This window comes from Myxocyprinus asiaticus, chromosome 13 (assembly GCF_019703515.2).
Source record: "Myxocyprinus asiaticus isolate MX2 ecotype Aquarium Trade chromosome 13, UBuf_Myxa_2, whole genome shotgun sequence".
Taxonomy (NCBI): Eukaryota; Metazoa; Chordata; class Actinopteri; order Cypriniformes; family Catostomidae; genus Myxocyprinus; species Myxocyprinus asiaticus.
This window is the reverse complement of record NC_059356.1, coordinates 48,551,826-48,612,773: the sequence shown is the minus strand read 5'-3', so window position 1 is coordinate 48,612,773 and position 60,948 is coordinate 48,551,826. Positions and strand designations below refer to the sequence as shown.

The 60,948-nt window shown below is 39.9% G+C and overlaps 3 protein-coding genes across 6 annotated transcripts; 1 reads left to right on the top strand and 2 right to left on the bottom strand.

Moving 5' to 3' along the window:
- Positions 1-8,746: 8,746 nt before the first annotated feature.
- Positions 8,747-31,238, top strand: LOC127449818 (ubinuclein-2-like). Of its 2 annotated transcripts, XM_051713393.1 has the most exons (15): positions 8,747-9,281; positions 11,657-11,773; positions 12,409-12,510; positions 13,050-13,181; positions 13,291-13,388; positions 15,660-16,116; positions 17,041-17,111; positions 18,246-18,482; positions 18,708-18,818; positions 18,998-19,141; positions 19,501-19,551; positions 20,965-22,177; positions 23,555-23,750; positions 29,780-29,848; positions 29,967-31,238. In XM_051713393.1, the coding sequence occupies exons 1-15, from the start codon at positions 9,006-9,008 to the stop codon at positions 30,011-30,013; spliced, it is 3,321 nt and encodes a 1,106-aa protein (XP_051569353.1). In that variant the 5' UTR covers positions 8,747-9,005; the 3' UTR covers positions 30,014-31,238. The 2 variants fall into 2 exon arrangements, with proteins under 2 accessions (XP_051569353.1, XP_051569354.1); XM_051713394.1 differs by lacking the exon at positions 29,780-29,848 and having other exon boundaries at positions 29,967-31,237.
- Positions 31,239-34,963: 3,725 nt separating this feature from the next.
- Positions 34,964-39,700, bottom strand: LOC127449913 (telomerase RNA component interacting RNase-like). The gene is made up of 3 exons (XM_051713542.1): positions 38,989-39,700; positions 38,738-38,815; positions 34,964-35,369 (listed from the first exon to the last, which is right to left on the bottom strand). Exons 1-3 carry the CDS (start codon positions 39,277-39,279, stop codon positions 35,262-35,264), a joined length of 477 nt encoding a protein of 158 aa, XP_051569502.1. The 5' UTR covers positions 39,280-39,700; the 3' UTR covers positions 34,964-35,261.
- A 2,468-nt stretch (positions 39,701-42,168) lies between these two features.
- Positions 42,169-60,580, bottom strand: LOC127449830 (protein Hook homolog 2-like). Of its 3 annotated transcripts, XM_051713413.1 has the most exons (23): positions 60,450-60,580; positions 57,024-57,106; positions 56,660-56,732; positions 56,466-56,516; positions 55,792-55,924; positions 53,101-53,168; positions 52,711-52,773; positions 52,525-52,605; positions 51,890-52,053; positions 51,537-51,677; positions 51,194-51,395; positions 49,069-49,179; positions 48,880-48,961; positions 48,719-48,785; positions 48,495-48,632; positions 48,319-48,406; positions 47,939-47,944; positions 47,747-47,781; positions 47,354-47,436; positions 44,881-44,984; positions 44,333-44,440; positions 44,137-44,208; positions 42,169-43,561 (listed from the first exon to the last, which is right to left on the bottom strand). In XM_051713413.1, the coding sequence occupies exons 1-23, from the start codon at positions 60,492-60,494 to the stop codon at positions 43,430-43,432; spliced, it is 2,130 nt and encodes a 709-aa protein (XP_051569373.1). In that variant the 5' UTR covers positions 60,495-60,580; the 3' UTR covers positions 42,169-43,429. The 3 variants fall into 3 exon arrangements, 2 of the variants coding, with proteins under 2 accessions (XP_051569373.1, XP_051569374.1); XM_051713414.1 differs by lacking the exon at positions 47,939-47,944; XR_007898824.1 differs by lacking the exons at positions 42,169-43,561; positions 47,939-47,944 and having other exon boundaries at positions 44,168-44,208; positions 44,333-44,984.
- Between the last annotated feature and the right edge of the window lie 368 nt (positions 60,581-60,948).

Genomic DNA, 60,948 nt, shown 5'->3' with positions numbered 1-60,948 from the left:
CAAAGGAGAGTTCAATGGGAAGAGAAACTATGGTGTGTGTGGGAGATGAAATGTTCTTAGTACTCACATTAGTTCTGGAGTCTGGATATTTCTTGCCTTTGTGAGGGCATGTGGAGTTTCGATGATTCCTCTCACCACAGTAGTAACACAGTCGCTCCTTATGGCGACGATTGCGTTCTTCAGAGACTCTGGTATAGGCAATCTGCATAGGTTCAGGGGCATTGGGGCATGCCTGGACTTGACTATGGACCAATGGTTGTGACCATCTTTGGACGTGGTGAATTATGTAGAAAATTATCAATCCTTACTGCCAACGAAATTAATTCAGCGAATGTTGAATCCTCACCCTTACATACTCTCTGAACACAGTCATGAGTGCAATCTCATTCCATCCACTTTGGGCTGCTAATGTCCTGAAGTGTATGGTAAAGTCAGCTGCAGAATGTAAACCCTGGTGTACATGAAGCAGCGGAACAGAGACATCTTTACCTCCCTCCGGATATTCAAACACTTCATGGATCTGGGAAGCGAAGTAATCGAATGACATTTGAAGCTGACTATCACTCTCCCAAACAGCTGAGGCCCAGTCTAACACTTTACTGGTAAGTAATGTCATCATAAATGCAAATATCTTGGACTCCTGATTGAATGACTCTTGTTGAATGGAGAAATATACTTTACATTGACATAAAAACCCCTTACATTTCTCTGGCGAGCCATCAAACTTATCAGGAAGAGCAAATCTTACCGGTGTAGCTTGTGGAGATGGAAGAGAACGGATATAGCGGGTGAGGTTCTCATTTGCAGCTCTTAGGTTGTTTAGTTGCTCCTGGAAACTTTTGAGAAGTTCGCTCTGGTAAGCGAATGCAGCCTGGAGCTGAGAAATTTCTGCTGGATTCATGGGTGGTGAAGTATTCTGTGAGGGACTCGATATGGAGGCGGAGGTAGAATCCATATGCAGGAAGTTTATTTACAATCAGCAAACAAATCTAAAACACAAGGCAGAGACATAATCGTTGAAGCAGGCAAAGTAGTTGTTAACAGGAAATCAGTCCAACCAGGCAAACAGAGCAAAACAGTAATCCAAAATCGGTAATCCAGTAAAGCAGGCACAATGGTCATAACAAGTAGGCAATGAAACAGGCAATGAAACAGGCAATGGGAAAAATGCTAGGTAAGGCAGTGAAACTGACAATACTTCACAAAATCACAATGGAAAAGCATGGCTACTTATATGGTACAAACAGGAAGTCACCATAGAAGAAACGGTTCAGTGTCAGTATTCGGGAGAGGTCTCCCTGTGGCGGTCAGCTGAAGGGTTACCAGCCTCATTCGTTACAATAGTACTGAAAGCTCTGGACTGACACTACGACTGCACTGAATAATTACAGGAGAAGCAGGACACTGGCTCAGTAAGATTCCCTAATGATCCCAACAGTATAGTAGCTACCTAAAATGCACAGAATAATTCGATATATAGAGTAAAAGTTGTAATTTTGATATTCTATTGAGTTTTAGAGTAAGATACTGGGTTTAATAATAGACTATCAATTAGAAGTTTTAGAATTTAATGAAGTGGTCAGTATGGATGAGATGCCCAGTATATGGTAGAGCTATAAATATGAAGTAGCTCAATTCTGAACAGACTAGATGGGGAATGCTGGCTACTTAAGTGCTCAAATCTTTTAGCAGCCATGTTTGCATATTTGGATGGAGAACCTGGTCACAACGGGCCCATGGGAAAACCTCGCCCACACTCTTTCACAGTAATCAGTTCCTCTGAGGATGAAGCAGTTTTATTACCAATGTAATAAGAGTGTTTATACGGGTCAGAGTATCAGAGTCTAACAGTCTGTCAGAAACTCCAACCTGACATAACCATGACTGACTTATTATTTCTCTCTTTCCATTCATACTTCTGAATTTCTTTACAAGTAAAGGAATCGATGGAGAACAAAAGGAAACACTTTCACAATGGATTTATGAGAAGTTTGGTTTTGAATGGACTCAGAATAAAAAAGACAGCAGAGCTTCGATGTTTCTAATGGTTATTAATCTTTGACCAATAATCAGAGGTTGAAAGTAAATTGCTGGAGCTTTTACAAACAGTAAAAATGGCTTCACTATCTGTGGAAGAACTTTCTTGTCACGTGTGCTGTGAAATCTACAAGGATCCTGTTGTTCTGTCATGTAGTCACAGTGTGTGTAAAGAGTGTCTTCAGCAGTTCTGGAAAACCAAGAGAACTCAGGAGTGTCCCATCTGCAGAAGAAGATCTTCAAGAGATGAACCTCCTCGTAATCAGGTGTTGAAGAACTTATGTGATTCATACCTAAAGGAGAGAAATGAGAAGGAGATCTGCAGTTTACACAGAGAGAAACTCAAACTCTTCTGTCTGGATGATAAACAGCCTGTGTGTTTAGTGTGCAGAGTGTTGGGCCTCATGTGCCCAGATAGGAGACAAAGGCAGGCCTACACACAGTCATAAAGCCTGACTGAGGCCTGTAGGAACACTCAAAGTAATGAGATTGAGCACCCCCTGGGGTACGCGTACTGCTGGTTGGGAATCACCTAGATAGATGGCCTCCACTGTGATTGATAGAACTTTGAATTTTAACCAGCCAAATTGGCTAGTGATTTGACATCGTTACCCACGTTTGATTTTCACCCGCATTCAGTGGGTGTTAATTTCAAACCTTGTTCAATATTACAGTGCTTATAATTCATAATAATCTGTATATGATTCTCTCTTGATGATTATAAGAACATGAGAATAAAATCATCTGGTGATTGTTTTCTCTCATCAGCTCCTGTGATTCTGGATCCAAACACTGCACATCCACATCTGATCCTGTCTGATGATTTGACCAGTGTGAGATACAGTGAGAACATTCAACCGATTCCAGATAATCCAGAGAGATTTAACTGGTTTGAGTGTGTTCTGGGTTCAGAGGGTTTTAATTCAGGAACACACTGCTGGGATGTGGAGTTTTAAGACAATAGATGCTGGATTGTTGGAGTAACTACAGCATCAAACCAGAGGAAGGGAATAGTTTTCTTCAACACTGATATCTGGAGTGTGCAGTATGATGAGTTTGGATCATTCCCACTATACCTCAGATATTCCTCCACTGTGTTTCCTGTCACACAGAATCTTGAGCGTGTGAGAGTTCATCTGGATTATGACGGAGGAAAAGTGTCATTCTCTGATCCTGTAACTAACACACATGTACACACATTCACACACACATTCACACACACACTCTTGCCATTCTTCTGGAATTATGATAATACAATCCCTCTGAGGATCTTACCATTAAAATGTGTGTAAAGTGACTGTGATTCATGCTTTTATTTCTTCGAGACTTGATTATTGTAATGAACTTTACTTGGGTGTTTCTCAGTCCTCTCAGTCATGCCTTCAGCTGGTTCAAAACACTAATGCTAGACTTCTGACTGGTACCAGAAAAAGAGATAGTATCTCTCCAGTGCTGGCTTCTCTCCACTGGCTTCCTGTCCAATACAGGATTCAGTTCAACGTTTCAATGTTTGTTTACAAGGGCTTGCATGGTCTGGCACGTGAGAACATTTCTGAGTTCATTTCTCTGTATCGATCCTCTAGACTTTTACGGTCATTAAATAGTTTGCAGTTAACTGTTCCCAGATCAAGATTAAAATTAAAGGGTGACCGAGCCTCTTCAGTTGCAGCACCAAGGCTTTGGAATAAATTGCCTTTACATATTAAGTCTTCTCTAACTCTTGATGAATTTAAATCACTTCTTAAAACACAGTTTTAGCATTTGATACTTTGCAAATGTAACATTATTACTTTTACTTTTTGTGTATTGTTTTTATCTCTTTATATGAATGTTTTGTTCTGGTATTCTTATAATGCATACCTTACTTTTTAACTAGTTGAACTGAACTGCACTTTGGCCAACAGTTGTTGTTTTTAAATGTGCTATATAAATAAATGTGACTGACTGAACAACAGAAACCACTACACTATTTTGATATGTTTTGATATGATTGTGATATGTTTTCAAACCTTTATACCAGCCATTACTGTAACATGAAGATGCCAACAGACAGCGATAAAATTAGCAACAGAGCGCAGGGGCAGTTCTAGAGGGGGGCCAGGGGTAGCCTCCGCCACCCACAGAAGCCTGGCCCACCCATGTGTAACATCTCCTCAGCTGTACATAAATGCCATGGGGTGAAACATTTGTATTTGTATATTAATATGTAGTGGTCAAACATACTTGGAAGTATGCAATAGTGAAATTAAAGTGAATCTGGAGTGCTTTAAAAATGACACGCTCAGCACACGGAACCGAATGGAGCACATCTGTTACTCTGAGCACGGGATGGAGTTGTGGAGCACAGAACCGCTCTGAATACACTGTTATAATGCTTATACACAATACAGACAAGACAGAGCAGCATGCATAGACTTTAAAGCAAACAGCTTGATGTATCTATTAATTTAATGAAATCGGCGTAGCCCTTTGAGGTTAAATAATCGCACAATGTCATACTACAATTTTAATTTAGTTAATTGTGCAGCCCTATTATCTGTGTGTGTGTTATATGTATATATACTGTATTAATGACCGTTAAGTACGCTACAGTAATGAAAAAAACATAAAAATGTGAATACACATGCACATTAAAACATCCACTACGTTACGATAATCCAATACGCATGGGATTAGATCCACTACGTCATCGCGCTACTAATGCAAATAATTATGAGACAACAAAATGCTTTTTTGAGTAACAAGTTAAGATGATGCTCTTCAGAAAAAAGTCAATCGTTTCCTGTTATTTTCAAACACATTTGGCATTTTATTACATCTCAGGTATTCTATAAACAAACTAATCTCTGTATCTGTGTAGTGGGCTAAAGCACATAACTGGTAATCATAAGGTTGCACGTGGGTTTGATCCCCACAGCCATCACCACTGTGTCCTTGAGCAATCACTTAACTCCAGGTTGCTCCGGGGGGATTGTCCCCGTAATAAGTGCACTGTAAGTTGCTTTGGATAAAAGTGTCTGCCAAATGCATAAATGTAAATATATCTAATATCTATATCAAACTAATCTCCATAAAAATGTGCCTTAGTTTAAAAAAACGTTTGAGAACAGCAGGTCTGAAGATGTCCACATGTAGTAAATTAATATGTATTTATTATTAAATAACATTTATTGGCATGACTGTTTGTAGTGTTGTCAAAGCATGGGGTTAAAACAAAGAGAACAGAAACAATATAACAATGTCCAGTAATTTATTCTGTATTTCTCTCTCTCTCTTTCCCACACACTCACATATCAACATGCATATAATACACACACACACACACACACACACACTCATTCTGTCTTACCCTGTCAATCTGTGGTTTGTTTTACAGTTCATTTGGGACTGGTAAAGAGTTTTGTTTGATGTTTAGTTTTCAGAGATGTGGTAAGAGTTACTTTCACATGTCCAGTGCAGTAAAGAGGGCTTTGTGGTTACGTTAAAAAAATTCGTCATTACACAATTACACAAATGCCTGTTTTACCCATTCTCCATTTATCCCTTTGTGATGAGGAGGAGGGAGATAAAAAGGGAGCCGGAGATGCCAGTTCGGAGAGAGAGACACATGCGGCCGTGCTGCATGTGTGTGTTTGTTTATGTTTGTTTTATGTTAAGTTTCTCATTAAACTTTATGTTGACTATTCAGCCGGTTCCCACCTCCTCCTTGCCTGACCTTGAACTGTTACAGTGGTGCCGAGAGGGAGGAAGGATGCACTGTCGCAGAGTCCTCGCCACTGCCACCCGCCAGGGGAGCAGCCATGGCCACCTGCCTGGGGACGGAGGGGTCGTTGCTGTCTGCCGGGGTAGGAGAAGCGGTTGAGTACAGGGCTACAGCATGTCCGGGAGCAGGCGAGCAAGTTTTTCTCTCTCTCTCTATCTCCCCTCTCTCTCTCTCTGTGTCACCCGCTTGCCATTTCCCTCTCCCCACGCCTCCCCTCGTCTCTCCCCCAGGTTCACAGGAGGCAGGGTGGACCATCAGCTGACAGAACGGCCGGAAGGGCAGCGTCTCCCCTCCAGAGATGGGGGGGGGGGGGTAGGTCAGTCTGGTGGTGCCCCGACCTGAATCGGGCAGGGGAGGAGTGTGACGAGGAGGAGGGCATGGCCAGGCCGTGATACTGCATGGCTGGCACTGAATCAGCTGATCAGCGGTAGAGCGAGATAAAGGGGAGCCAGAGATGCCAGTTTGGGAGAGAGAAAGAGAGATGCATGCGGTTGTGCTGCATGTGTGTGTGTTTGTTTATGTTTGTTTTATGTTGAGTTTCTCATTAAACTTTATGTTGACTGTTCAGCCAGTTCCTGCCTCCTCCTTGCCCGTCCTTTAACTGATACACCCTTATATAGAAACTAAAATAAAAACTAAAAGTACTGCAAAACTAAAACTTCAAAAGAACTAATATCAAAACTCAATTAAACTAAAGCTAACAAAGAACTGACAAACAAAACGAAAACTAAACTAAATTGGAGTGAAAAAATGAAAATGAAATAGAAATAAAAACTAAATAAAAAATGTAAAACTATTATAACTTTGGTTTAGTGCCATTCTGCAAGACTGTGTGCTAAATCTACATAATATGAAAAGTCCAGTGATGATGTCACAGCAAAAGAATGAATGATTGATAGAGCAAAAACAATATTCAAATATTCAATATAAAATATGAATGTGAGTAATTCAGTGCTAGAAGAGTGAGTGACAGGAATGTGACATCATTCAAATATAATGTAGTAAACTTTTACAGCTGTTTATGATTATACAGCTAACAAACATTCACTAATGGGTGTTTTTTGATGCACGTGTTGGTGGATACAATAAATCCACAATATGGTAGATTTAGGAATGTTGCTTCATGTATTTGTAGTTGATTGTATTAGACCAGGGTTCCTCAATAGGCGTCCCGCGAGAGACAAATGTTTGGCCTGTTCAGACCAAATCTGTGTTGATTTTGCAAGACGAACCTCCGACGAAACACACACAGAGTCCGTGAAAAATAAAAACCAAACACAATTTCACCCTCGTTCAGTAGGCAGCGTTGTTGCTTTTCTACAAAAATTTTCCCAGTCTCCAGCCCTGCCCAGCTGTGAATGCTAGATGAACGCTGTTAAGGCATTTATTTACCTATTTTGGCATAACTGTTTCATTATGTTCTTTCTATGGTGTTGATGCATGTTGCATAAATATCATCCTGTTTATATTTGAACATGTATTTTGCTATGAGTAAACGGACTCCCGAACCCAACTACTCTTTTTATACTGTCTGGATTAATGCCTGGTTAATATAACACAAGGTTCTGTGATACAAATACACATGCACAATAGTGCACATTAAGAATAACATGTATAATATAGTACAAAATACGATGCATAGGACTAATATTAATCACTGGCTCACGGTCTTTACTTTTTTGAAATTATTGCAATACTTTGTTATATTTTCCTCGCAATAAAAATAGCAGCGTGGTTCTGAAGTCCGTTTGTGTACAGTAAAATATTGCATATAAAGAGTCTTTTTATGGGATATTTTTACTACGAGCTTAGTGCAAACGAATTGCCGAACCTCTCTGCTATTTTTAATGCCAGGAGAATATGATATACATTAAATAATGCTTCAGCCCGTCCCTGTCACTTCTCTCATTGAATGGGGAGTATATGTCAATTAATACAGGTACAGTTTGACCCCCATTAATCAAAGGAAGAACAATAACAATATTAATGCTAACAGGTCTAATAACTGAATTTGCAATTAGGGAAAGTGCATGGAGTACATCCCGTTTGGAGGTAAGCAGGAACGGTTCCATGGAGAACATGGAGATCCAGATTGTTCATTAAAGTTTTTTTGTTTTTCATCATTTATATTTATATTTATATTTTATATTCATTTCATTCAGTTTTTATTTTTTTTATTTTTTTCAACAGGCAAAGTTGTGTAGTTTTGTTTTTCTGTATACAAACAAAATGTTCATAATTGTTTGAATAAATAAAACAGGCTACTAATACTGAGAAAAACAACTTATAAAAAAAAAGAAACAGGATAGTTATGTCGCGAGTTTTAACATAAACAATCAAAACAACAATAGTAATAATAATAATAATAATAATATTAGCAGCAGCACAAACACTTTTTCATAACATCGAGGGTGGTGGCCCTTGGCTTTGTATTGTTGACAGAATATGGCCCTTGGTGAAAACTAATTGGGGAACCCTCTATTAGACCTTGCTTCTTTATTGTATTACTTTTATATGTTTCTGTGGATTTGTTGTGAAATAAAGCTGTTTACAAAATAAAATTGTTTACAATTATAAAAGTATCAAACTTTTTATTGTCAGCTGACCCATATGATAGAGTTGCCATATTATTAATATTTAGACTTTTAAATTTAAAGCACAGAACAAATGAAGTATTATTGATTATGAGTTGGTCTATTTATATGCAGACAAAAACAGTGTAGTTTTATTATGCTGATCTTTATTAAACGCTTTATTTTAATGAGACAAATAAAATGATAAAAGTGTGCTTTTCTGAATTTCCCGCGAAAAGCGCATGCTACAGGAAGCGGCCCCGCCCTCTCTCGACTGACGTCATAAAAAGGGCGGGATCCGGGAGGCGCTGCGACTTCTGATTGGTCCTCCTGCATCTCCGCGCGTTCTGCGCATGCTCAGTGACCCCGCAGCGCCATCCTGTGTTTACTGCTGATGGAAATGGCCGCCACATCACTGAGAGAAACAAAAACTACTTTCACACCCGAGTAAACTAAACAAATTCGATCCGAATGCTGTCAGGACATATTAAAAACTCTATACTGTGTTAATTTCGTTTCGTGTCAGAAGTAAAGCGTTCTTTAGAGTGTAAGCGTTCATTACCTGCTCGCGCGTGTGAGTGTGCGCGTGCACGTGTGTGTGTGTTCGGGCTCGAGCGGAACCGGAGAGTCCAATGGCGGACCCGAGAAAAGTCCCGTTCGTCACCCTTGCCTCATACAGCACCACACCGGCGCCCGAGTCCAAGAAGCGGCGACGGGAGGACGAGGAGAATGAGCCGAACCCCTCCGGTGCCGGTGTTGCTTCTGTTGGGCTATTCGGTGCCGCGAAACCAGCGACGGATCCCGAAGAACCCAAACCAACCGTCCGACTGAACCTGAGCCTGTCCGAACCCAGCGAACAGAAATCCGCCGAGTTCAATTACAGCGAGCTCATCCACAGCAGCCTGCAGGTGAGAGAAGAGCGGGTCAAAGAACTGAAAGGTTGCAGGTTCGAATCCAGCTATGATGTTTAACCCTTGTGTTATTGCCAACAGCATAAATTTTGCCAAAGGTGTGTATTTTTGGGGGAATTTTGATATTTCAACCTCAGTTCCTATAATACATCTATAATTCACTGTGTACACAAAATAGTTACACTCAGGACCTTCAGGACAAAAATGTCCCCATTGAAACCCATTAAAACTGCAATATTTGATTATTTGATTATTACTTTAATATTGCCATTAAAGCATAAAATCATGAATTCTGTGATATTATGCTTTCATTCTGGAGCCCTGGCTTCAAAATTTACATTTTTAGTATTTTCCACCAGATGGCGCCATTTTTCTCATGTTTAGCCTATGGAGCAAATACATGCTTTTCCCCTATTTTCTGTTTGCTGTATTATAGAGCACTGCAGGACAACTGAATAAATGATGCAGATAAAATTGTGTGGGTGTGTTGGTACAGATGTCAGAGTGTGTTTTGAATGTGTGTATTGAGAAATTTGTGTGTGTGTGTGTGTAAAAACAACAGTGGCATTATGTAAACAAACTGGCATTTAAAGGGTTCCCCCAAAGATACACACCTTTGGCAAAATTTATGCCGTTGATATTAACACAGCCAAAATGATTAAAAAAAACAAAAATGAAAAAGACACAAATGTCCCGAAGGTCGCACAAGGGTTAAGATAGAAACATCAGTTGAGTCAGTATTTATTAACAGTAGTTACAGAAGTAACACAGACTGAGACATGGGTTAGTAATGGTTAAAGATATGAACTAGTAACGGAAAGGTTTTGGGTTCGAATCCCGTATTACTTCAAAGACTACTGAATCTGCTTTAAATGTACTGTGAGATATTTAGTATCTTTATTAATTATCATTAATTAGTAGTAATTACAGTTAGAGGTCGACTGATAACTAAGGTGGTGGAAAAGGCCGATAACCAGTTAATCGGCTGATAGATTTGAAAATTCCTAGAACAGAGCTCGGCAACCTTTTTGACATGGAATACCATTTTTTATTTTTCTGGCCAATGGCTGTTTCCAATGTATGCTGGGTTGGAAATCTCAAGGATTAATTGTGGTGTTTTCCTTATTACATCACGTGTTGTTATGAAAGCAAAAAGAAACAGTTGAAACACTGAATGTGGGCTGTCATCCGCACAGTCTGACCGGAGCAAAGCGGGCGCGTATAATCGCGCGATTAACCGAAAGTGAAGCGCTGCCGGCTCGTGATGCGCGAATGGCTTGCACGCGCTTCACGAGTCTGTTGGGTATACTGCAGTCTCGTCACATTTTAACTAATATACATAAATAGTCTTGTACTCTCTTGCCGATGCTGGCGTGCCACTGATTACCCCTCCGCGGTTGCCGACCCCTGTTCTAGAATGTAAAAGAAACAATTGTAGTCTTTCGTTACCATGATGGGAACAGACCCAAGAGTCTAAAATGAATAAAATCACATGCAGTTTGTTTAACCTAAATCCCAATAATAACTAGAAAAAATTAAAATTTGGTGCATAACGTGGGCCTTTTAATATTAAACAAGCCCGAAACACACCAGAGACTCTTATTTTGAAATGAATGAGACTTGGGCCCGTTACAATGCTCTATATTTAAGTATTTACCAAATGTAGGTTTTTATAGCCTATATATTTCACCAGATGAGGTTCAATGATGTATAAAGCTTATTATTATTCACAAGATATGAAGTTGGAGACACGATGCATGTGCTGACGGGGCACGTTTTCATATAGGCCTATTCACGTTTTTCTTTGCAAGCCCTCGCTTCAATTTAAAACACTTGATAATCTAATCAAAAAAACAAAATATGCATTGAAGTGAGGATAAAGGAGTCAATTGTCAATGATCCCCACGAGGTGTCGGTGATTGTTTTATTTCACCTCTGCGGCTGTTATACCGTAGAATCGTCCCGCACAGGCCACAGAGTAACATAGAGGGGGGAAAACAACTATCAGCATAGATTTTTTTCTGATAGTTCCAGAAAGCAACTATTGGCACTGATTCATCTTAAAGCTGATATATCAGTCTACCTCTAATTACAGAAGAAGCTGAGATGTGAGGCGGCTCTAGAATAAGTTTCTCTAAAGATAACCATCATCAGTTATCAGTCTTAGAAACTTATAGACACACCAGTATGTTTTCCTCATGTAAAAAGATCTACACCTGAAAAAAATTATTTCATATAAGACGGCTAATATGGAATCACCTCCGTATATCTTCGGATTTCAAAGTTATGTGCAGTAAATGAACTTTAGTTGAAACTTACCTTGCACGAGTCCCTTTTGGCTCTCTCTGACCTGTTTAATGTTTTTCTCAAAGGCAAGGAAAGTTCCTCACGGGCTCACACCTGCTCTGGACCCCAGCGACCCATTTGCTGATGAAGATAAAGAAAGACAGGAAGTTGAGGCTCTGGCGAGGAAATTTGAGAGCAAATATGTAAGTATAGGCTGCTGGTTAAAGCGATATACAGGTAGAAATGTGTCAACCGATAAAATTTGAGTATCATCTATGTTGCGGTTATGCAACATGGCGACACATAGTTCAGAACAGATTGCAATCGGAGGTTGCGCTACAAATAATTATGGTGCGTTCAAGTCATGTTTGAATGATTGTATGTACGATGGTATTGGTAATAATTCAGTTTAACTTGAGGATTTTGACTATGCAGTTTAGTGTGTATGCATTTTTAGTACTGTTAACGAAGAATAACGTTAAAACTTGCCAGATTATATTTTTAAAATGTGTAAAATGTCTGATTACTTTGGGCATTATTTTAAATTAAATAAAAGGAACATGCATTATTTTTTTAATCACTTTTCCGTACAAATGTGTATGTTGTTAAATTGTTATTAACCCAATATTACAACAATATTGCGATATAAATGTTTGCTTGTATCGCCCACCCCTGATATGTATGCATCTCCCCTTGGTTGCCAACACAAACGTGAGTGTTTTAGTATGCACAGTAAACATGTACGGTTTTAATCATGGCACATGTTAAATTTTATAGCTAATTTTGTTGTTGTTTTGTTGATTGGTGGAGTCAGCCGTTCGATTTGTTTTATTCTCAGGGAAACAGTGGAAAGAAGAAAAGAAGAGACAGGGTGCAGGATCTCATCGATATCGGTTACGGCTACGATGAAACTGATCCGTTCATTGACAACTCGGAGGCTGTGAGTATAAGAGAAATGTGTTGATTTTCGATTACCTCTCGTACAGCTCTTATTAGTGGTGTTCTCCAAGTCAAGCATGCACTTGGAATTAGTTGCACTAATAAGAAGGTCCACAAGGTGGCAACACTCTCAAACCATTGCTGTCACGAAAAAGGGCTAGAAGATTTAATCGCCGCTAAACAACAGGAGAAGGTGGAAACAACATCTCTGAATGTGCACATCAAGAGCGCTTGTGGGGAGGTCAAGATATACCTGCATTTGAATAACTCGAGTGTGAAGGAATATAAAGACGTCTTTTATGAGTCTAAACTCCTGAGATATAGTCTAGTATCTCATAGCAGTCGTAGCGCACATGCGCCAACCACACGTGTCTGCGTGCACAGTCAGATGAAGCATACAGTACTTTAAAAGGCTGATGCATTCGGTCATTAATGATCTGAACAAGCCCCTAACACTAAGTGTCTTTAACTTCAGCATGTAGCTCGTCCCGCACCGTTTGTGCTTTGTCTCAATCAAGTCTCCGTTCTGTCTCTCTCCAGTATGACGAACTCGTTCCTGCATCTCTGACCACTAAACTGGGTGGTTTCTACATCAACACCGGTACACTGCAGTTCAGAGCTGCTTCTGAATCAGAGGGAGAAGATGGACGAAAAGACTCCTCCCATATAAGGGTGACATTTTCATGATTGTCTGAGCTATCTGTTTCAGTTTTATTGGTGCAGAATTGTATCTGTTGGAGTCATTGGACTGATGGTTTTATTTCTTATCTCTGATTTGCAGAAAGATGGAGAGGAGCGAGTGATTAAAAGGAGGAAGAAGAAGCAGGATGGAGGTCTGGAGGAGAAAAAACCCAGGAAATTTAAAGTACCAAAGCCGGGGTGAGTGCAGACAGAAAACTTGTCACAAACATCAAAAAGCTTCTTAAAGATAAAAGCTTTTATATATAAAAAGCTTGTGTGGGTAGATTTAAACTCTGCGCACTCTGATCATTCTTTTTCAACAGTGTTGAAAGAGTTCACATGGACTGAATGCTGGACACTTTATAAAAATAAAAAAAAACAGTTTAGTTTTGTTGGGAAATTCATACATAGGCACAATTTATATTTGTTTTTGAGAACTAATTTCAAGCATTAAGCTTTAGCTTTTTAATTTAGACATTCAGTTTAGTGTGTCCAAACATTGAATTGGTATGTTACTTGTTTACAAACACAAGCAGATGTACATATATGTTAAAATGTGAAATGCTAACATTAACTATGTTCACATACCTAGCTATGTGAGCTGTTTCGTGCCTACTGTCTATATAGACAGCTACTTTCTACAGTAGGATCATAAAGCCCAAAGTATACTTTGGTTAGTCACAAAAGCTAGCCATCTGTTTACACTACACGTGACACATGTTTAGTCAACAGCAGAGTGCTCGAGCATGGGCACCTCGAGTGCTCGAGCATGGGCACCCCGAGTGCTCGAGCATGGGCACCCCTTGTTTTAACGCGCATACTCTTGAAAGCGCAGTATGCTGCGAATGCACCTGGAATTAGTTGCACTAATAAGTGGGTCCACAAGGTGGCAACACACTCAAACCATTGCTGTCACGAAAATGGGTTATAAGATTTAATCGCCGCTTAACAACAGGAGAAGGTGGAAACAACATCTCTGAATGTGCACGTCAAGAGCGCTTGTGAGGAGGTCAAGATATACCTGCATTTGAATAACTCGAGTGTGAAGGAATATGAAGACATCTTTTATGGGTCTAAACTCCTGAGATATAGTCTAGTATCTCATAGCAGTCGTAGCGCACATGCGCCAACCACATGTGTCTGCGTGCACAGTCAGATGAAGCATACAGTACTTTAAAAGGCTGATGCATTCGACTGTAAGCAGACACTTAAGGCGGTCGCACACCGGACGAGAAGTGCCACGTCGTGGCTAGGGCACGGTTCACGTGGCGGACAGTACACACAAAAGTTACCACGGTTTTTCCCTTAAAGAATGAACAAGGCTAGAGTAAATAATATATGTCCATTGATAATATTAATGGAAAATATTCGAGTTGCGCTCCGTGGCGTGACAGAAATTTGAGCAGCCTCCAGATTTGTAGGTGGGTGCCGCCGACAGATGCAGAGTGGTGGCGGCAGTGTGCATACATTCTTAGAAATGTTTTTTTCTTCAAATTTTAGAACGTGCCATGTCGTCCGCCGGACACGCCCGCGTTGCAACCCCCTTTAGCATTCACTTCAAAATGTGGGCTGCAAAATTAATCGCAATAAAATTGCGATATGAACATCATGTGCAATTTCTAAATCACAGTATCTTCAGATATTGTTTGAACATCAAAATTCTATGATGTTCAAATCACCATTCTGATTTGTGCACATGCAGTGCACAAAAAAGGTACCAGTGAGACAACAAAACAATCGGGAATGTGAATAAAGAAAATCCAAAAAGGCACAAAAAAATCTATCATTTATGCAAATACTTTTTTTTTTGTACACTGAAATGCATTTTTTGAATGTAAAGAAAAACATTTGCCAAAATCACTATATAAAAAAATTGCAATTTTTTTTTCCTGTATTGCACAGCCCTAGTCCAAACTGAAAGAAACCTCATAAGTGGCTTTTTTTTTTTGTTTTTTTTGTTTTTTTTTTTCAATTTGGAATGCCCAATTCCTAATGCGCTCTAAGTCGTCGTGGTGGTGTAGTGACTCGCCTCAATCCGGGTGGTGGAGGACGAATCTCAGTTGCCTCCGCATCTGAGACCGTCAATCCGCGCATCTTATCACGTGGCTTGTTGAGCGCGTTACCACGGAGACCTAGCATGTGGAGGCTTCACGCTATTCTCCGCGGGATTCATGCACAACTCACCACATGCCCCACCGAGAGCGAACCACATTATAGCGACCACGAGGAGGTTACCCCATGTGACTCTACCCTCCCTAGCAACCGGGCCAATTTGGTTGCTTAGGAGACCTGGCTGGAGTCACTCAACACACCCTGGATTTGAACAAGACTCCAGGTGTGGTAGTCAACGTCAATACTCTCTGAGCTACCCAGGCCCCCTCATAAGTGACTTCTAATTCCAAATGATTCCCATCCTTATTCATTTCTATTGGCTCCGTTTCACGCTGTTGCTCTCTCGTGTTCTGTTAGAGTTTCGTCTCTGAACCGTCCGGAAAAGAAGAAGAGGAAGAAGCTGATGAAGGATTCGCTCTCTCTAGCGGCCATGATCCGCCGGTTCACACGCGAGAAAGAGGAGATGAGGAAGAAGAACCCAACGGCCGCCGTAAAGCTCTCACGCACTCAAACTAACGCAGCCACTCCCGGCAATGACCTGTCCATGGCTGACCTTACCTCTGACCCGGCGGTGATGTCACTGCTGGGCGGGGCAACAGAGAACGACATGCTGCAGGAGTTGATGGGTGATCTGGACTTCGGGCTGCTGGACTCTCCTCAACCTTCCAGTCCTGGACAGAGCGAGAACGTATCCACGGTGGCTCAGAAAGCAGGAGGCGCGGGCAGGGTGCAGAAGACTGGATTTATGCCTCCGCCACCTCTCCCCACCAGCCTACCTGCCCCCGTCCTCAAACGCATTGAGGACCTGCGGGCGGTGAGTGCAGTTTTCTGTTTCAGTTTAACTCTTGTCTGTCGGTTCTTCTGAAATCACAGTGAGTTTATTACCACCTGCTCTGAGTCAGCAGAAGTTTGCTTCATATACGAGAAAATGTTTTCATTAAAAAAATGACTGCATTAAAATTTAGGCCAAAGTATACTTGCCGGATCCTCTCACACCACCATGGCTGTCAAGAACAAAAATAACCTATTGCTATATTCCAAATCTTCTGAAGCAAAACTGTAACTTTGCTGCTCTCAGATCTCATTCTTCATCCCGCATATCCAAAGTGATGCTTCACATCTGTACACACGAGCACTTATCGTGTTTTGCAGTAATTAAATTTAACTGGCCACGATGTGTTAAAACCCCGTTATTTTATTCTAAATGCAAACTTGAATGAGACTTCAGAGCTTTGGTGGAGGGGATGATTGTGAAATTATATTTTGAGGTGGTTCTACAATACACAGGCTTAGAGATATTGTCATGATGCCTGAGTGAGTGTGTGTGTTATCTTTTCCTTCCAGGCAGACTTCAGTGGAGAGAGGGAGCCAGCAGCAGGAGAGGTAGAGAAAAGTGTAGGATGAAGAGAGTGTGAATGATATAGAGAAAAGAGAGAGAGAGAGAGAGAGAGAATACTGTGAGAACAGGAGAGGTAGTTTTGTAAGTCAGAAGTCTGTGTAAAGCAGTTCACTGAGTCTCAGTAAATCAGTACATGTTTTTAAAATTATTTTTAGCATTTTCAGATAAAAGACCATCTTCTTTTGGTTAACATGCACTGATGAATCGTTCACAGTAAGACCAGGAAACGTGTATCAAAGTAAATTAGGTCAGTTTTGATTTCATGCTGACATATTGGATTGTAAATGTAACGTTTAAGTGTCTTTTAAAGTGATTTCTAAATGTTTATCATTCTTACAGGCGTCTCGTCAGTTTGATGTTGAGGGCAGGAAGAAGTTCTTCACGCTGGACATGAACAACATCCTGCTAGAGTAAGTCCAGCTCGACCTCATTTTAATCTTCTGCATTTCACTTCCAGTCACTCACTCTTTGGCGCCGTCCACACTTATACGCTTTCGTTTCAATACGCATCTTTTTCTCTAGGTCTTGGTCTTCCGTCCACACTGAGACGCTGCTTTTGCAAAACACTCTCCCAAGTGGATACATTTGAAAACACCTTCTTTGTGTTGTAATGTGGACAGGGAAAACGGAGATATCTGAAAACTATGATGTATTCGTTGTCATGTGACGCAGTCATGGGATCCATTCAACCCAAAACAATCAAGATGCTTGTTTTTGCACTTGCTATTTACTTTAATAGCGTTGTTAAAGATAAATGTTACTTTATCCTTCAACCTTCACATTGTTTTCCTTCAAAGGCGACGGGAAGTTTACTTGAAATTGCTGTCCGGCAGCGGAACACAAGGACAGCTGCTTTTCAGACTGTACAGGGAATGGGAATTTTACGCATGTGCAGTAAGGGGATTTAAGCGTTTTCATACGTTTCAGTGTGGACGAGCAACTTTTGGAAAGCTCTTTATGTGGACAAAGAGCACTTTGAAAACTAAAACGGCGTCAAAGTCTTTCTAGCAAGTCAGTCCATCTTTGGAACGTTCTTGGGAGGTTATTTCCAGTCATGCCATTGTAGCTCCTATCTACTTGAATGGGGGAACACAGAAATCTCAAAAATGGGTGGTCAAGATCACGATAAAATAACGTATTTCAAATCAGCAAAACAATTTGACAACACTGGAGTCACAAATTGTGCTTCTTTAACTCAGATTATGCTAAATAACAAAAACTTCCCAGCTTGTATATCTAATGCGCATATGTGTTCTCGAGTTGATTGACAGGAGATGTCTGTATATAAAAGGTGATAGGCCCTTTAACTGCAATGCGGTACTTCCTATCTACATCCGTTGACCATTGGGCACTTAGAGCTCCTTGGTTGAGCGTTCCAATTTCTCCCATTCATTTTAATAGAAGTGACCTGTCTCTCCTAAATATTCTCTGAAGCCATTTTAAAATGAATCTGGATTAATGTGGATGTAGCCTCATTTAAGGCCAGCTCACTTAATCTCTGTCTGACTGTCTTACTCCATTTCAATGTATGTCTGTCTGTGTAGTATCGAGCTGCAGGTGCAGGAGCAGCCGCCGTCGGTGCGTTCTGCTGTTTACGCTCATCTGGAGGCGTTTGTTCCTTGTAGTAAAGAAGCTTTGCTGAAGCGTCTGAAGAAACTCAGTCTGAACATTCAGGACGACAGACTGAAGACGCCGCTGCTCAAACTCAAGCTGGCCGTCTGCAGCGTCATGCCAGAGCAGATTGCACGCTACAACATGGACTGCATGGCCAAAGTCGCTAAGTAAGTGTCTGAATCTGTGTTTAGTGCTGCAAGAGTTTCTAATGCCTGCATTGACAAAATGACTGTGCTGATTTAGAAAAAAATACATCAATAGCGGTTCAATTTTCAAACCAGGACAAGCAAATGCTGATAAATGGATCAGATTTGGGAGCAAAGCCAATAGGGGTGTAGTTACCAAAGTGCAGCACACAATGTGTTTAAATGTGTGTGTGTGTGTGTGTGCAGGCAGCATTCTGAGGATGGCGAGAGAAATGGCTCTGAGGAGGAAGATGAGGAGAAGCCTGGGCGAAGAGTGATGGGACCCAGGAAGAAATTTGTCTGGGACGACAAACTCAGGTGAAACTTTAGTTGTGCAGTTTGATCGACATTAACACACACAACCATACGACACTAATGTGAGGCTTTTAAAGATGGAAAGAAGGGTTGGATGAAGTTCTCCCTGCAGTAAACATCCTGTAAATAAACACTTGCTGTTCAGAAAGCATCTCCTAAATGAAAATAATTTATGTGTGCAGGAATCTGCTGTGTAATCTAGTGCGTGTGAAGCTGGGCTGTTATGAGCTAGAGGGTCAGAGTGCACTCTCACCTGAAGATTACCTGAAGGTCTTCATGGATACGGAGGTCAAACCACTCTGGCCCAAAGGCTGGATGCAGGCCAGGTGTGTATCACACTACATTCATGAACACTCACGACTGCAGCGATAATCTGCGATTTGATCATTTGTTGATATGCAATATATATATATATTTGATATATGACCTGCTCCATCATTTTGAGTCCCAGAAACAATTTGAGTTTCATGCAGTAAAGCAAAAAGAAAAGTTTCAGCTGACATTTGTTTGATTATGTCACTGCAACAGTTTGGAGGAGTTGCAAAGTAACTTTCCTTTTTGTGCATAATGTCCTTAAGTTTTTCTGGTTCAAAGTGACTCAAAATGATGGAACAGTTCACATTTATTTGAGACACTAGTGTGGCATATTGCTGTAATTTCTTAAACGAATTGTCTCTTTTTACAGGATGTTGTTTAAAGAGAGTCGTATGGCTCATGATTATCTCACAGGAAACACGTGAGTTTCTCATCTTCTTTCTGATCCCTATAACTTTGCCACAATGTTCAACCTATATTGTGTTGACAAGACTAAAGCCCAAAGTATACTTCGGTCAGATGCTAGGCATCTGCGTACTGGACATGCAACGCAAATTTTGTCATCGGCTTAGTGTTCGAGCATTGAATAGGTACGGCCTGATTTTTCTAACTGCGCCTACTCTGAATGCACATGCACCATGAATTATTTGCAATAATATGTGAGTCCACAAAGTGGCAACACACACAACTGAGCTGTTGCTGTCAGGAAGAAGCGCTAGATGTAACTGCTAAACAACAGGAGACGAAGGTAGAAACAACAACAGCGGATGTGCATGTCAAGAACGCGTGTGTGAGGTGGTCAGGAGATACCACAATCTGTATAACTCCTGAAGAGAAATTGTCCAGCATCTCGTAGCAGTCGTAGCGTGCATGTACCAACCACCTGTGGATGCACACACACTCAAGTTAAGTTTACTTAAAAAGGTTAGCGCTCGTGCCAAAACCAAAGAATATTTGGCGTAGGACACTCCAAGCTTACACAAGTGTTTAACCCTATAAAACCGGCTGAATAAATTTTAATACGTGATTTTCTAAAGCCTCTGCATCATTAGCAATCAACATTATGCCAAAGGTCCTGTTGGATGCAATGTACTAGCTGTCTATTAAAATCTTAGCTGATTTTGATATAGTAAAAGGGACAATAATGGTTACATTGTTACTGATTTTTTAAAATGAGTATTTGCTGAATATAAGGAACTTGTGCTTGATTAAAATTATTTACATTATTTTATTGGAAACAGCACATTGAAATCCATGTGTCAAATATGATACAAATATCTCTCAATCACCATTCCATTCATGCCCACCACACACACACACACACACACACACGCACACACACACACACACACAAGTCATAGAGCTTTGAAAATGTACAAATAATTTTATAAGATATATTTAAAGTTTAAATTAATATTTGTTTTGTTTTTAATATATGCAGCCTTCTCTGTCAATATAAAAAGCTCATTATTTTACATCACAAGCTATCATGTCATGTTTCAACACTCTTTATTTTCAATAATCGTTATAACTTTTATTACATTTTGGCTTGTTTTTTGCCTTGAAAATTGCTAACAAACAAATAAGCAATACGAAATTGTATGAAATTGCTATTTTCAGCTCTATTTTAAGCCTTATTTGAACTGGGGTCGCATAGAAAGTAGTTGGGTATCAATGCAGAAACTGATGATGAGAATTCATCCATTAATTTATGATCAAGTATTATACATAATCCAGCAGTCTTGTTTTGTCCTCGCTGTCTAAGTATGTGTAACAGCTGAAATTGCAGTAATGAAGTGTTCGAGCTTTATTGTTTGTTTCATTTCGTCTTCAGCGTGAAGAAAAGGGTGTTACCTACTCCAAAAGCAAAACCCAAGCCTCAGGACAGCGTTGTGGTCCAGCGGCCAGCCGTCTCTGTTGATGCCACACCTCCTCTTACATCAGTCCCACAGCGTGTCCCTTCCCCCCCTGAGCCCATCTGTCTGTCTGACTCTCTTGATGAGGATCTGACCCCTCCGTCACTGGACTCCATCTCTCAGGCTCTGGCGATGCTCAGCAGCGCTGCTAAAGGTCTTGTTCAGTCCAACAGCCCCCCGGCCACAGACACGGCCAAACCGACCGCTCCGTCATCAATGCACGCGTCGCCACACCTGCTGGAAAAAACCTCCCCACCCCCTCCTCCAAGGATCATCTCGTCCTCCGCATCTCCGTCCGTCCGCAGCGAGGGCGTTAAAGGAGTGGGTGTTCTATCGCAAACACAAAGACATTCGGTTATTCCCGCCCAGCGACCTGTCATGATCGCGGGTGTTAAATCAGGTGTGTCTGCCGTGCCCTCTCCTCCAAAACCACGCCCACCACCGACGGCGTCACCTCTTCATGCCCCTCAGAAGATCTTGGCGGGCAAAACGGTGGTGGCCATGCCAATGGGTCTCATTAAAACCAGCAATAACGGCAGTGTTCGGATGAGCGGTGTGGATACTGTTAGCTCATCGCCGCAGTCACGGACGCACACGATTCTGACCTCTTCCTCGCCTTCAGTCTTAAACGTTAAAGGCGTCCAGCCTTTCCATCTGACCTCACTGTCACAAGCCAAAAACCCGCCTCGCGACTCGCCATCACCCTCGCAACCTAAACCAACACAGCACCAGCCTGGATTCATCACGCCCATGCAGGCCACCATCACCAAATCACCCCACAACTCCAACTCACCCATCATCAAACTCACACCCACCGCATCCTCTGCGTCAAGACCTCCCACGTTACCCATCATGCACCAGCACACCGCCAAGAGCCCAGGGTTCCACGCGGGAGGATTCTCAGGGGGCAGTTATAGCTCCCCTGTGGGGCAGAAGAATTCATCTCAGGGAAACACCATCTCCGGCCTTACCACAACCACCTCGACTGTTTCTAAGCAACCGGCGACCACCGCGTCACCTGCGGCAGTGACAGCCAATCACAACCAGCGGCAAAGACAAGTGGGAGGTGCCAGTCAAGGGGTGAAGACAATCACATCAGTTTCCTCGGCAACAGCTTCTCAGCTTGCACAGGTTTGAATCATACCAGCTCTGCCCAGTCACATGAACATATTCCAACTTACGGCTATGCGAGTCCCTGACGAAACATTTTAATGTTTTTAACTCAAAGCACAATGAAAATTTTTGTCTGTTTCTGAGAAAGTTTGCATAATGACTGCATTTCCTCCCAACAGAGGAATTGCATATGTCAAGATATTTTTATTTGTATAGCGCTTTCCAAAATACACATTATTTCAAAGCAGCTTTACAGAAAATCATACTGTAGTGTTAGTAATGTCTAGAATGTCTTAAAATCCCCATTGGGCAATTTTTATTGAAAACATTGATAAAAATCATGCCTTAATGTTTTTGTCTTTAGGCCCCCAGTGAGCAAGCCAAATGCGATTGTGGCAAGGAACGAAAATTTCATAAGATTAATATTAGTTAGTGAAAAAGAAAAAAAACCTTGGTAGAAACCAGACTAAGCAAGTTCCCTTCTGGCTACGTTGCATAAACATAATGCCAGTGTTAGTTAGATATGTGTAAAACAAGTCTTAAGTAAACAATAATTGTTTTTGGTAGGCTATGTTTAAAACGAAGATTAAGAATTGCTAACATTTTCACTGGTCCCACCACAATTTTGTTTTTTAAAATGTATTTTTGTAAATCTATATGCTAGGGAAAAAATGTGTATATTTAATTCAGTGCTCTTTGTTAGAAATGGTGGCATACCATGCAAAACTTTACTGATTGATTTGCAATCTACAACCCTTTATTACTGATGCCATGCTCACAATTTCAACAAAACCTAAAATGTGCTAGCTAGCTAGATAGTGAGTGTGTTTACATGCATGATCTTATACTGATAATGCATTGTAAGCCAACAACGTGCCAATAATGTCACATAAACGTGTTTGTCAGGGACAAGGTCATAAACCATTTAAGCAAAAACTGATTAGCACTCATTAGATTTTTGCCTATAATTCTTCGATTTTGCTCCGAATAAGCTGCCAGAACATCGGCGAGTGTTTACATGCAATGTTCGCATATGTTGTGTGCATGCCTATTCACGTTCTGACATCTAAACCAGAGAATAACCCGATGATTTCAAATCTTTTTCTCCTGCATTGTTAGATCAATCGGTTTTCTTGCGTTTCTCACACTTGCTGCCATTGCGATTTCCAGAAGTTCTGGAATGCCAGTTCAGAATGCATGACCCAAAAGCCTTTTTGGTTGTGATTTTTTATTTTTATTGATCTATGAAGGAAAAAGTCGTTTATTCACAGGCTGAATTTTCACACTGTCTGAAGAGGTCCATAGGGATGCATCATATCTAGTCCTGCCGAACATGTATGTTTGCTGTGAATGGGCTGTCTTTGCACTTTTAAGATGGTGTTTTCCTGTCTCCAGGTATCGTCCTCCAGCGCTTTGCTGGGATCAGCAAATCCATCTCTGCCTCTTGGTTTTGGGATGTTGGGAGGACTGGTTCCTGTCTCTCTCCCGTTCCAGTTTCCAAACCTGCTGAACCTTCCCCCATCTGTGGTGTCCACTACGGCTACCAGCGGCACAACTAACCCCAGCGGCTCGGGCTTCAACCTGACTCAGAGTGAGTCAATGCACTCCATTAAAAACCTCAAGAGCACTTTATAAATATGGGTTGATTGTTTAGGGTTAAAGGTTGTTTGTACATTTGTGAGATTAGATTTGTTTGAATATTTGTTTCTTCGCAGACATTATGATTTTGATACATTTTAATAAATTGCTACATGAGTAATATTTTTAATAATTTACATGTAATTTAGAATTTATAAAAAAATGTATATACCTCATCTAAAAAAAAAAGGGAATCTCCGAAGAATTGTTCCTTTAATATTCCTCTTATTCTTTAAGGTCTGTCATTGATCCTTGTGTTTTAAACATTGCATTTCTATGCATTCATTTATAACAGAGTCAGTGGTAAACTAATTATTTAAAGAATTCAGACATATTTTTTATTAATTAGTAGATTTTTTTTTTTACTATAAAACTGTAGAATAATTGAACGAGTGGCACAAGTGTCATCTGAGCCTTCAGGAGCTGGTTGTTTTGTTTGTTTTTTTTTTAATGTGTTGGGGTGGTTGGTACAAGCAAAAAGGCTGTTCCATATTGTATATCGCATCTAAGCGTGTTCAGCGGGAGATGCGGATATAACGTTGGCCGGTGCACACGTTGATAAAAGAACTGTCCCCTGACTGTGAAACCATAATGCTCCCAAACAACAGATTTTAGAGACAGTGGTGGGTCTTCTCTGGCTTAAGTCCGACATATTTATATTTTGTTTAGTAAGCATCACAGTTGGGAAAAATAACGAGCTAGCTAGTATAAACTTCACATCAGTACCGCCACTCCCTATACGCATATTACGCAGTCTGCGTAGGGCACCAGCTCCCTAGGGGGGCACCATTATACGTTAGGGGGTGTCACGACCCTCCCCCACAAAAAGCCCCGATTAAACATTGAATAAAGAAATTCCATAACCCTGCATCATCCTACAACTCAGTCCACCCCACGACTCAACAGTTCTCAGCAACCATGGACCCTGTGGAAGCAAATTAAGAAAACCAAAGTGTAGGGTAGAGAGTAGGAGGAATTTGCAGCGGAAGGGAAACAAACAGAAAGTACAAAACGTACAGCAAATCTGATGACTTTCGAGACTCCCCAAAACAGATTTTATGAGTTAAAACATACTCATCAGCCAGCACACCAATCTTAGCAGCCGTGTTGACTTTCTGTTCATTTAAATATGTAGCGATTTGGGCAGGAACATTTTTGAACTGCTCAAGCCGTGTCAGGTCACACAAAACTTCAAGTGTGTCTACCTCATACGCAGTACACCAACGATTAAAAGGGTTGTAAGCTCACGGACATACTCAACGTGAGTTTTATTCACACCCTTCATCAGAGTCTTAAACTTTTGGCGATATGCCTCCAGTACCAGCTCGTAAGCTTGCTGCTTTAACAGTAGCATAGTTTGTACTGTCTGCCACTGATTACGCCGAGTAAGCCTCTTGAGCTCTCCCAGTGTGAACACATTGCAAAAATAATGTTCGTTCTTCGTCGGGCCAACCCTTAGCAATAGTTACCCGCTCAAACAATATAAAAAATGTATCGAGATATTTTTCGTTAAATTTGGGTAATAGTCGCAAATTTCCGACAGTGTCAAACGCTGGAAGATCACTCTTGAGGGTCAGTAGACGAACGCTCACTAACAAGTTTACCTGCTCGAATCAGATCTAAACAGTATTTCTGAAGCTCAAAGTTACCTTCTTCACTTTGTTGTTTTACACGCTCTAACTCAAGCTGTTAGAAAAACTCTTTGCTGCTCAAACGTTAAAGAGCGAGCCGAACTGTGCAAAGGTGGCATTGATGAGGCAATTGTTGCTTGATTAGGTTGTTCACCCAGACTAAATTCGCTTTGAGAATCTCTTTAACTGTATCTTTTAATCGTTTGTCACCTATTTCAATCTCAATGTTCAGCGAATTTTAATAACTGGTCTTTAGTACACAGATCAAGTGTCGTTTCTGACATAGAACGTAAAAACTCTTTTTACAAATACTAAACACAACAAACAGAGCAAAATGCGTGATCCTAAGGGCCAAAACAGGAGGGATTTAGAGTGATTTAGTCCCCACTCCAATCTAAACACAAGACACTAACTATCTCAACTCTAGTCTTCATGCAGTTACTTGTGGTGGGTATTTATGCATTAAATCCGTGCTGGCACAACAAAAGCAACCAGCAAGCTGGCAACCCTACTGTGCCACGGACGTGCTTCCGATATACTGCGCCACCCACGTTCACCACAAAAAAATTTACATAGACCTCAACTTGTCCCAAAACTGGATCAAGCCACTTAAGCCTAACAGGGACACAAATGGTAACAAAAAGGCAGCTACTGCTACCATACAAAATCCCACACTGTTCGAACCAAAAGATCACTTACCTTTAACACTGCATCAAATGACTTCAGCCTGGGCTAAACCGCTGCAATCCTCTCCCCGAAACAGAACAAACGAAAATAATTGTCAAACAAAACTCCCACAAAATTTCAAATTAGGAGCAGAAAGCAAATGAGAAAATTCTTACCCAAACAATCCCAACGCGTGTCTCCCAAACAACGGCGGATACAGATGTTCAAAACAATAGTGCAGCAAATAAAGTTTGTAATCATTTGGCTGACAAAATCATTTTGAGCAAGCAACACCCACCAAATAGCCAGTGACTACAAACAAAAGCACTTAACAAATTAAATTTACAAATCATGCCGAAAACAAAGGGATCGTTCAAAATTCTACAAAGATCGCCGACAAGCCCCCATTTGTCACGACCGGGTCGAAAAAGCCGTGACAAAGAGAGAGACCACACTTGGGTAAAATGTTCAAAGAAAAGTAATTTACTAAAGGAAAATGTTTACATAAAATTACTTAGAAACAACAAAAACTAAAAAGAACACATCTGAATGGGGAAGAGGAGAGAGTGAAGACTGGGAGAAAGCAGCTTAAATGCCATGCAGCATTACTGGCACAGGTGTGTCCCATCGATATCAACAAGCCAAACGACTCCATTCACTGCCAATCTGCAAGAGTTCAGACACAAAGAAAACACGGCCCAAAAATAGTCATAACAGGGGATACCAGAAACTCCACCGGCTGCCCTTAGTCGCTTGTTATACGTTATTCAAGGATCCTGTAGCAGTCGTGGAACACAGTCGATCACCTCGCGCTTGCACTTTCTCACCGCTCAGCGCGCTTGCACTTACTCACCGCGCCTTCACACCATGCCCCCCGTCCGACGATCTCGGAGCTCTGCGTGGGGCAGCAATTTGGCCAGCAGTGGCCCTGCTTCACGTGCATTTATCTGATCCGCAGTTTCTAGTGTACCGAGTGGCGTTCTGTTGTGTTACGTTTTGGTTCCGTGCAGCCCCGTGTTGCTCCGCAATGTTTTTTCATTTTAGTTCTACGCGGTTTGTGTTGTTCGTTAGGCCTTTTTTTTTTTTTTTTCAATTTGGAATTCCCAATGCACTCTAAGTCCTCGTGGTGGCGTAATGACTCGCCTCAATCCGGGTGGCGGAGGACGAATCTCAGTTGCCTCCGTGTCGGAGACCATCAAACCACGCATCTTATCATGTGGCTTGTTGAGCGCGTTACCGCGGAGACATAGCACGTGTGGAGGCTTCACGCTATTCCATGCGGCATCCACGCACAATTAACCACGCGCCCCACCGAGATTGAGAACCACATTATAGTGACCACGAGGAGGTTACCCCATGTGACTCTACCCTCCCTAGCAACCGGGCCAATTTGGTTGCTTAGGAGACCTGGCTGGAGTCACTCAGCACGCCCTGGATTTGAACTCGCGACTCCAGGGATGGTAGTCAGCGTCAATACTTGCTGAACTACCCAGGCCCCCCATACAGTGCATCCGGAAAGTATTCACAGCGCTTCACTTTTTCCACATTTTGTTATGTTACAGCCTTATTCCAAAATGGATTAAATTCATTATTTTCCTCAAAATTCGACAAACAATACCCCATAATGACAACGTGAAAGAAGTTTGTTTGAAATCTTTACAAATTTATTAAAAAAAAAAAATGAAGAAAAAAAAACATGTACATAAGTATTCACAGCCTTTGCTCAATACTTTGTTGAAGCACCTTTGGCTTGAACCAACTTAGCCTCAAGTCTTTTTGAGTATGATGCTACAAGCTTGGCACACCTATTTTTGGGCAGTTTCTCCCATTCTTCTTTGCAGGACCTCTCAAGCTCCATCAGGTTGGATGGGGAGCGTCGGTGCACAGCCATTTTCAGATCTCTCCAGAGATGTTCAATCGGGTTCAAGTCTGGGCTCTGGCTGGGCCACTCAAGGACATTCACAGAGTTGTCCCATAGCCACTCCTTTGTTATCTTGGCTGTGTGCTTAGGGTCGTTGTCCTGTTGGAAGATGAACTTCACCCCAGTCTGAGGTCCAGAGCGCTCTGGAGCAGGTTTTCATCAAGGATGTCTCTGTACATTGCTGCATTCATCTTTCCCTCGATCCTGACTAGTCTCCCAGTTCCTGCCGCTGAAAAACATCCCCACAGCATGATGCTGCCACCACCATGCTTCACTGTAGGGATGGTATTGGCCAGGTGATGAGCGGTGCCTGGTTTCCTCCAGACATGACGCTTGCCATTCAGGCCAAAGAGTTCAATCTTTGTTTCTCATGGTCTGAGAGTCCTTCAGGTGCCTTTTGGCAAACTCCAGGTGGGCTGTCGTGTGCCTTTTACTGAGGAGTGGCTTCCGTCTGGCCACTCTACCATACAGGCCTGATTGGTGGAGTGCTGCAGAGATGGTTGTTCTTCTGGAAGTTTCTCCTCTCTCCACAGAGAAATGCTGGAGCTCTGTCAGAGTGACCATCGGGTTCTTGGTCACCTCCCTGACTAAAGCCCTTCTCCCCCGATTGCTCAGTTTGGCCGGGCCACCAGCTCTAGGAAGAGTCCTGGTGGTTCCAAACTTCCATTTACGGATGATGGAGGCCACTGTGCTCATTGGGACCTTCAATAATGCAGACATTTTTCTGTACCCTTCCCCAGATCTGTGCCTCGATACAATCCTGTCTCAGAGGTCTACAGACAATTCCTTGGACTTCATGGCTTGGTTTGTGCTCTGACATGCACTGTTAACTGTGGGACCTTATATAGACAGGTGTGTGCCTTTCCAAATCATGTCCAATCAACTGAATTTACCACAGGTGGACTCCAATCAAGTTGTAGAAACATCTCAAGGATGATCAGTGGAAACAGGATGCACCTGAGCTCAATTTTGAGTGTCATGACAAAGGCTGTGAATACTTATGTACATGTGATTTATTTTTTTCGTTTTTTATTTTTAATACATTTGCAAAGATTTCAAACAAACTTCTTTCACGTTGTCATTATGGGGTATTGTTTGTAGAATTTTGAGGAAAATAATGAATTTAATCCATTTTGGAATAAGGCTGTAACATAACAAAATGTGGAAAAAGTGAAGCGCTGTGAATACTTTCCGGATGCACTCTATGTTGTTTTAATATTGGTTTCACGCATGCTAAGATATGTAATCATTTGTGTGACTGCGTGTACTGCACTGAAGGCCCTGTATCGGTTTGGTGCGGATACATGTACCGTTGCAGCCCTACTGTTTTTAGTTCATTTTGAAGCAAACTTCTCAGTCTCACGCATTTCTTTCAATTTTTGTTTTGGATCTCTCTGATTGTTCAGTGATTTTAATGCCCGTTTTCTACCATACGGTAGCACTTTGAATTACATTGATGGAAACAATACTAAACAATTTACCAGTTGACTTTTCTTTTGGTTTTAACATTTTAAACAAGCTTATTGCCCACCCCTAGTGTTTGTGTGTGTGTGCTGGTATTTCCTGCTTGTTTGTTTCCCTGTTCCTGCTGTTGTTTTTGCTGTTCTTCATTGATTTCATTCATCTTGTTGCTCATAATCTGCTTTTCGTTTTCCTCTCATGAAACTGGTTTGTGATGCTCTCATCTTCCATTGTAACATGCTCATTTTCTCCATCCTGTCTCATGCGTGTACGTGTCTGTCTCTCTGTCCTGTCTCTCCTCAGATTTGTTAAAGGGTCTCATGTCAGGGGCTCAGGCTGCTCTGCCGCCACACTTGCAGCTGGCTTTCTCAGGTAAACGCTGACCGACGTCCCCCGCTGGCTGCATGCTTCTTCTGTTTGCTGCTTCTGCATCTTCTCTCGGGAGTATTTGATGTTCTGTTTATTTACGATTCTTTTTTTTTCCGTGCAGATGTCAATCAAACCCAAGGCGGGGATTTGAAGAGGAAGCCGTTATGACATCATAGAACTTGAGTGAGCTGAACTCTGACTGTTGGCTGATTCAGGACTGACTCCGCCCACTTATGCATGATCTGCTGGCTGTCCAATGAGACAGATTTTTTTTAACACGCATTTGAATTTTCGGAGTATCATCGATAATGTTATTAGATTGAATTATGATGCTTCGTTTGTACATATGTATCAATGTTTACACAGACTGACCTAAATCACTGTGGACGGGGAGGGCGTGTGTGTGCTTGCATGTTTATTAGCGCGCAGCTTCTGTAAATGCTAGTTTTTTTAAATGCATTGAAAATTTGAATAACCATTAATGAATGAGTGAATGAACAAATGCATCCCTCCCTCTCTCCTGTGTAGGTCATTGTCGTCTCTGGTGCTGTTCAAGAATTAAGACACCCCCTTTAAAATAAAAATGAACTGAACCAAATGTTAAGGGGCAGGAGGCTAAAAATTGTAATATACTTGAATTTTCAGGATTTGTTTACTTGCACTTCAGGACACACATTAAATAAAATTAAGAAGCCTTAGTGAAAATGGTGTGAAAACTATTTTACTTGCATGTCTGTTTTTCTTTGTTGAATTGGCTGTTGAAAAAAAGATGCATATTCATGACCCTGATAAGACGTTTCTACTCAGATGTCAAGAAGACATTCAGCAGATGTATTTGAGACGTTTATGATTCAGAATGTTTGTAAATCTGATCTTTTTAAGACGTTTAGCAGATGTTAATTAGAATGCGATGTGTTGCAGATGAAACGCTCTTAAACAGGCATCTCGGAGACGTACGTGTGCTATCTGGGGAGCAGGTCCACACGGAATAAGTCCAAAGAACAGTTTTCTGCAAATAGAACGTCTTTCATGAAATTAAACCAATTCCTTGCCCCTCGCATGTACATTTAGGTTATTGAGGTGAGGCTAGTTTGATGATGCTTCAAGCAACCAATAAAAATGTAACAGCCTACACAGCTCAGTTTGACACATTTCCACAATTTTAAAATCCATTCTTCAGAATTTCCCTAAAAGTCTGCAGATTCTGTCTGCGCCGCTACCATAGTACTTTTTTGCTAGAAAAGTGTACGCTTTGGCAAATTGGCTAGCAAAAAATTAATAAAAGGCATCTTACTGAGAACTTCTGTTTCACACCTGAAAACGTGACTGAGCAGATGTACATCCAACAAACATTTGATCAGTTATGGTATCACAAATCCACCTTGTTAAATCCAGTTTTGGGTGTCATGCATTGCTAAGTAATTACTGTAAATTTTCATTGACAAAGTAAGGGATTACTCTTAATTTTTCAGTAATTTAATTACAGTTACTTCTGATGTAATTGCATTAAATACTGTATAGACTATAGAACAGTTCTATATAAAACAATAGTGAATTTAACGTCTTATGTTCAAATATATGTTTTCTAATTTAACGCCGCCCCTTTAAATTGTTTGGCCGGTTCATGAATAATTAATTTGATTTTATATGATTTATTTGACAGTTTCATGTCTATCCTTGTATTTTTCATCTGGTCGAGGTTGATCAGGGTTTCAGAAAGTAATTAGTAATAAGTAATGCAATTTAAGTAATTAGTACAGTAATCTAATTGCACAGATGTAATTAGTAGTTAGTAATTACTTTTTAGAGTAACTTACCCAACACCGGTTAAATCCAATGTCGTGATAATGTATGTGTGAAGAATGTGATCACTAACAGCGATCTACTCGTGTGTTTTTTTTCTTACGATTGAGTTATCTATAGTTGTATCTTTATTCTTATTTTTGATGTCATTGATATAATTTGTGAGGAAAATTCTCACCTCAAAAAATGGCAGTGCTCCTGTCAGATTCACAGTCCTCCGCAGTCTATTTGCTTCTGTCCGCGCGCGTGCGAGTTGTTTGAAAGTGAAATTTGCACGCTTTACTGCCTTTGCTAAACCTCGCCTGCTGCCTGTCTTGTCACACACTGTTTTGCTATTTTCTGATGTATGTTTATAGAAGTCCTGTGTGTTTGGATAGTTTCATTGTAATTTTATTTATATTTTATTCAAAAATATGGTAAAATGTTACCAGGGAACTGACTAGAGTGACACAAGGGACCCAAAGAGGATCACACGTGCTCTACATTTAGTCATTGCATATCTTTTCACTCAGATAATTTATCCCTTGTGTTCTCCTTGTTTACGCTTTACCTTATTTACCTCAAAATTACTAAACTGCACCACTAATTTGCATATAACATAAGAACTGGTTGTGGCAAACTGTTTTTCTTATCACAAGTTATGCATTTGGATATACACCAACATTAAAAGCACCTGCCTAATATTGTGTAGGTCCCCCTCGTGCCACCGAAACAGTGCCAACCTGCATCTCAGAGATGATATTCTTCTCAGCACAATTGTACAGAGTGGTTATCTGAGTTACCGTAGACTTTGTCAGTTCAAACCAGTCTGGACATTCTCTGTTGATCTCTCTCATCAACAAGACATTTCCATAAACAGAACTGCCGCTCACTGGAGGTTTTTTGTTTTTGGCACCATTCAGAGTAAATTCTAGAGACTGTTGTGTGTGAAAATCCCAGAAATACTCAAACCCGCCCATCTGGCACCAACAATCATCCATGTGATTATCTAATCAGCCAATCGTGTGGCAGCAGTGCATAAAATCATGCAGATACGGGTCAGGAGTTTCAGTTAATGTTTATATCAACCATCAGAATGGGGAAAAAATTTGATCTCAGTGATTTGGACCATGGCTGATCGGTGTATATTTCGACATTATTAAAGACATTAAAGTCAGTATTTTTGTCAAAGTTTTTTTTTATTTTTTTATTTTTTTTGGAAAAAAAGTGTTTTGAAGTGTCAGTTTTTGCAGTGATGCCACATAAATGTCAGGCCATGTCACTACAAAAACAAGACTTAAGAGTAAGATTTTAGTCACTTATTTCAAACATCCCAATTTAATAATTCATTAAGTTAATAAGAAGAAATTAATAAAAAATATCAATAAAACCAACAGTGTGTGTTCACTGTGGATGTGTTGTGGTCTCACCCCTTCATTTTTGTGTGTGTTCCGCATTGTGGCTGATTTTATTTGCCAAATTCTATAAAAAATGCTCTGATGCAGTCTCCATTTCTGTGTGTGTTCTTGCAGTCTCACTCCCATTTTTGTGTGTGTGTTGTTATAGTCTCACCCCTTCATTTCTGTGTTGTTATAATCTCACCACTTCATTTCTTTTGTTAGTCTCACCCCTTCATTTCTGTTGTTGTTATAGTCTCACCACTTCATTTCTGTTGTTGTTACAGTCTCACCACTTCATTTCTGTTGTTGCAGTCTCACCCCTTCATTTCTGTTGTTGCAGTCTCAACCCTTCATTTCTGTGTTGTTATAGTCTCACCACTTCATTTCTGTTGTTGCAGTCTCACCCCTTCATTTGTTATAGTCTCACCCCTTCATTTCTGTTTTATAGCCTCACCCCTTCATTTCTGTGTGTTCTTGCAGTCTCACCCCTTCATTTCTGTTGTTGTTATAGTCTCACCCCTTCATTTCTGTTGTTATAGTCTCACCCCTTCATTTCTGTTGTTGTTATAGTCTCACTTCATTTCTGTTGTTGTTATAGTCTCACTTCATTTCTGTTGTTAGTCTCACCACTTCATTTCTGTTGTTGTTATAGTCTCACTTCATTTCTGTTGTTAGTCTCACCACTTCATTTCTGTTGTTGTTATAGTCTCACTTCATTTCTGTTGTTAGTCTCACCCCTTCATTTCTGTTGTTGTTATAGTCTCACCCCTTCATTTCTGTGTTGTTATAGTCTCACCACTTCGTTTCTGTGTTGTTATAGTCTCCTTCATTTCTGTGTTCTTGCAGTCTCACCACTTCATTTCTGTTGTTAGTCTCACCCCTTCATTTCTGTGTTCTTGCAGTCTCACCCCTTCATTTCTGTTGTTATAGTCTCACCACTTAATTTCTGTTGTTAGTCTCACCCCTTCATTTCTGTTGTTGCAGTCTCAACCCTTCATTTCTGTTTTATAGCCTCACCCCTTCATTTCTGTTATAGTCTCAACCCTTCATTTGTTGTTGCAGTCTCACCCCTTCATTTCTGTTGTTGCAGTCTCACCACTTCATTTCTGTTTTATAGCCTCACCCCTTCATTTCTGTTGTTGCAGTCTCACCCCTTCATTTCTGTTAGTCTCACCACTTCATTTCTGTTGTTAGTCTCACCACTTCATTTCTTTTGTTAGTCTCACCCCTTCATTTCTGTTATAGTCTCACCACTTCATTTCTGTTGTTAGTCTCACCCCTTCATTTCTGTTGTTGCAGTCTCACCCCTTCATTTCTGTTAGTCTCACCACTTCATTTCTGTTGTTAGTCTCACCACTTCATTTCTTTTGTTAGTCTCACCCCTTCATTTCTGTTGTTATAGTCTCACCACTTCATTTCTGTGTCTCACCACTTCATTTCTGTGTTGTTAGTCTCACCCCTTCATTTCTGTTGTTGCAGTCTCACCCCTTCATTTGTTATAGTCTCACCCCTTCATTTCTGTGTGTGTGTTCTGCATTGTGGCAGATTTATTGATTTTATTTGACAAATAAAAAAATAAAAAAAAGTTTTATTGACTTTCCCCATTCATTTCAAATGTGTGGTCAAATTTGACCCCAAACATCATGAACGGTACTTTGTTTTTCACATCACCAGAATCACACCCAGTTTGGAAAGTCACAAAATCTCATGCCACTGAGACAAAGGAAACTATGTTTTTTAAAGAAGGCAAAGTTCAAAAGGGGTCATTTCTGACCCCAATGCCACACACAGGTTAAGTAGAATGGGTTGCAAATAACATTATTTTTCATGTTAACATAAAATCACAACGAACTAGTGCACTAAATTGTGAAATGTCTAATGTTGATTTGGAGTGCACATTACACAATCTGAGTCAGTTCTCATCAGACAGAACACATTGTGTGGTACTGAGTTTAATTTCATCATTAACTTTGATCAGGTGACATTCAAGTACCAAACAACTAGAATACAAAGTATCAACAAGGTCCTATTAGACTAAACAATATGCAGCAAATAACCTCTTAAAAATAATGAGAATCCCACAAACCATCACATATGGTGCACAAGATAAAACTCAACCCTGAAACAGCTCTAAATGAAAACAAAAGGACAGAGAGGAAGAATATGGGAAATAATGTTTATGATGAGTGATGTGGCAGTGAGGAGAGCTGCTGGCGTTCAGGAAGCAGTTCAGTCTATTTGACCAGCGGTCGGGTTTTATCATCGTCTCCACACTGATGAGCTTTATACTTTTTCACTTCTGCCATGTATTTAGTCCAGGCATCTCCTTTACCTGCCTCCACCTACATCATCAACACACACACAAAACATAATAAAATGCCTTTGATGAACAGAACGCATACAACTACAAGATATATCAAATATACATGTAGAAACTCAAAACTCCCTCCCCAGACAAAAACATCATTCATTGATGCTAAACTGCAGATCTGCTCAACTATGACATCATGAACTCATTTACATATGACCACACAATAAACAAAGATGAGCTTTGTTCAGAACCGCAAACTAACACATGCTACTCTGCTATCTTCTAAGGAGAGTACGGTACTTAAAGTAATATTCAACAAAAGTTACGCTCAATCAACAGTATTTGTTGCATAATGTTGATTACCACAAAAATGTAACTGACTCATCCCTACTTAAAAATGAAGAGGCAAAAATGGAGGTTCCAGTGAGGCACTTACAATAGAAAGTGAATGGGGCCAATTTTGGGAGGGTTTAAAGTCAGAAATGTGAAGCCTATCATTTTATAAAAGCACTTACATTAATATTTCTGTTAAAACTCATGTATTATTTCAGCTGTGAAGTTGTTTAAATCATCATTTTACAGTCGCTTTAGGGTTTACCGCATAGCGTCATCATGGCAACGATGTTGTAAAATTGCATATAACTACCCAGGAAAGGTTATTACGTGATTTAATCACAGTAAAATCATGTTTACACACACACTGTTTATGTCTTGTGGCTATACTTTTGAAACAGTGAGTATTTTAACATTTACAGTTTGGCCCCCATTCACTTCCATTGTAAGTGCCTCACTGGAACCCAGATTTTTGCTTTTTTTTAATGTTAAGGAGGGACGAGTCGAATTACATTTTTGTGGTAATCGACATTATGCCACAAATGATGTTGACTGAGTGAAACTTGTATTTAATCCGGAATATTCCTTTAATGAATCTGTATCATAGGAAAATCTGTCCTTTAGTGCTGTATGAAGTACCTATAATTGTCATACTTGCTGTGAATAAAAGTAAAATCAAAGAAAATTACATAAAGGTGCTGTATGTAAGATTGACAACAAGCGTTTGAAATGGGTACTGCAGTCCAAATTCAAACTATTGGAGAGTTGTCTGTCCCGCCCCAGACTCGAAGCTCATGCGGGTTGCCAGAATGAGGACATGCAAATTAGCCAACTCAGCATCCGTTTTAAAGGATTTCTGTACTTTAAGCTGTTTCCATCTTTCAAAGGCATCTGCAGTATTTATCCTTGTTTTACTACGCCTCTGGTCATGGTGGTTTTTAGACGGATGGTGAGGCTTTTTAGGTCGGGTGGAATCTGTTATCTCTGATCCAGTTCGTTTGCTGGCTTCCATGGCTGCAGTACGCAGTGTTGTTTGACTGCAAACTTGTTCAAATCTGGCAACCCGGCGGTGTCGAAATACTACTGGTGAGTGGGCAGTGGGCGGGATCACACAGGCCAAAACACAAACAGAAATTCCGGCCCGGAATGGAAAATTCAAAGTAGAATATACTGGCTGTAGTATTGTTATTGGAGAAGCCAGTATTTCCACTTAGCATGTTCCTAATTCTCTAATGACATATTATGGTCATTTTATGATTTAGTACAGTAAATATATTACATATAGTACCTTTAAATATCAACTTAATGAGTGATTTTACTACTCCGGTGGCCACCTGGTGCAAAATAAACAATTGGATTAAAGCTAAATAGCCTTTTGTTGCCAGATATAGCTGAAAATATGTGGATTTTACATACAACAAAATGTAAAAAAACTCCTAAAATCAGCTTATTTGAATAATAGGTTATTCTGTGCTTTTGTGGCATGCGCACAACACGTGCACATTGGATAAGCCGGTAAGAACGCCAGTTAATGTAATAGGCAAAAATCTACCCGTCTCGATCGGTTTATTCTCACCCCGTTTAATGCTATCAATGCACGTTCTTACACCGATTATGCTTAATAAGCCGACAATGTGTGTGTGGTCATATAAACGGCGTAAGACGATTTCGCAGTGCATGCTAACACCTTAACCAACGTTCTTACCAGTTTATCCAATGCGCGCACATGTTGAGCGCACGCCTCTTCACGGTTTGACGTCAGAAGCAGAGAATAGCGCGATCATTTCAAATGTCACGTAAACGCTGATTTTTTTTGTTGTTGTTTATTTTTCCCCCAATCTGGAATGCCCAATTCCCAATGTGCTTTTTAAGTCCTCGTGGCGGCGTAGTGATTCGCCTCAGTCCGGGTGGCGGAGGACGAGTCCCAGTTGCCTCCGTGTCTGAGACCGTCAACCCGCGCATCTTATCACGTGGCTTGTTGAGCGTGTTGCCATGGAGACATAGCGCGTGTGGAGGCTTCACGCCATCCATCGCGGCAACCACGCTCAACTCACCACGCGCCCCACCGAGAACAAACCACATTATAGCGACCACGAGGAGGTTACCCCATGTGACTCTACCCTCCCTAGCAACTGGGCCAATTTGGTTGCTTAGGAGACCTGGCTGGAGTCACTCAGCATGCCCTAGATTCGAATTAACGAACTCCAGGGGTGGTAGCCAGCGTCTTTTACCACTGAGCTACCCATGCCCCCCGCAAACGCTGATTTCATGCATTGAGCGAATTTCCATGCACACCAATGCACTGATTACGCTCTAAAATCAGCTAATTCAAAAATATCTGACAAAAGCAAGAAATCGCGTTTACGTGACATTCGAAATGATCGCGCTATTCTCTGCTTTTGACGTCAAACCGTGAAGAGGCGTGCGCTCAACATGTGCGCGCATTGGATAAACTGGCAAGAACACCAGTTAAGGTGTTTTCATGCAACACGAAATCAGCGCAATGGGCAAAAGGCGTCCAGTTTATTCTTAAGTCGTTTATGACCTTGCACCGATAAAGGAGCGTCGTTTATTGCGTTCATATGACCACATGCGTTGTCAGCTTATAAAGCATAATCGGCATAAGAACGTGCATGTAAATGTGCACATTGTCGGATTTTTTAAACATGCTAATATTTGGGAGTCATCGGCATATCGTTGCGCATGTAAACGCGCTCACTGAGAGCTTCCCTTGTGATTTCGATTCAGATTAATGATTCGCGAAACGCATCATTCAGCCCGGTTTTTTTATTGATCTTTTTGACCGATTCAAAAGATTCAACTTGAATGATTCATTCAGGAATCGGACATCACTATCACCGCCTTATAATAAGACCTTATTCACACTAGCGCAATCTTTGGCACGGACGGTATAAAGCTCCTAGATCACATCTGATTTTCTGGAGTCTAATCCTCACAGCCTCGCTGTCGAAATATTTACTTGAGTAACGTAGGATTACATGTATTCAAATGGCGTATTTGTACTTTGTTACTATGTGATTACATGTAAATATACAGGTGTCTCACCTCGGAGTCCAGTTTCTGTTTCTTGGCCACCATTCCTGTCTTGAGAGCCAACCGGGCACCTCCTCTCCTCTTGCCCACCTGAGTTAAGGGAACACACTCACAGCGTTACACGGGCTTTGAGAAGCGGCCAGGACCCGAACAGACCCTCTGCACACAAATCTACTGTTGTGTATTCATGTGTTTGTGTGTATGTGTGTTAGTGTTACACTAATGTTAATGATCTGTCACTGGCCCACAACTGCCATTCTTACAAAGCTGGTCACGTTAAAGGGCTTCTTGTCCTGTGGCGCCTGTCCTGCCTGTTCAGGACTCTTCTCCTCTTCCTCAGTCTCTCTCTTCCTCCGCTCCTCCTCCTCCATCTTCTTCTTGAACATCTCCATGAAGCTGCCGTCGTTGGCGAAGGCGTTGGCCGCCTTGGGCGCACCGTGAGCCGGGCTGCTGCCGCCGGACTCCCCGCTGCTGCTGCTGCTGGAGGTCTGGTGGTGATGACGACGACGACGATGATGATACTGTTTGTCGGATTTATGCTGCTTTTTATCCATTTTATCCTTGGAGTTTTATTCTTTATTAAATATTAAATAAATCCTTTCAATTAAATTTGACAGTTATTTTCGGAGCGATTTAAGCTGATTTTGCAGTACAACGCCAATATAGTCTTTCGCACGTTTAATAAAGATTTTAAATCAATTTAAACGAATAGTGGTGAAAATAAAGTTTTTGTTGTATAATCGTCATGAAGTGTCGCGGCGTTTCCCGATTAAACAAAAACTCTGCCTCGAATACACACACAGACAGCGCGGTTAATCGCGCCGTGAGTCCGTATTTGAATATAATGTAAAATCAGGCGGATTGTGGATTAAATCGGCCGAAAATCTTCGTCAATTGCGAGTTTTTTCCGCCAAGGCTTGTTTTGTTTTAACGTCGCTCAGGCCATGTTGAATTTCATCTGCAGTGAGAGTTCGTGTGTTTGAGTGACGCGCCGCTGCCGCCTGCTGGCCGGAGGAAGAATTGCAGCGGCTTAAAATAGAAATAATTGAGTAGAACAGCGAGGCGCGTGTAACTGGTGTTACAAAATTCATAAATAAAACGTCTCGAATTTTAGTCTTTATTGTGTATGGTTAACTGAACCCTTGTTCGACCTTCGGGACATCATTTTGGCAAAATGTTGCCAAAGGTGTGTATTTTTGGGGTAATTTTGATATTTCAACCTCAGTTCCTATAATACATCTATAATACACTGTGTACACAAAATAGTTACACTCAGGACCTTCAGGACAAAAATGTCCCCATTGAAACCCATTAAAACTGCAGTATTTGATCCCAGTGCCATTAAAGCATAAAATCATGAATTCTATGATATTATGCTTTCAGTACTGAGCCCTGACTTCAAAATTTACATTTTTAATATTTTCCACCAGATGGCGCCATTTTTTCCTCATGTTTAGCCTATGGAGCAAATACAAGCTTTTCCCCTATTCTCTGTTTGCTGTATTATAGAGCACTGCAGGCCAATTGAATGAATGATGCAGCTAAAATTGTGTAGTGTGTGTTGTGTACGGATGTCAGAGTGTGTTTTGTATGTATGTATTGAAAAATGTGTGTGTAAAAAAACAACAGTAGCATTATGTAGACAAACTGGCATTTAAAGGGTTAAAATCCTGAAAATGAATGAATATTTGGTAGTTATGATCAGGACTGATATTGGTTAAAAAAAATTAACTAATTGAAAGTGGAAAATAATATTAATATTTAATATTATTATGGCAGTTTTTTGGCGCAGAAATTTTTGTCCTCTAAGGACCTCTGAGTAACTTTTTTTAATTGACGCACAAGGGTTAATGTCTATCAAAGTTTGTCAGTGTCATTATTCAGGTGTAATTTATTGTCCAGACCGCTGCAAAAGCAGCACATACAGGATGCTGTCACATGATATCTGTCACTTTTCTCAGCGCTGGTCATGATAGAACAATCACAGTCGTTTGTGGTTACTGGATGAGGCATTTAGAAACTAATTTTATAGAGACTGATAGGGGCGGATTTCTGTGTGTTTTGTATATAGTAATTTAAAAAAGATTTAAAAGATTATGTTTTCAGTGTTGAAATGTCTCCATTAAGACCAAAAATGTCTTTGAGATTTGAATGCTGCTCAACGGATGATTTGAATCTTTGAGCCACCGAGAAAAAAAGAAAAAGAAAAGTTTAAGTCCAATTGAACAATTATGAGATGATCATATTTGCAGCCCAACGGTCCTAACTCTGAATATTTACCAGTGTTGAGTAAGTTACTCTAAAAAAAGTAATTAGTTACTAACTACTAATTACATCTACAGTGTAATGAGATTAGTGTTGAGTAAGTTACTTTAAAAAAGTAATTAGTTACTAACTACTAACTACATCTACAGTGTAATTAGATTAGTGTTGGGTGAGTTACTCTAAAAAAGTAATTAGTTACTAACTACTAATTACATCTTCTACAGTGTAATAAGTTCAGTGTTGGGTAAGTTACTCTAAAAAAGTAATTAGTTACTAACTACTAATTACATCAACAGTGTAATGAGATTAGTGTTGGGTAAGTTACTCTAAAAAAGTAATTAGTTACTAACTACTAATTACATCTTCTACAATATAATGAGATTAGTGTTGGGTAAGTTACTCTAAAAAAGTAATTAGTTACTAACTACTAATTACATCTACAATGTAATAAGTTCAGTGTTGGGTAAGTTACTCTAAGAAAGTAATTAGTTACTAACTACTGATTACATCTTCTACAGAGTATTTAGATTACTGTACTAATTACTCTGTCTGAAAAGTAATTGAATTACTAATTACTTTCTGAAACCCTGATCAGATGAAAAATACAAGGATAGACATGAAACTGTTCTTTTAAATCTTTCAAATAAATCAAATAAAATCTAATTAATTATTCATGAACCGGCCAAAGAATTTAAGGGTGCGGCGTTCAATTAGAAAACATGTATTTTAACATTAGACATTCAATTTCGATTTTAAATTCACTATTGTAAGTAATCCCTTACTTTACTTTTTTCAATGAAAAAGTAATTTAATTACAGTAATTTAATTACTTAGTAATGCATTACACACAACACTCATATTTATCAATATTTGTCAGCAAACATTATTATTTGTATACATTTTATTGCTCGCTTTTAAAAAAAGTACTTTGAAAAGTGCTCTATAACTGAAGTTTACTATAATTATATAATCATCATTCTGCCAACAGTCTAAACAGTCAAGGCTTCGGAAACTGCTCAGTACAACAGATATACTTACTAGTTTAAGTTGCAATAGATTTGTACTATTTGTTTATTATTATTGTTGACAGATTGGAGTTTGTGTTTTGTTCTGTTGTGTCTTCTTGGAATTAAAAATAAACAAAAAAAATTAAATGCCCCAAACAAAACTAATTTTTCGTACCAATAATGTTTTTATTGTAGTGCAAAGATCAGGACAGTGACAATACAATGAATTAATCCAGTACCAATCAGTATCAGTCCATAAACAACAACATGTGTGATTTAAACAATGAAAACAGCTTGTGTAAAACACACAAACAATAACACAAATTAATCAACCTCTCAGAACATCAACGTAACGGTGACAAAAACACTCATAGAATAAAACACAACAACTTAAAACGATAAACAGTGGAAAAACTAACACTTCTCTGAACTAACCTCAAAGTTTGGACTGATACGGGTCAAAAATAAAGCAAGTGTTTATGAATGTACAGTAGTGTTGGGGCCAGTGTAACGTCAACCATTTAAGATTCACAAACAATTAAAATACCACAGAATTCATCCTTCAGCAGCTGACTTTGGTGATGTCACATCAAGCCATTATAAAAATGGTAAAGCAGCAAGAGTTTTCAACAGCACGTCCAAGCAGAAACTAACCTAGAATCCTCCAGTAATTCATGTATGATTAGTGTTGTTTCCAGTACTAATTCATTCATATCTAAAAACACAGCAGCTCATGTTTAATTACACACATAATGAGTCGTGTAGCTGACATAATTCAATTAAAAATAATATTTAAAAAATCAGCACTTCATTTGTTCGTTGCATTAAAGGGTTCCCACCAGCATTCAGTAGTTTTATGTGACATATAAATGCACTGAGACTGACATACATGTCATACAGATGACTGACAGCTGTCAGAGGTGAGTGATTGATGCATTTTTTAAGTGTTCAGAAAGGCACAGTGTTTAAAGTGCATTCACATGCACCGTACCAACAAACATGCAGAAAGCTCCAATACATTTAATGATTAAAAGTGAATCAAAGGTCTGTCTGCTTCATTCATCTCATTTCTACAGCCCAATTAAGACCCTCAGACAGTAAATAACACTAAAATAAAACTGCACGACATGCTGACGTGGGCAACTAAAAAAAGACACCCCCCCCCAAAAAAACCAAGAAAAATCAAACAAACCTCCATCTAAAAGACAATAAAATACATTTACTAAATTGAGACAAAACTGAATCACTGTATTCGACATTCTCAGCAGGATGGACAGAAAGGGCTGTAAGAGAAATAAAAGAAAAATCGAATTCCCTGTTTCCCGATTAGGCCACTAATAGATGAGTTCCTCCAGGATGGACATTTTTAAACCCGTCTGATGAATCAAACATGAGGGTTTTCCAGTGTCGTCCTGTCTGAGTGTGTGTGTGTTTATCTGGGCTGGTGTCGGGCGAGTCCTCTCCGGGCTTGTGTTGACTGTCTCTGTTGGGCCAGGAAAGACTGAGCCGGACCAGAACTGGAACTAGACCGCTCACCAGCAACCTTCTGATGAAGAGCCATTCCCTGACACACAGAGGAAAAAAATCACGTAGTAACCGAAATCACTTAATAATCTTATCGGAGTACAGTTTTATCTAATATTACAATTTTGTTGCCATGATGACGTAATGCCAGTAAACCTAATAAGTTATTATCTCAAACTAAAATCATGTTAACATGTATATTGTTTATGTCTTGTGGCTATACTGTTGAAACAGTGAGTGTTTTAATGTCTATCATCTGGCCCCCATTCACTTCCATTGTAAGTGCCTTACTGTAACCCCAAATTTTGCTTTTTTAAATAAATGAGGGAATAGTTGAAGTTATTTTTTTGTGGCAATCAACATGATGCCACAAATACTGTCGATTGAACTTGTGCTGAACCCAGAACATTTCTTTAAGGGTTATATAAGCTTGACATTTCTGCTGTTAAAGCTTCCAGTACACTTGCCCCATAGACATCCATTGTAAATGTGTTCCTGTTAGTTTAAACACACTGAAGGACGAGTCATAATTACTTTCTTCTGTAATCGACAGCATGTCACAAATGTCTAACATAGATAAAGTGTGTTAAATAAATAAAGTGTGTTTTCACTCACCATGTTGTACCAGGCAGAGATGATGAGCTTCTCCTCCTGATCGTGTCTGGAGCGAGTCTTCTCAAAATCATGCTACACACACACACACACACGTGTAAAAGTTGATCATTTCCACAGTAACACAGAAGTCAAATAAAACTGAATCATCGAAACATATAAGGCGTATAGCTGCACACACTGCTGGAGTATGTCTGACCTCTAGATGTTGAATCTTTCGCTCTCTCTCCGTCAGCTGGTTCTTCAGCGCCTGAACTTCAGCAGGAACAGAGTGTGACTTCTGCTTCGGGTCGAGAGTCTTTATCACCTGAAACACACACACACACACACACACACACACACACACACACACACACACACACAGTAAATGCACAAAGACCAAATGATCATTTACACAAGCATCCGTGACGCACATGTAGTTGCTTTCATGGAGAAATAACATTCAAACTCTATGTGTATGTAACTGTATGTTGTGCTAAATCTGACAAAACCTCCCTTCATGTACAGTTTGCATTCATTTTCTTTCTGAATGCAAGATGAACTGTGGAAATGTGCAAGACAGAAAAAAAAAAAAAAAAGTGTGACTAATAATGAAACTAACAGAGTCAGACGAAATACTGTGTGTGTGCTGGTAAAACTGAGTGTTTCATATATTTCTGCATTGTGGTGATGTTTACATGCGAGTCTACAGTCAAAATTCATGTTTAATAATAAACTGGGTTTGTGCGTGCGTGTGTGTGATCTGACCGTGCAAGCTTTCTCCACATATCTCTTGTATCTCTCCTCCATGCGTCTCATGTCTTCATCTTTCTTCTTCAAGATCTCCTGAAGTTCATCAATCTTCTTCACCACTGAGACACAGACAGACACACACATAATAAATCAAATGTCTATTGCACAACTGACTTCAGCGAATCCATTCATTCATACGACTAATTTCAATTAACTAGTTCAATTTGAGTGATCATTCTGTTCCCAGAGGTCCCTACACAGCTTTTGGATGCGTCACATTTCAATAGTTTTCAACATCTCTAGTCATGAGCGCTGTGTTTGTAATATCCTGTCAAGTTAAAAATAATTTGAAACGTTGAAACATGCATCTCAAGATCCCTACATTCTTTTGTGCTCGTTCAGCTGTTTTTGAGTGCAAAAGCGCATCTGTGGAAGGCTGTGCTGCTCGTTGGTTTGACGAGGTGTGTTGCCTGTACAACTGGAGTTGCGCTGACTGACCCCTACTGCTACATATTTTTAAAAACATCAATGTGGGGGGCCTGGGTAGCTCAGCGAGTATTAACGCTGACTACCACACCTGGAGTCACGAGTTTGAATCCAGGGCGTGCTGAGTAACTCCAGCCAGGACTCCTAAGCAACCAAATTGGCCTGGTTGCTAGGGAGGGTAGAGTCACATGGGGTAACCTCCTCGTGGTCGCTATAATGTGGTTCTCGCTCTCAGTGGGGCACGTGGTGAGTTGTGTGTGGATGCCGCTGAGAATAGCGTGAAGCCTCCACACACGCTATGTCTCCGCAGTAACACGCTCAACAAGTCACGTGATAAGATGCGTGGATTGACGGTCTCAGACGCGGAGGCAACTGAGATTCGTCCTCCGCCACCCGGATTGAGGCGAGTCACTATGCCACCACGAGGAATTAGAGCGCATTGGGAATTGGGCATTCCGAATTGGGGAGAGAAAAAAACATCAATGTGGTAAATCAAGCGTAAATTACTCCGATGGTAGAAACATTCCTTATTACAGAACAGGGGTGATTAAATAAGTAAATTTTTTAATGCACTACTTTCCATATAATGAACCACACAACATGAACGCATTAAATTCGACAGCCCTACTTTGTTGCAAAATATGGTTTATATTTTGAAATAAACACTTGTAATAAAAACTCACTAGGTTCCTTAATTGTGAACGGTCAACGGAATTCCACGGTCAAATACATCTGTATGATGACAATAAACTACATAGCTGTGCGAGTTTTGAATCACTCCACACTCTCTTTTCTTATAATAAAATCTGTGCTCAAATCAATATGTCACGTCCATTGCGTAAGCAGCCTGATCACAATGTCAGGGTTTAGTTTGTGATAATGACCAACTCAATGTACATTATCCCTTACATACATATTGTGCAAAAGTTTTAGACACATAAGATGTTTCACAAAAACATTTGTCTTAAGATGGTTATATCTTCAGCTTTAGTGTGTCAATAGGAAATATAAATGTTAGACTCCCAAACATTACTTTTGCAAATAGAAAAGATTAGAATAGAAGAACAGGGAGCCCTGCAACAGATGTCATGGCCCCCACAAAGCCCCACACTGAACATCGTGTCAGTCTGAGATTACATGAAGAGACAGAAGCAATTGAGACAGTCTAAATAGATAGAAGATCTGTGGCGAATTCTTCAAGAAGCTTGAAACATCCTATCTGCCAACAACCAAGAAAAACTGTGTCCAGGTGTATCTAGGAGAACTGGTGCTGTTTTAAAGGCAAAGGTGGTCACGCCGAATATTGATTTAGCTTTTTTATGTTTACTGGACTTTGTATGACGTTAATAGATAAATGAAAAATACTGATGTCATTATTTTTGAAGACATCCTCACTATGCAACATTTTTCACAAGTGCCTAAAACTTTTGCACAGTACTGTATATTTATGATATATGTAATTTTATGGGCTTTTTTTTTTAGTTCATTTTAGCATTTTTACATGCATTTAGTGCAAATGTGTACAGTTTGATTGAGATCCTCATTGTTTTTGTGGCAAAAACCGACCCAGACCGTACCTTTTTTTTTTCTCTCCCCAATTTGGAATGCCCAATTCCCAATGCGCTCCAAGTCCTCGTGGTGGCGTAGTGACTCGCCTCAATCCGGGTGGCAGAGGATGAATCTCACGCTATTCTCCGCGGCATCCACGCACAACTCACCACGCGCCCCACCGAGAGCGAACCACATTATAGCGACCACGAGGAGGTTAACCCATGTGACTCTACCCTCCCTAGCAACCGGGCCAATTTGGTTGCTTAGGAGACCTGGATGGAGTCACTCAGCAATACTTATTTGAAAGGTTGGCTTCAGTTTAAGCTTGTAGCTTGAAAAACAGCAGTTTTGAAATAGCTTCCTCAACACGGTGTAAAACGTACATATGTGAGCTGATCAGTGCAGGCAACTTCAGAAAGACCTTTGACATGCGGTGGCTTGTGTGACTTACTGTTACTGTCCACAGGTGGCTCTAGATCATCAATCACCTCTCTCTTCTTCTGCAGATCTGAATGAGCTTCATGAAGCTTCTCCCTGCAGAGAAACACACTTACAACATTAACAACACTCGTAATGATGAACGAAACTTGAAGTCATTTCATGAAAACAGGACTGAAACTTTAAAATGAAAACTGCAAAAGCAAATCGTCCAGAAATTATCATGATTATGACATCACAACTAAGAGCTCATTATCATATGACCGCCCACATTTACATAAACACCTACAGTATTTAGAACAACCAGAAGTCATTTACATATAAAAGTATTAAAGGTCCAGTAGCTAAAACAGGCTGTTTAATTGTAAGCGTAAATGAATGAATGCTCATGAAAAATGAAACTCACAGATGTTCCTCGAGTTTTTTCTTTAACAGCGATGACTGTTGAGAGACAAATGATGGAAATTCAACCCCTGATGGTGTATATTTTGTGTTCATCACATACAGTGAAAGTTCGAATCACACTGCATCAGTTATTAACCACACAATAAAATCACTGTCCAATCAGAAACCAGACGGGCTGATGGGCCGTACTTACAATGACCTGATGAGGCAGATGATTGGTCGATTAGGTGAGGTGGGCGGAAACAAACAGACGAGCAGGCGTTAATTTCAGCAGTTAATGATTCAACACATTCATTAGGCGAGTGATATTATGAAATCATCAAATAACAAACAAACACAAAATCACTCAATCAGTGCTGTCTGAAGAGAGACGCATTTCAAAATACACTTTAAACGCAACATGAAACAACATTTGCAACACATTTAACTTCTGCAACTTAAGGCAGATCTTCCTTCAGGCAGCAAACCTGTTATTCTTCATTTGGCTGATTTGAACAGTCCATAATATCAGTTTAGACAAATCAGTTGCAGAGGGTTGAATGTGGATACGTGCGTGTGTGTGCGTTTACTGACGTCTTCAGTTTTGCTGTCCTGCTCTTGTAAAGCTCTCTGTAGTTCTTCAACCTGAGAACGCAAGTCTGATATCTGCTGCTGACTCAACCTGAGACAGAAACAGACCTTTATATTAGTGTCTGATATAATGCTGATGTTTGAGGAGTTCTGTGACGTGTGTGCGATGTGTCACACACCTGTTGTGTGTCTCGAGTGTGTTCTGTGCGCGTTGCGATTCCTCCAGCAGGTTCTGCAGTTCTTGAAGTCTGTGTCTGTACGATTCCTCCTGAACACACAACATCTTATTCTCCTGCTGCAGGCGCACAACTGTATCTCTGACACACACAGAAAACACATTTATATGCACAGTTGGTCTTATTAACCTCTCGTGTGTTTGTGTGTGCGCTTGTGTGTGACTAACCTGAACTCTGTTGGCATGATTTCTGATGCCAGGCTGCCAAATGCCCCGGATTCACCAGCCACAGAATCTACAAGATAAACAATCATCACACAGTCAGATCAACGGCTCAACTATGAGCAGATTCAGAGAGAACTGAGAGTGAAATTGCAGCAACTACACGCCTGTGAAACACTGCTGCTGGACTTGAGCGCATCTCAGTTCATCGGTCGTCTCTCTCAATGTGTCCCGCTCAGATATCAGTTTCTGCAACATGCACAAATTATAACTGTACCATGAGCCTTTGTTTTTACAACCTCACACACACACTTCATATGAGTGCAGATCTGTGTGATTGTGTAGTTGAACTGTACCTCTCTCTCTTTCAGAAGCGTCTCATATTTGTCGTTGAGGTTCTTGTACTCAAACTGCCATTTCTCAGCTTTCATGGCCTCTGAGGAGTGTTTCGCGCTCAACTCATGAGCCTGACAGAGGAAAACAAAACACTTTGAAACGGTAAACAAACTAAAAGAATGCACTATTTGTGTGTCAGACGTGATTTATAGTGCAAGTAAATGAGTCAAATAAGAGAGAGTCTAGTTTTCAGCTGGCTATGTGATCTCAACATGTTAAATAAATTGATAAATCCCACTCCTGACATGAATGGAGTCTTCATCTCATGCGAGTGTTCATGATCTTAAACAGATTCTTATTAAGACTGTCAATTTAACGCTGGGTATTGTTCAGATTTCCCGATTCAATATCGATTCATATGGGTACATTTCAGATTGTAATGTCCCTTTTGTTTAGATATGAAAGAAATTCTCTCCCAGCAGCTAATGCTGTTAATTATACAGGAGACCTTTTAACTAGGTACATTAGGAAAATATTCATTTTACTAATTATATTTTTAATAGTTTTTCATCATTGGTCACATTTTGGCTTTTTAAAAATGAACAAATCGGTGCAATCCATCAATAAATATGACTTTACTTTGCACGTCTTATATTTTGTTACATGTTTATTGTTTAACTGCATAATTTGAACTCTTAAGAAGTATTTACATTGATATGTTGAACACGTGCTAAAACCGCTACTGTCTCTTTAACAAAACCGGCAGTTCTGTAAGTGAGCACATGTTAATGAGACAGGACTGGAACGGCTTTATCTCATCTGTGCTATGCATGAATAGAATTAAATGTTTTTGATTAACAACTGACTGTAAAGAACAGAAAGCGTATTAAAAGAGACCGTATTCAATGACAAATGGGTGGCGTGGATCTCGTCTTTGGACACTCATTACACGGAACAACTTTTACACTCAACACACAGTGAAAGGATCTCGCTGCTGAATATTTCACAATTACTAGTGAATAAAATCTATACATTTACCAACCAGTTGCCAAACATGTATATATATATATATATATATTTTAGCCGTATAGCGCAAAAATTGGTTGCTAATACGAGTGATTTGCTCTCATTTTATTGGAGGGTTGTGCATAGAGTAAAAGATCGAGATCAAGATTGTTCAAACGAAGATCACACTTAATCAGATAATCAATATTTTTACCCTCCCCTAATTCATTTAGTGCAAATAATTATGTAAAAAAGAACACAAATTAAAAAAAGATGTTTTTATATTTTCATAAAATATAAAAAAACATATGTACTGAATCATGCCCCCTGACCATATGTAAAAACAGCAATATCTTTAATATCTTAATTATTTAAAATTATTTTGATTAATAAATACTGAACAATTGTTGTATGGGGGCCTTTTTGGAAAATATTTGGCATGCCCTAATTCAAAATATACATATATAATCATAAATGACATTTCTTTTTGTGTCAAGCTTTTTTTTAATGAGGGAAAAGACTAATTACTAAAACATAAAAAGAAACATAATTGTGTTCATGATATAAAAGATACAAAGTAACTGAAGGTTAAAATACAAAAGGTAATGCAATAAAAAACCTGCATAAGATGTCTTTGAATAATCTGAATGATTAAATTATAAATAGTTCCTTTGATTATTATATAGTTGAACTATTTTTTTAGAGGCAGCTTTAGCAAATGGTATATGTGATTAATTGCAATTAATTAATTTGATTGACATCCTTAATTCTTACAAATTTTGTTCTTTTGTTTCAAGCTTTCTTTTGAGATAAAACATACTGAGTGCACCTTTAAGTCTAATTACTGAAACATTAAAAAAACATTAAAAAAATATATATATGTGACCATGACATAAACACTAAATCTGAAACTAAAACGCAACATTTTCAAGTAAATTAAATTGTAAAAATTTTCTTTTTTTTCCTGCCATGCCAGCTTCTATGATTATTTTCATGGTGAAATCCAGGTTAAATTTAAAAAACAGTTTGGGACCTATTTTCAATACAAATTCTAAAGTTGATTCTGGACTGATTAGGTTGAAATAGTATAAAATTGAAAACAACTCGGGTGATGGTACTGTATATAAAGTGTGTTGTGACCTGTCTCTTGTACGTGTCGAGCTGCGAGCGGATGACGTTGGCTCTGCGCTGCTCCTCCTCCAGTTCACAGGTGCGTTGCATGTACACGTGATTCCTCTCCTCCAGCAGACGCACCTGTCTGCGCAGATCTCCCAGATCCTCCAGCTTACGCTTGTATGTGTCCACCATCGCCTCCAAACGACTCACACGGTCAGACGAGTGCCTAAGACGCAGAGAGACAAGAATGAGTCTTTCGTTAGAAGTCTGATGACACAAGACTAAACATCAGCTGGTGATACAGCAGAACAAACACATCTGATCTGTATAAATCTATCATTCATAGAGATGACTCTGAACTCTCGACCTCAGTATGTCCATCTCGTCTTTGAGGGCCTGGGCTTCTTGAGCGAGGCTGGTCAGATCCTCGTTCCTCAGCTGCAGTTCTGCAAGCTCTCGCTCCAGAACATCAGCTCGAACCCGCTGGTCATCACGACTGCTCTCCAGCCTGAAACACCAGTTTATTCTGCCTGATATCAACTGATGTGACATTTCTGACTGAATCTGATTTCCAAAAGTCTACATTAAATCATTTCATACTACAAAAATGGAACAAATTTAAGTTGGATATGCCTAGAAATTGAGCTGTCAATATGTTCAGAGCGTCAGAAGCACAATGACTGTGGGCCCCAGCACGGAGCTCTGCGAGGGGCCTCACACCTGTAGTTCTCCTCCTGCAGCTGCTCCATCTGACTCTGCAGTAACAGCAGTTTCTTGTTAGTGATGGTGGATGAGACGTCAGACGGCTCGCTGCGATTCAGACGCTCTCGTAGAGACTGAACCTCCAGCTGCAGAGAAGACTTCTCCTCCATCACAACAGACAACTGAAACACACACACAAAGGTCAGCTAAAGCTATTTTTTTACCACCACAATTAAATGTGTCATAAAATATATATAAACTATATTAATAATTTAAAAAATAAGTATTCAAATGAAAATATATATAAAATAAATATTTTACATGATTAAAAAAAACTATGAAATTAGCCTTGGCAAGACAAAGGAGTTGAACTTTTTATTTTAAAAACGTTTAAAATGTAATTTCCATCACAGAATTTAATTAAACACAATACAGAATTTAAGCGCTGAGTGTGTGTGAGATTAGTGCTAAAAGTGCCAGAAGGTGAAGTGCATTGCATCATTGTGACTGGTCTTGTTTTGTACATCTGTTTAAGCATCTATAGTCTCTGCAGCATTTAATTTACACAGAACCAACCTCAAACTTCAACACTATTCTACTGCTGCCATGTAAACGCTGCTGTTTCCTTCTGGAAATGTACATCTAGTTCTCACCTGTTGCTGGAGTTCTCGACAGCGCTGAGATGCATCGTCTCTCTCGTCCATCTCTTCACTCAGAAAATAATACTTCCTGGACTGAAGGAACACAGGGCGATCAGAACAGACAGCAGATGGTGAGATACAGAAGAACACAAGCCAATACCATCCCACACAAACCCAAAAACCCCCCAACACACTCACCTGGTTGTCGAAATCTCCATATGTCTCTGCAGTTCCTGCTTCTACAGGCTCTTTGGTGAGCAGCTAAAGAACAAACACCACAAACATCTCAGAGATCGGCAACATCAACCGCAGACGAAACAGCACAGCACTCACATGATTCCTTTTTATTGATTTACACAGAAGTGTCTTGCTAAACAAATCGCCTTCTGTCTGAACAAAGAGTTTCTGAAACATTCAAAGAGGATCAATGGAGAGTTTGTCTTTCTCAAAACTTTAATATGGAAATGAAGCCCGAAGGAACATTTGAGGAGAAGAGCACTAACAGGATTTCAGCATACAGACATTCTCTGTTCTGCAGATGTGTGAGATGTAGAAACAGATTCATAATGCATGTGTGCAGTTCTGTACCTCCTGTATGGCCGTCATCACAACATGCTGGACTGATTCCTCCAGTGTCATGATCTGCTGAATGTGTTCTGTGGAGAGAAAAGCACCTGCCATTATCATCTCAAATGCATCTCCGATTTTTAAGTTCACTGAACAACAACAGACGTTCATTCATAGGTCTTCATTTCGGTCAATACACGGCACATCCTAGCTAATACGGGACAGTTGCAACTCTGTGTTTAATGGCGTGCACACAGAACAGCGTGCCACCCGTTCACTCTGAAGCACACGGTTGGGCGATTGTCTCCGTAGTCAGATCGTCAGCCAATATTTCATCTTGACATCGTCAAAGGCATCAGCTATTGCCGATCACTCTGACCATCGTCGATCCCTGAGATCATCGTATATCGGCACAACCCTCCTCTGAAGTACACGGACCACGTTTATCCGTGTCTTTAATCACACATGACCATATCGCAAACTTATTTTGAATAATTGTGCAGCCCTGAAGGATCGTGAAATCAGTCCAATGACGTGCTCTTTAAGAAACATAATGGGCGGGGGCCTGGGTAGCTCAGCGAGTAAAGATGCTGACTACCACACCTGGAGTCGCGAGTTCGAATCCCAGAGTGACTCCAGCCAGGTCTCCTAAGAAACCAAATTGGTTGCTAGGGAGGGTAGAGTCACATGGGGTAACCTCCTCGTGGTCGCTATAATGTGGTTCGCTCTTGGTGGGGCGCGTGGTGAGTTGTGCATGGATGCCGCAGAGAATAGCGTGAAGCCTCCACACGCACTATGTCTCCGTGGTAACACGTGCAATAAGCCATGTGATAAGATGCACGGATTGACGGTCTCAGACACGGAGGCAACTGAGATTCATCCTCCACCACCCGGATTGGGGCGAGTCACTACGCCACCACGAGGACTTCGAGCGCATTGGGAATTGGACATTCCAAATTGAGGAGAAAAAGGGGAGAAAAAAAAAATGAAACATAGTGGCAAATAAAATATTTTTCCCATTAATTATTTTCCATAGGGATTTCATAAAATCCTTCATAAGCAAGTTCTAAGCCATGAACCAAACCAACCAGCATTGAGGTGAATCACAACATCACAAACTTTGATTTCAAGCTTAAAAAGTATTTGAAAATCAGACAAAAAAAGACAAAACTACAAGACTGTGTACTTAACGTCTTTAATGAGGGAATGATCTGAAGCATAGTGAATGATGTAAATGAATTAAAAACTATGGAAAGAAAATAAAACTAATGATTTATTGATTATAAGTACATAAACAACATTTAAATTCTATTGCAAAATATTCTGATATACAAATATGTCAGTAGTATGAGAATGTAGAGAGAGCAACTCGATTACGGCATATGCAGCGCGTCATGGGAGTGGGCGGTCGCTGCGGAGCTCGTTTGGTGAGCTTTGTTTGCTGCGAATCTCTAATTCAGTGGTTCTCAACTGGTTTTGCTTCGGGACCCTGATTTTACATTGGACATCAAGAGGTGACCCACCATATAAAAACCATAACCTGTATTAAATCTATCTTGGGTAACATTTTCTTTTAGCTTGCATAGTTTTATTCATGGTTTTCAAGTATAAATGCATGTATCAATTGCAACAACAAAAGATACAGGAAGTTTTATCTCCCCCCTTTTAAAAGTCGATGAGCATATTTATTTATATGAGCCCATTATATTTATTGTCCGGATTATTTCCTAAACATTTCAAACACAATTCAAACAGAACATATATTACACAGGAGGAAAAACTTGTTCATAATTTGTCCACAAGTCTTAGAGGTCCAGAATTTAAAGCCCTTTATGTAAGCACAGGTAAGACCATGATGGCTCCTAATAAATGTAGCTAGTTTACTTCTAATAATGATGTGTAATAATAATAATAATAATAAAAACTTTATTTTGGCGCATAGTAGATTTGCTCCGTTCCACCTCACTGCTGTTTATAATGTCGGGGCTGCCTGTATGAGAGGTTTGACTACATCTATAGCGAATTCAAATGGGTGTAGATGCGCGCGAGCGCCAGAGATACAGTAGACTAACAGAGAGCAGATCACTGGCACGAGTTGTTCCGTTACACTCGCGGGAATAACAAGCTTTAATCCCACCGCGAAAATATCGCGTTGAAGATGAGAAGTCTTTTGCACGTATAAAGCAATGAACGTGAGATTATCATTAAATTAGCCTCGACAGTCCTAAATTTCACTTTGGCAATTTTTTCAATTGGAGAACCATGGCATTGTTCTTTCCCTTCTGTCCGCGACCCAGTCCGAATAGACCTGCGACCCACCAGTTGAGAAACACTGATCTAATTGGTGGCTCGTTCTTCAGGATCATGGGTAGTGAAGTTGTTCATCAGAAATTCCACTATTAAACATTATTTTTTTTAGATGAAGTTGAAATAACGTGGACTGATGGCTTTAACAGAAGCATACACCATCGATTAACAACCTCAGAGCTCATGGTAGGTCGGCCATTAAGGGTTTAGAAGTTATCGTTAAAAATAGATTTTCCTATGGAGAAAATGGATGGGATGTTTACTTCTGGAACCAGATTGCTCTATTGCTTATTTTATATTACCAGCAAAAATAATTCTATTATATGAGGAATTTATTATGTATTGCCCAGCCTTACACAGGGACTGTTGTGGGTGTGTTGAGTTCTGGTCAGTATCTCTGCTCACCCTGCTTGTGTTCACAGCTGACAGCACAGCCCAGAACCAGCTGCAGTAATCGACCCAGTTCAGTCACGTCCCCCATCTCACCAATCAGACACACGTCAGGAACATGATCATCACACACCTGCTGACCCAACACCTGAGAAAGAGACAAACCGTGTGCATATTATATATATAACATCGCTATGCTGAAAACCCCTAGCCTGAAGGGGGTCGCACACCGGACGCGTCTGGCGGACGATATGGTGCGCTCAAAAATACGAAACAATTGCTTTCTATGAATGTACACACACCGCTACTGCCGCCGCCACTCAGCGGCGCCCACCTACAAATCCAGAGGCTGCTCAAATCTCTGCCGTGCATTAAATTCGACCCAAATCATTATCAATGGACATATATTATTTACTCTAGCCTTGTTCATTCTTTAAGAAGGGAAAAACCTTGGTAGCTTTTGTGTGTACTGTCTGCCACATGAACCGCATCGACGTGCCCTTTGTTTGATACCTGTGCCGTGTCCTAGCCCCAACATGGCGCTTCTCGTCCGCTGTGCGACCGCCTTGAGACTGTCAATTATACCGTTGATATTTGACTTCATAATGCCGCCATTGACCAATTACAATCAAGTATTCCAGAGAGATGTGTAAAAGGTTTGATAGAGACTTTAATCAAAGAGGACTCACGTCATGATAATACTCCATCATACTCTGCAGAATCTTCTTTAGGTTGCTGACCTGATAACATACATGAAGTTCAGTCAGATCGATTTAAATGGCAGTTTTAAAAACAATAATATTAGATGAACAGTACAAACTATGGTTTATAGAGTTCTGCTCAGTGTTAACAGCAGTGAGAGAGTAAAACTAGAGTTAAATACCTTCAGTCTCCAGTTTGTACCTCCATCCTCTTTAATCCTGCTGAGCCACGTCTCATTAAACCAGGCCGGGTCTCTGAAAAACACATGAACACTTTTAAAACAGACACCTGAACACTCTTTCACTTTTAAAGAATTTTCATTTTGAGTAAACTATCCCTTTAACATGAGGACATTATCAGCTGTCATATTTGTCATTATCAGATGAACAGGTGTGTGTGTTGGTGGTATAACGGTGTGTAAGACATCAAGAGCATCTGTCAGATCAGCTTTCATGAACAGATGACATTCCATCACAAACATTTTAACAAACTCACACCCTCTAACAAAGACATACACACACACACACACACACACACACTCTTACATTTTGTTGAGCACATGCGCAATGGCCACTCCACTGGTGAGCTCATGTTTGCTGGAGCACGACGGCACCTGGAACGTCTGTAACTGAAACACGAGAGAAAAACACAGAGAGAGCTAAACTATAACCGCATATTTTGCTTGGAGTCTGAGACTCTTTAAGCTTCATTTAATAATAACTCAAGAAACATACTAAACATTACAGTATCAGGATGATACTTCTGGACTTAATCTTATAAGAACTGAATGTAAACAAAATAGCAACATGATAACATGCTTTAAACACTTTACGTCGAACAATATGGGATTTCATTGGCTGATTCTGATATTAAGATATATACACAATATGTACTCAATAGACAAAAGTTAGGCTTTGTTCACACTGCAGGAAAAATCTGATTTTTTTTTGAGTGACAAATTGCAAGTTATATGTGGACAGATCAGATTTTTTCTGTTCAGACTACAGCCGCTTTTGCTATCACGTCCACATTAGTTGTCATGGTAACACAGCAACCTTGCGCATATTCACCATGAGATTTTAGCAATGGATGTTTTACCACTGATTATGCTTTTCATGAGGGCATTATCCAAATATGAACATTCTTCACAGACAACGTCTTAAAAATGGGAGAGGTGGCATATGCAATTGTTAACAGGTTCAAGAAGGGAGGACACGGGAGGCGGTTAAGTCTACGTGAGTCAAACTTTAATGCAAGTGTCTTCAGCTCTCAACAAAATATCTGCTTTCAGCTTCACAACAACACATCAGCTTTACAACATCAAGCACCCAGGTAGCAACACTAGACATTCTCTCTCCCTCTTGCCGCTGGCATGGTCCCTTTTATACCGCTCCCCCCAAGCTTACTGCAATTGGAAACAGGTGTTAGTCATTATCTGGCTCAGGTGTATGCACCCTTACTGCTTTCTCTCTCTCCGGACGAACGCTCGACCACGCCCCCGCTGCCACAGCAATGTTTGTTGTTTTTGCCCATTTCAGCGGGGACATCCTGTATTTTGGCCAAAATTATGACGTCCCATACGGGATGCCTTTTATCTTGGGGTCCTGTATTTTAGCAGAGAGCGAAACATCCCGTAGTGAAGGCTTTGTGTCCTGTATTAAATCATACAAATGTTGGATGGTGAGACGAGGACTCGCGTCCTGTGATGAAACGCTCAAAATGCTCAAGCATCCCATATTCGCGTGGCATTCAATACTTTATCGCGTTGTGGTTTCTCGCAAACAGTATGGGTTACTGCACCTTATAGCATCTCTTTGGGTAAATTAAGTCAATGTCTGTATTATTATATGAGGTTTGCTGTGCTTTGCGTGCCCTGTAACATATAAATGACATATAGGTGTTTCATTCAGAAGTGATGATCTCTATGCCCTGTTTACCTTCCACTGTGAGAGTTTTGTAGGGCTGAAATGTGTAATAAAACAGGCTGAACTCACTTTTGAAGTCATGTTTATTGAAAATTCAGTTTGTAATGATCCTACTGTGTGGCCATTATTATTGTATTAAATTTGAAGTGCTCTGTGAAGGCATTAATTATGCTGTTCAGAGCACTGTATGTTTTCTCGTCGCAAAACCTGACGTATAACAACCGTCGTGCGCAGCAAATGAAAATAAAATAAAATTAAAAAAAACATGAAATCTGATCTGACAATTCAGACTGAGACGCATTAAGAAAAATCTGATTTTAATCGGATTCCAAACCACCTACGAATGTGGTTTGGATGAGGCTTGTAAAAAACTAGATGAGTTTTTTCATGTTCAGACTACAAAAACCTAAACAGATTTGAGTGACAGCGTCCAAAAAAAATCGGATATCTTTCTGCCTGTGTGAACGTAGCCTTATTGTTTCTATTGACAAAACTGTTGGTATTTTGGAAGAGGATTTAGTACTTCTGTTTAGTTTAACCCTGGTGCGACATTCGGGACATTTTTGTCTTTTTCATTTTTGTTTTTCGATCATTTTGGCTGTTAATGCCAACGGCATACATTTTGCCAAAGGTGTGTATTTTGGGGGGAATTTTGATATTTCAGCCTCAGTTCCTATAATACATCTATAATACACTGTGTACACAAAATAGTTACACTCAGGACCTTCAGGACAAAAATGTCCCCATTGAAACCCATTAAAACTGCAATATTTGATCCCAGTGCCATTAAAGCATAAAATCATGAATTCTATGATATTATGCTTTCATTCTGGAGCCCTGGCTTCAAATTTGACATTTTTAATATTTTCCACCAGATGGCGCTATTTTTCTCATGTTTAGCCTATGGAGCAAATACAAGCTTTTCCCCTATTTTCTGTATTATAGAGCACTGCAGGACAACTGAATAAATGATGCAGCTCAAATGGTGTGGGGGTGTGTGTGTGTGTAAAAAAACAACAGTGGCATTATGTAAACAAACTGGCATTTAAATTGTTAAATCCTGAAAATGAATGAATATTTGGTAGTTATTATCAGGACTGGTGATGTTTAAAAAATCTAAGTCATTCAAAGTGGAAAATAATATGAATATATAATATTATGGCAGTTTTTTGATGCAGACATTTTTGTACTCCAAGGACCTCTGAGTAACTTTTTTAAACTGACACACAAGGGTTAAGTTATTGGCGAATAATTTCTCAAAATGGTCACATACTGGCCAATCAATCGGCCTATATCAGTCACTAGTGTGCACATTTACCAATATTGACCCCAAAACTGAAATACTGAAACTAATTTGGAGAACCATTTTTTTCTGATAAGTTTGTACCTAGTTTGGTTAAAAGGGATGATTAAAGCTTCAATAAAATTTTACAACTTGGATTTGATCAAATACAAATAGAAATGGAAAACTCTAAACATCTTAATTTAGAGATTACTGTCAGTATTATCCACATACTGTACAGCATTTGGACCTCTAAATAAACTAAAAGACAATAAAGTCAATCTGAAATGATCATGATTGATAAACAGCTGTTATTGACATTAAACAGAAGTGAGTTTATTGACGAAGTCATTTGTTTCTGAACTGTGTTGAAGAATAACTTTATTTTAGAAGGGCAAATTGTATTTCAGTTTACTTCATTTTTTAGGAGAATATTTTTGTTTCTTTCATGTTTAAGTTGTTTGAAATGGTCATAATCTGTTATAAAACACTGTTTAGACCTTTGGTCAGTTACATAAAGGGTTTAACACACACATACAGAGCTTTTATGAACTCATTTGAGAGATAAAAGACTGATTAATAAACAAAAAACAGATATATAAAGTAAATAAGAGTTACACAGTGAGTACAATCTGAGAAGTTTGCACCTGCTGCTGCTAACAGGCTAATGTGCTCAACACAAACAAACTACTTTACTGTCATTCAACACACACAAACTCACTCTTAATGTGACTCTAAATGAAGGAAATGAGTTTATAACTCACCCAGATGAATAAAGAATCACTCAGTTGGTGATTATTGAGGCTCATGGTGCCAGTTTGTGCTGTAACACACACTAGCAACGCTGCTACATGCGCGCACACGAGCCGAGCGCGTCACCGACACAGGTATTTACCAAACGCGCTTTGTTCGACGATCCTACGGGCTTCTGTAGGCCGCTCGACACCATAGCAACACAGTAAACAGTACAAATTATTTGTTATATTAATTGTAACATGTTATAATTGTTATAACATGTTTCATTATAACAATACTAGCTGTTATATTATTTATTAAAATTATATTTTAATTATATAATTAAAATAAGATATATTTTTATAAATGTAACAAATACAGCAAATCAAGATAAAGACCAAATAAACATGTTATCATCACTTATCTTTTTATATAACGTATAATGTAAAAATAAATAATATATGACTTTTTATACTGTATAGTGGGTTGTCAAGGGGAATAAATGTTCAGACAGAGGATCTTTAGGAC

Excerpts from the sequence above, each read along its gene's own strand:
- LOC127449830 (XM_051713413.1), bottom strand. The coding sequence starts at position 60,494 with ATGAGCCTCAATAATCACCAACTGAGTGATTCTTTATTCATCTGG. Across the intron at positions 56,517-56,659 it reads GTACAAACTGGAGACTGAAG|GTCAGCAACCTAAAGAAGAT; the intron begins GTATTTAACTCT and ends GTATGTTATCAG. Across the intron at positions 52,054-52,524 it reads GTCGAGAACTCCAGCAACAG|TTGTCTGTTGTGATGGAGGA; the intron begins GTGAGAACTAGA and ends TGTGTGTTTCAG.
- LOC127449913 (XM_051713542.1), bottom strand. The coding sequence starts at position 39,279 with ATGGATAAAAAGCAGCATAAATCCGACAAACAGTATCATCATCGTCGT. Across the intron at positions 38,816-38,988 it reads CCTTTAACGTGACCAGCTTT|GTGGGCAAGAGGAGAGGAGG; the intron begins GTAAGAATGGCA and ends CCCTTAACTCAG. Across the intron at positions 35,370-38,737 it reads AACAGAAACTGGACTCCGAG|GTGGAGGCAGGTAAAGGAGA; the intron begins GTGAGACACCTG and ends TTGATGATGTAG.
- LOC127449818 (XM_051713393.1), top strand. The coding sequence starts at position 9,006 with ATGGCGGACCCGAGAAAAGTCCCGTTCGTCACCCTTGCCTCATACAGC. Across the intron at positions 16,117-17,040 it reads GCATTGAGGACCTGCGGGCG|GCGTCTCGTCAGTTTGATGT; the intron begins GTGAGTGCAGTT and ends TCATTCTTACAG. Across the intron at positions 17,112-18,245 it reads ATGAACAACATCCTGCTAGA|TATCGAGCTGCAGGTGCAGG; the intron begins GTAAGTCCAGCT and ends CTGTCTGTGTAG.